Genomic DNA, 72,089 nt, shown 5'->3' with positions numbered 1-72,089 from the left:
CCCTTTCAACCACCCAGCCCTCCGAACACACCAGAGGGGCTTGACTTGGGGCCAGCGTTTGTGCTCTTAGAGAGCTCTTCAAGTGGTCTTCAAAAGGGCCATCGAGTGGAGGCCGTCCGACAACACAAAACTGGACTTGAGAGTACTTGGTGTAGGTTCAGGAGATACGGCACAAAATATGAACTACTGTCTATCCATTAGCAATTAATGATCACAAATACCCTCCACAGAATTAAGACAAATACCATCACCATGCTCTGAGTGCTGCTCTTATACACTGCTGTCTGATTGTGTTATGTTACAGATGCTAATGATGGTTATTATCATTGGTATAAGGGTTGTTATTGGATTGACTCAATGAGCTCCTGTAGGGAGACCCAGCCTCATTAGCTGTTAACAGAGAGCAGCACAGAAACAGCATGACACTGACCACCGTGCTCATGCTACAGTCTGTGCAGTGTCTGTATTAGGAAATCTGGGGCGATGCTAAGTTCTCTATAACTAAAATGAATGGGGTTTTGGAATATCACAGCTATTGCAAGCTTTGGGAACAGTGGCTGTTCTAGCATGTGTGACACATTGGGCAAACTTCTCAGTGTTTTTGAATAAAAAAGAGGCAGGCTGTTCTTGTAAACATATCAGTGGGATAATCCGTATTCAGAAACATGCCCTTGCTTTTCAAAGAAAAACATCCATCTAAATTTTTGTGGATTTTTTGATTACATCATTTGAACATAGCAGCTGCCCTTCACATTGTGCGAATATTTTGTGATGAATGGACCAATAGAAATGCTTCTAAATTACTTGGAATTAGGGCTGGACAATATGGGCAAAACTTATATCACAATAAATATTTCTTAATTTTGGTCGATACGATCTCTGATATTTCGAGATGAACAATATAATAGCGCTTTTCCACTGCATAGAGCCTACACGACTCTACTCGACTCAGCACGGCTCTTTTGCTTTTCCACTGGCCAAATCTGATACCTGGAACCGGGTAAGTTCTTAGTCCCAGCTCGCTCGGGGTTCCAATCATGCTGAGTAGGTACTAAACGGTGACATGTAAACCCTGCAGAACGCTAATTGGCCAGAGCCCTGTGAATAGACACAAAATGCAGAGCTTATTCAAATCCAGCACAAACTCACTGCTTGTAAAATCACTTAAATTACAGCTAGTAACTTTACCTCAAGGTGGTTTGAAGAGGTTTATATGCTCCTTGGGTCAGTGGCCAACGAAAATTTCCAGTGAAAGCCGAACATGCAACAAGTAAAACTGATCTGTGAGAACTGGGGCACGGAGCTGTGTTCAGTCCAAAAAACAAAAACAACATGCGAATACATGATGAGTAAACAGCGGCTAACTTTTCCATTGGTGTTGTCGTTTTTGAAAAGCCAGCGATTCCTGTTAGAGACAGGGTTTTGTGATGTCACCTGGTCCATTTTGGGGGGGAGCCCTGCTAGTGGAAAAGCGACAAGCTTTAAGCGTACTGAGCCGAGTCGAGTCGATTAGAGCCGGACCCATGCAGTGGAAAAGAAACATAAAATCCACTGAAAAACTTCCAAGAACAAACAAGGAACATGACATCACTATCAAACATAAACCTAGTGGCTTTGTCAATCTAAATATATTTAAACAAAATTTTTAAATTGAGTGCACTGAAGATACACAGTTTTTTTGGACAGCGGTGAAATTCAAGCTAACACTTTACTGAGATTTCCAATCATTAAGGTCAATGCAAAAAGTACACCACCCAGATCAGCAATCTTTGTCCAGTTTGGAGGTTCAGTCTGAGTAGCTGTTGCTTTTAAATAACAGTGCTTAAGTGCAGTAGTAAATGAGTTAAAGAGTGTTTGATCCAGTGTATTTTGATCCAGTATCAAACAGACTAAAAATGCATGCTACATTCTTAATATGATAATGACTCAGACAACAGAATGATGACAAGACATGGGTGGTGTAAAGAGCTCCAGACATAGCCCTGCCTCCCACGCCTCAGTCCTAGACGGCCATGCCGACTGAGGAGGTCTCCAACTGCGCTCCATCCATCACAGTAGCTGCCTAACCGCCCACCGTGCCGGAGCACCGGCTCTATAACTCAGCTGTGATGTGGACATCGATGCCCGCCCTCACATCCACTGCACTTGTTTAGGCCTGTCCAGCGAACTCCTGTCATCCAGCTACCCACCCGGTCTCCATCACCCCTCCTCCTTCCTCATCCATCAATCCTGCCACAGTCAACAGATGAGCAGATTTTCAGCACCCTCCCCCTGTGCTCCCTCCCGCCACTAGGACGTAAAAGGCCAGGAAACCCCAAAAGGGACCAATCAGAGAAAAGTGACAACGGTGATGGCCTTTTGAAAGAGCAGGTGCGATATAATGCCTTGTGTGCTTTTACGGACTGGCGGTGCGTTAACGCTACAGAACGTGTGAATTTGTCGTCTTTATGTCACTCAGAATGTGGCTTGATGGTTCTGAATGAAAAGGCTACTCCAGTGGTACTGTAAATGTGGTTATATATCATTAAATGTACGTTTAACTTGCTGTAAAAAAAATAAAAGAATAAAACAACCACATGACATTATTAGTATCAGTAATACTGAGCATAGCCTACATAGTCCATAGTCCTGTAAATCTCTATGATTCACTCACTCAGAACCTCAAAATTCAATATTAACATGTGACACAAAAAAAAAATGCTAAACTGGTCTGGATCATTAATTTACTCATCTAAACTCTTCATCCTGATCAAGGCTTTACAATGGGTCCACAGCTTTCGGAGAATCATAGACCAGAAGGTGGGAACACACCTTGGATAATGTATCAGTCCATTGCAATATGTCTGACACTCACTTAGTCGCTCTCACACACTCACTACTGACACAGCCAGTTCACCTACCACCATGTGTTTTTGGATTGTTGGGAGGGAACCAGAGCATCTGGAGGACACCTACGCAGACACAGTGTGAACACACCAAAGTCACACCATCAATCACTTCGGAAAACACCTAGGAAATAAAGAAGTCAAATTAAAGATTGTGTAGTTGTAGGGCTGGCTTTAGAAACAGCCATTATGTTAGCAACACAGTATTTGGGTGTAGCAGGGCAGGTACACACAATTTATAGTGCACCTCTAGGACAATGCATGTGCACACACATGCACGCACACACACACACACACACACACACACACACACACACACACACACACATATACACATAAGGCCCCTCTGGGTTTCAGAGACCACCCAGCACACCCACATCACCCTTCAGTGAGGAGAGTGTAAGGAGTGTGGAAGGTCCATTCTAAATGAGGTTTTAACTCCTAAACATTGCAGAGTTATACCCCATCAAACCCTCATCAGCGGCCTGCGAGGCTTTTCGCCATCCTCCATTCACAACAAAGTTAACACACACGCAAACACGTTATAGCGCGTACATACACACACATAGAGAGGTGGTTCTGATGCCGTGTGTTTGTCTCTAAGCCCTAGTCCCTGCTTTGAAATACAAAGACGACACAGTGTGTGTATGTGTGTGTGTGTTTATGTGTGTGTGTGTGTATGTACTGTGGGGAGGGGTGAGGTGACGAGCGATCGGGTGCAGATGTCCCGCGGTAGAGCTGTTTGAATGTGTCTGTTGTGAGGGAATTGGGGGAATCGCGTTGGAGGCCAGGCCTACGCAGGACCGCCGTCTGAATGGATGGAATTCAAGATGGCAGCACGGACAAGCTGAGCGTGCACGCGCAAAACAATGGCCTCTCTTTCTCTCTCTCTCTCTCTCTCACTCTCTCACTCACTCTCTATCCCTCACATTGGCTTTTCATTATTCTCTTCCCCATTCTCTTTGCTCTCTGGCTTCCCATGTGGCATTTTCATTGTGACGGAGACCTATCCTGTGCTCTTTGGTACGCGCGGATATCAGGCATTCCCATTCCAGCTCATTACTACTGAGAGACCTTCAGATGTGTTGTAAATCACAGGGGGCAATGGATATTTTATGATGAAGTTGGTGGGACTGCAGAGATGAAGAACGTCTGAACAGGGTGCTGTTCCTCCTCTGATCTTCCCCTGCACTGTTCCAGCAACTCCTCTCCCTCTTTCTCTCTTCCCTATACTGTCAAACACACAATGCATTTTTAAAGGAAAACTTGAAAATGACAGAGAAGTGCTCTGTGGAACTCGGCGAGGAAGTCAAAACCAATAGCACAACGTGATTGATTACAGGCCATAATTATATGATTGATCTAGTGACTACGTGTCCAGCAGGCCTCTGCTTGTTAATGGGACACATATGGCATTTGTCAAAGGACGTGAACCGGGCAGTGGTCCATGATGCACCTCTTCCACAGAAACCCAGCAGGAGGGAAAAGAATCCAGCACAACGTGAAGAGATACACATCAAAGACATTCTGATCACAGCATACAGTCTTCTCATCCCACCGCTGGTACATACTTTTGAACAAACTCACTTCACACTTCAACAGTGGAAGGCTGCTTTTTTTTTTTTAAAGTCAGCCTAAGTTTTAACCAGCTAACCATAAAACTGCCCCAGTGTAGCCTGAATTTTTGAAATGGGACATACCAGTTCAGAAAACTATATAACTATACATTATATATATATATATCTCCATCATATTTACAGGTCTGACTCTAGATTGTAAGCAAAAATAATACTCAAGGCTAAGACAGGCCTACTGAGCAATAAGCAATGGATTGCTCAAGGTTGCAGTGTCACAATAATACACACCTCACTAAATATTAAAGTATCAGATTACTGGTCATTAGCTAACACTTTAAAGAAACAATATAATAAGTATTTAACCCTATAAAGTACAGCTTTAACATCATTGCCTTGCTTCATTGACCTGTAATAGGGAGAACAGAGTCACTCCCATTGCTACTCTGGGCTCAGCACTGCAGAAACTGCACTATGTAACTTTTGGAGGAGGGTAACACCTTACATTATACTTCAGCCCTTTGAAAAAAAAAATCTGTATAAACACAAACCTATGTCTGCAGTTGAAGTTCTGTCCTTTTTCTTAAAGTCCACTCTCACTGTGTCCTTATGTGCGCATGCTATAACACACCTGACCCTCTTAATGAGCTGAATCAGCAGGGGTAGGCCAGGCAATCCCCAGGGAAAGAAAATGATTCTGTAAGAAATGGTATGTTCATTGTTAAAATCTGGAATGGTGCAGTCAGACAGAGTAAAGATCAGTGTAATTTGAAGTACAAGTGAAATGTACCCAAAAAAGGAAATGTGTTATACCTTTTACATAGTTTTACCTGAAAATAACAACAGAACTTTGTTCCGCTAACGCATTCACACTCTCTAAAATCAATGACTCAATAGCCAGGTTTCCCTGAGAAACTGCTTTAATTAGTGTAGTACAGACCAGCAGGGACAGCAGTCTAAACCCACGAGGTCTTTGGAGAATTCTGACGCTAACAATGTCTTTTCATATGGTTTCTTTGAAAAGATATTACAGGAGACAGGAAGAGAACAGGGAAGATTAAAGCGATAAAAAAAAAAAACATGAATGTAAATCAAAAAGATAAACATCAGAGATTGCAATAAGTGATACAGGAGAGCTCTTAATATTATTACAACAGCCCAAGACTTATTTTTAAATTGATATCAGTTTATATAGGTGGTCTTTATATGATAATCTCAATAATGGGAGCGAGGAGTATGAAAAGATGATGAAGTAGTACAAAAAGAAGCAGACAAGAAGAATAAAAAGAGGACTCTTACAAGGAATATTACAATAATCACAAGAAGAAAAGCCAAATCAGATGAACAAGTAACATGAAGAAGAAGCAACAAAAAGGAAGAAGAAAGAGAAGGCAAATAAATAGAAGAACAACAAAAAAACAATAAAAGAAAAATAACAAAACAAACAAAACAACATCAAAGACAAGAGACATGAACAAACAGAAAAATTAAGTATAACAGAACAATAACATGAGGAATAAAAGCAGAAGATGGTGTTGTAAAACATATTACAAGAGAGAGGAACCCACTGAGAAGAGAGAAAAAGAGATTAGAATTAAGAAGAAGAAGATGGTGAAGAAGGATTCAAATACAAAAAGAAACAGATGATTATGATGATATAGAGGGAAAAAAGGATGGTGATATATATTAAGATAAATAAGAAGATGAAGATGAAGAAAAAGAAGGGGATGATGAAAAAGAAGCAGCATGAAGAAAGAAGAGGAACAGAGGTATGAAGAAGCAGAACAAACAAGAAGACGACGTGCAAACTGAGCAGTTCTTTGTTGCTGATGGCTCTGCCAGTGGGAGGACAGACAGAGCTGGAGATGAGGACAGATCAGGAACATTATCTGAGAGCGGAGCAGAGGCCGAGCTCTGGCCTGGCACCGACTGCCCGCTGCTCTGTAGGTAATTTATTCTCTGAGTGGCTCTTGTCCCTCAGGAACAAAGTGGCTGCTTGTTTTAGGGAAGCACTCGGAGGCCAGAGCCTATCTCTACGCTTTGCTCTCGAACACAACGCTGAGCTGCAGCAGTTCAAGCCTGGCCACGTGTTGACCATTACACGGCCACAATGGGCCGCTTCATCTCAAAATTTAGAGCCCCATAAAAACATTATTGTCCAGCATCGGAGATCATTTGTCCACTCCACAAAAAAGAATCAAAAACGAAAATGTTGACCCTTCCCGTCTTTCGGGGTGCATTTTTCAAATTCTGTCCCCCCTTCTCCTCCACCCTCGAGCCCACGCTGACGTCCTTTGCGGCTGTCCCCTCAGCGCTCCCACGCAGCCAAAGTCAGCACTAAGGTATTTCAAAGGTTGCGCGGTCAAGTCTTAACCACAGAGACATTTTGTTTTTCTTTGTTCCCGACTATGGCTGAACAGAAGATACTCTGTCTTGTGTTTACGTCCATGCCCTGCTTCTTTATGTTCTGTTCACTTACCCTAATGGTCCCAGATGCATTTTTTTTTCTATCGAGGTCCCACATTAGCCCCCTTCTCTTCCACTCCACCATAGCCATGAATCTACGAGTTGTGCCTTTAATGTTTTAAATATGCCCCCTCCACAAGGCTCCACTCATACACATGCTCGTACCTGCCAAGCGAACGGGCAAGGTCATGTCAGCCTATTAACCATATTAAAATGTTGCAATTATGGTAATTGGCAAGTCCTAATGCAAGTTTAGGTAGCTTTGCTCCAGGCAATAAATCATAATGGATTAGCTGATGACAAGGGGATGAGAGGTAAAGGTCACATGCTTTTCAGGCTCCTCTGACCAGAGCAAGAACGGCGCTGGTCACACTGAGCCCGGTCAAGCCACCTGACTGCTCTAATTTCTTATTATTTACTGACAACAAATCAAAAAATTAACACACATCATACAGTTTAATGTACTGGAGACAAATGACCTCTCCCTGAACCAGGCAAGTCGGCGTCTGAATGTGCACAGGCTACATCTTTATGAAGGTGTTGAAAAGCACAGCTTGTACAGACTCCATAGAAAAGCGTGAAGTGAAAAGGGATGCTGTAGTGCAGCTGGACATGAGCTTAAGGTCAGTAAACCCAATGCCAAGAGTTTGCTAGAGGGCTATACAGCACTTGGGTATCTGGTATTTGGCTAAACTGATGGAACTCATTATCAGATCTCACTAATGTTATCATGGCATAATGCCATCAAATCCTCACAGCTGTGGCCTTGTACTGGAGCACATTTAGAATATAGGAGGGCCACAGCTGGACCCCAATCATTCATATACTCCCACTGTGGTGGTACCCTCAAGGGTACATATTCAGTACCTGTAGTTAGGGAACATAACTGTACTAAATCCAATATTAAATGTGGAATTATTTGTAATTAATTTAATCTGCAGGACTTACTTATATTACTTTACACAGTTCTATAATGAAACCTTACAAGTATTTACCTCTCCATCTGGAGATGAGAAGGTGATGTAACTTTAGGAATGGAATTTAAAACCTTGTACCTTTAAAAGTACTTTTACACTGTTTGTACATTTAGTTACAATAATGTTCCAGTGTAGGGGCACAACTATATAGATTCATTTATTTAACACCATTACTCAGTCGTGGATGAGAAATGAAGACCCAGAGCTAAAGAAAACTTGTGTTATCAATAAACAAGTCTAAAGTTTAAACAAGATTTAATTTTAAATCAATAGCCCCCTTCGAGGGCGAGCATAAATAAAGCCTGTGCTAATGTAACTGTTGACGTTAGTTTAGATAAGGCCTCGGCTTTATCTTTTATTTTTGTTAGAATATACATTTATTAACGGCTATAACCGAAACATACCGCTGTGAGACGTCATTTGTTCTGCTGCGGGGCTAGTTACATTTAAATGTTTGTCAACATCCATTGCTTCGGGCAAAAATAAAAAAATGTAAACTGGCTCTGACTAAAAGCGTTAGATTGGAAGGACCCTGGAGGATTGTGGGAAATGTAGTGAATGTGCGTGGAGTGTTTTGTAGTTCTGCTCAGCAATTGTGGATAAAAGTGACTTTTAGCGCCATTTTAGTGGCGCACAGAAATGTTTTAGTGTTAATTGTGTGTAATGTCGCCTCTGCCTCACAGCAATGTTCCACAATCTAGTATAAGCTTTCTCAGAAGTATAGCCTTACACTTACAAACATACAGTGCACAAACAGAACTAATCTAAAATTCACTAGTACATTATCAGAAAATTCATATATAAAGATACATATTCATTACCTTTAATTTGGAAACTAGTACGTTATTCTAGATTTGTTGATTTAAAGTTGGTTTTGTAGATTTAAAGTTCATTACACTCTTTGTGAGTTTTGGTGACAATGTACCAAAACCGTACCTTTTCTGACTGTGTACAACCTCAATATTTGATTCGCACCTGCATCTCAGTGACTCAGGACAAGACCCAAGACTCTATTTAGACTCTGGATCATGGCACATTTTGTGAGTTATAGAACTTTATTTATAGCCATATTTTGCAGATATTGTTACAAGTCACAATGAAATTAATAAAACCTAAAGGGTTTGGACACGAGAGAAATGTTGTCTTGTCTCTGGAGGAGCATCCTCTCCTGCTCTGCTCTTCCTTCTCTGGGACACCTCCCTCTGTTCCCCTCCCCCTCCCCCTGCCTCTCCAAGCGGCCCTGACTGGATCTCTCTGGGAGAAGAGCGCATTCTCCTTTCATCCCCTCTTAGAGGACAAACATCAGTCCCATCTCGCCAGCCATCCATATTCATGAGCCTCTTATAAATATCTGATAGCGGCCGCTCTACAGCTGTTTAGCTTTGAGAGCGAAGCCGGGCCTTTACATACACAGACTCTGGCGTAAGCACTTACTGGTCCAGAGCCGATCTCAGCCCCTCATCTCTCTGAGCACCCTGGCTGCCCCCTGATAGCATCGTCTCATCGCAGGGTATCACTCTCAGCTTAATTAAAGCCTAAGTGTGACCGCCAAATGAGAGAAGAATCCTTAAGAGCTTTATTTGCCTCCTTCCTGATGGAAAACTGCTTATCTCAGAGGAAGAGAGAGAGAGAGAGAGAGATAGAGAGAGAGAGAGAGAGAGAGAGAGAGAGAGAGAGAGATGTGAAGGGGCTGCCATAATTGTCGCACTTAAGCCAATGTTTAAAGACCTCAAGATCATGATCGCCATCATTTGGCTCATATTGTGAATGAGTTTAATACAAACATCAGCTCCAAACATGTTTGTGTGGTATATGAATATGCTAATCAAATTATTTATCAGTGATTGCCTGACCATGTTTGACCAGTGCTAAACTAGAAAAAACACTATGTGATGTTTTACTTTATGAGCTTTTGTTTGTGTGTTCTTGTCCTTTTTGGTAAATAAATACTCTTTCCAATTTTAATGCTTTAAACACCACATTCCTAAAAAGTTGGGACTGTAGAATTGTTATGTGTGTGTGCTTGACATTTCCTTTAAACCACACCTTTGGAAGAGATGACAATAATTAATCTTTTTTAATCTACCAGTCCAGCCTAGAAGAGGACATTTTCCCTAACTGACTGACTGACTGACTCCTAATGTTGAAATGGACAAGTGTGGGTAGGAACGTTTTTTCACCTTCTGCTGTTAATTCAGCCATATTTCACAAGGTAGTGCTACTACACCGTCTTTTGTTAGTTCAGCCATATTTCACATAGCTCTTTTCCAGCAACAAGGAAAAGGAACGGTTCCAGTTAATTAACTCAATTTAGAACCATTCAGCGCTTTTCCACTGATATAAACTGGTTCGCAAACCAGAGAAAATTAGCTCCCAGTCAAATAACAGTAGGTCCTTCAGCACAGACTGTGGCTTTGCCTGTGGGTGTGTCGAGGTTCAATAACTCAAGAAAGAGCTCAGAGCCTCACAAACAGCCTTATCGCCCAGTGGAGCTGGAGCTGGATCATTTACAAAGTTTCATATAAATAATAATAGTAAATAAAGTAGGAACACGCTCCATTTGTGTGTGTTTCTGGGGATGTGTTTGACTCTGCATTAGTTACGTTACTCTGCTGTTCACAAGCTCAGCAGGACGGCTCGGAACTCTGCAACATTTACACACAGAGAGAGGACTGCTGAATTTGTCTTATTTCACATGAGTGTGTGTCTTTGCCTGAAATATTGTAAAGGGAAGTGGTGGGAGACATTTTGTGGTGTTAGTGTGTTTATAAAACTCCATATAGCTGCGCACAGCCACATTAAACTTAACATGCTTTACTCTAACCAGTTACATTGAAAAAATAAGTAATTAAAATCAATTAAATGTTCTGGGCCCCCTCCTGGGTGTATTCCCGCCTTGCGCCCAATGATTCCAGGTAGGCTCTGGACCCACCGCGACCCTGAATTGGATAAGTGGTTACAGATAATGAATGAATGAATAAATGAATAAATGTTCTGGGTCTTCTTTGTTCTTTGGTGGATAAATAGATAAAATAAAAACACTGATACCGGTGTTATATATTACGAAAAGAAACATGCTCCTTATTTCATTTCTGCCTTTATTAGTCCTGCCCTCCGTATTTTCTGTACAACACAATCATATAATAAAAACCACAACTAAACAAAGACATTGGTATGAAGTAACAAAACTTCTCCAGACCTTCCAATGGCAAGGGTATGTATTTTGTGCTTTCCTGTTTCTGAAATGCCAGAAACACCTCTGTGACAATGGCTATATGGCGGTCCAGGAAAGCTAGGCTTAACAAATACGTTCATTATATTTCATGCTTTGCAATGCACTGCAGAGCACAGACTGGTTCAAATTCAGATGCTAGGTTGACAATTTCATGTAATTAAGTCTGCTGAATGAATTTTGTCACTTTCCAAAGAAATCTCCAAATTATTAATTTTCAGTGGAATCAGTGTAGAAAGCATTTTTATTGGCCCATTCATCATGAATTTTCACACAATACAAAGAACAGCTGCTGTGTTTAAACGATGTAGTAAACTAAAAAAATTTTCTTAGGAGAGTGCTGGTGTATTTACAGAAATTAAGAACTGAAGTGCAAGACTACTCAAAGAGCTCTTGGTTCTTGTGTGTAACATCAAGAATGTCTAAAGCCAAGTTCTAAAATCACATACTTCCAACTTTATATTCTGTTGCAATCGATGAATAGCATTAACCAATTTTCTTATCTAAGTGTTTTCAGAGCAGGTCACTCTAAATGCAGGGCGTGTGATTGGCACTTTTTTATAAACAGAGTGGTGAATTTGGGGCTCAAGTGTTATATCATTATATCAGTAATTCCTCTATGTGACCACGTAAAGGATTTATGAGCTACACAGTTGGGAAGTCCTTCCAAGGAACTTATTATCAACAGAGGACACACAAACGCCTCATTGTTCAATTCCCTATCCGAGATACAATATATTTTCCAATTAAAATGAAAGATTCAGATTCCTCGGTTTTGATGTAGAGCTCATATTTCTGTCAGCTAAGCAAAGGGTGCCAGCGTTAAGTGTGTTAGTCCCTGAAGATCAGTTCCTGCATCCAGACAGAACACTTTTTTGTAGCTTGTGTTTGCTACATGCCTGAAGCGCACCCATTCTAAAGGAGAAAAGAGATCTCAGATAATTCTACACTGGTGCAGTGAAGAGCTGCTGGAGCACAAGGTGAAATTACAGGCAGGGGAGTGTTGGACAGGGTCTGTGTTTCTACAGGAGGTAACAGGGTAAGGTGTTTCTGAGGATTTTTTTTTTAAGAAGATAACGCTCCAAGTCCTTCTCCTCCAACTCATTAGGATCATTAGAAGTGCTGATCCAGGCAAGAAAATGCATTTTGCTTCGCTCTCCAGAATATCTTTGTTCTGTATCCAATACAAATAGCAAGGAATTTAAATATTGCTCCTCCTGTGTGTGTGTGTGTGTGTGTGTGTGTGTGTGTGTGTGTGTGTGTGTGAGCGTGCACATGATGGAGAGACCTTCTGAGACACACACACTAGAGGCGGAAGATAAGTATCGCAGAGCCCAGTGGAATGGATGGTTCTATAATATCAACATTAGAGAGAGCACGGAGGGAGTGAGAGGGGAGTAAGGGGAGCAGGATCAGAGAGGGATAATAAGAAAGAAAACGAGAATTGAAACCAACACAGCGAGAAAAAAGAGAGCAATCACCAGGGGCCTCATTTATAAAACATTCATACACACAGATCCGATCTTAAAATGATTGTATGTGAAAATTCATGTGTAAACAGTGATTTGTAAATGGGGAATTCGATGTGAAAAAAGTGCATTTTCCATTTTGGAGTAAACAACACAGCTGGTGTCTTTCAAACATTAAAGATTTCTGTTCCTGGACATGATTTTATACGTTCCACAAAAGAGTGATGTGCATGATACACTAGGTAAGAAGGCAGAGACTTATAGAGACCTTCAGTAATGAAGTAATGTACACACAAGTCTTTATTACTAAATATAATATAAAAAATGGAATGTGATATTTTCTCTCGTCTCCAAAGTCTAGTGTAAGAAGTCGGTTGTATTTCCTGTCTCTCTCACCTCAAGTAAATCTACTCACTAATGCTCTGGCAATGCTAGTGTTCAGTGTTCTGAGGAAATGCTAGACTGTTTCTAATGGTAGGACTATGTGTGGGGTGCTCTAGGAATGTTGGAATGTTGATGTTGGGAGCAGAACGTTCTGGGGAGCTCTGGGAATACTGTAACATTGCTTTTGGCACCAGAAGGTTTGGTGTGATCTGAGATGCTGGAGTTGGGAACACAAATGTTTGGGGTGCTCTCGGAATGTTGTAACATTGCCTTTGGCAGCGGAATGTTTAGTGTGATCTGGGAATGTTGGAACGTTGGCAATGGGAACAGAATGTTTGGGGTGATTTGGGAGTGCTGGTGTTAGGAAAAGAATGTTTGGTGTGATCTGGCAATGTTGCTGTTGTTTGGGATGCTCTGGGAATTTTGGAATGTTGGTTCTGGTAGGAGAAAGGTTGGTGTGATATCACCTTAGGAATCTATTGTGCACAAACTGATACAGAGGGGAAAGAATGATGCAATCAAAGAGACTGGAGCAAGTGTCTGGAAAAGCAAGTGTTTTACTGAGACCGAGAGAGAGGTAAAGAGGAAAGCTGGAGGATGGGGAGTGGGATGGGGCGGGGGTGTAAATGTGTGTGTGTAGCTCTCATTAGCCATGCAGAGCGCTGGCCTCTCTCCCACACCTCGCGGCTTGTTCCAGCCTCAGCCGTAGCTGCCAGCACAGCCCCCCTCCTTTCCTCCCACCCTCCCCAAATCCCCCACAATCACGCCCGCAATCACAGCCTCTAATTAGGTTAATTAATTTGTATCAGCCCTTGTAGGGACTTGCCTGATGAGGCTGCCATCATAGCATTAGTGCTTGGACTCATAAAAAAAATACAAGTAATGAACTGGGGGGAAAGTGTTGTCAATCTCAAAAAAGACTTCTTCACTGAGAGGATGGGACCATAAAATATGCCCCCCCTCACTTTACTTTCCCCAGGCCGAAGCCTACTTATCTCTTGCCCTCTATCTGTGTCTTTCCCAGGTCGTATAGCAATGTTCCTGGTGTGGATGTGGCACCATTCAGTGACGGGCAGGCAGAAAGAAGAGAAGAGTGTGTGAAGAGGAGGGGTACAGAGGGAGACAGAGGCACCACATCACAATCAGTGAGAGCCGCTCATCAGGACACTGACGAACACACTCTGATTAACAGAGCGATCTGATTACAGCAATCACACAGCCGCTACGACCAGTCCCAGAGTCTGAGAGAGTGTGAGATAGAGTGTGTGAGAGAGAGAGAGAGAGAGAGAGAGAGAGAGAGAGAGACAGAGAGAGAGAGAAAATTATAGAGTAAACAATCACACCAGAAAACAATCAACAACCGTATATCAACCCAGACAGACTCCATACCATGGCTGGCCCAAACAGCATCTTAGAGTCTTTTTCAAATACTGTATTCACAAAACTATCCCTTAAAGCAATACTTTTCATTTTTATAATTAACCATAATTTAATAATATTCAGTTGTTGTTCACAGAAATATTCCCACATAGCAACAATACTATAAAAGTCATCTCAGATTGTTCATTTGTTTAAAATGTAGCATTAGGTGGCTTCACATATCTTGGAAGAAGCCAGTATTCCCAGCTTGGTGGCTTCTGGAAACTCAGTAGCCACTCTGTGGAATCAAGAGTAACTAATAAATTGGGAAGAAATTCAATAGAAAATGACCAAATATCAACATAAATGAAGGACTCAAGTAATGAGATCAGTCAAACCATCCCTACACAATACAGTCGTTATCTAACCCCGTCAGAACCATACAAATGAAAGGTGATGAGTGTGTATAAGCTGGGACTTAAACGCAGAGACAGACAGTGTCTGCGCTTGAGGACAAGGACAGATCCGGTAGTTAAAGCGTAATGAACATGTCCCCCGGGCACGTGGCTGCCAGCAGGAGAGTGATGGACTAACTGTAATACCCGGGCAGATGGGTGAGCACCACGCCCCTGTCCCGTCCTGTCCTGTCCCCTCACCCACAGTGGGGCCCCCCCTCGGCGTCAGGGGGCAACCGAGGAGGAACGAGCTCGACTGGGGAGAGGCCTCGCCGTGATTTAGACACCCATGCAAATTTAATCAATTCAAGTGCCTCTTTCCAAGCAGCCTCTTGGCTCATTAGTGGCAATTTAAAGGGGTTTCTGTGATCCCACCTCACTCTCTCCCTCTCTCTCTCTCACACACACACACACACACACACATGCACACACCCATACACATACTTGGAGTTGTAAAGATTTTCCTTCAGAGTGTCTTCCCCCCTGGCTTGGAGACAAACCCCCTCCTGGTATCTCTGCAGTCGTTCTACTTCAAAAGCAGAGTGACACACCACACATCGGCTAAAAGGGCCAGATATGAGGTGCTTGCTCTCAGAGCCAATGCTCCTTCACCCCTTTCTCCTCTGTAATTGGAGAATCGATTAGCGCTGCTCTGAACCTCTCTGATGAAGGCAGTCTTTTGAGGTGCTGGAAAAGTGGGAAAGGTAGAGGCCACTTTGCTCCACTGGGCTCAGGTGTTGGAGCAACAGCTGAGACCTTCATCCTCAGCAAAGCCTGAAAGAAGGTTCAAACGGGGAGGCAGGGTTATGTTTGTGAAGAAAACTAGCCTCACATGAACTGGACGAGGGAGAAAATAAAGCAGCTCTTCTTTATATACGCTGCAGGTTCATGAATTTCTCAGTGGTTCGGGGGAACCAGTTTTGTTGTACCCTTTTATTTAGAAAAGTTCCCACAGTGTTAAAGGTTGCTTATGCTGTAAACTTTAGGGTTTGAGACACTAATTTGTTTTTAGACATGCTTTAACTGAGTGAATTCAGCTGCTGTAAGGTGTAACCATTCCAGACAAAGCGGTACAACTGTTTAGTTGTCCACTCTCCACTTTTATGGTCTCCCTGGAAAAGAATGAAATGGAATGGTCCACTCTGGAGAAGCCATAAAGGGGCTTAAGGTCACAATGCTCCCTGCTAAGCATCAGCTAGAAGGGCATAAAACCCCCTTACACTGGTCCGTGGAGCAGAGGAACTGCGTTCTCTAGAGAGATGGAGCTCCTTCCATTACCTTTTGTGATGAGTTGAAGAGCAGTCTTTGAGCCAGAACTAATCATCCAACATCAGGACCCGACCTCACTAATGTTTTTGTGGCTGAATGCTATTAAATGCCCTCACATAAAACATCCTAACATCTCCTCTAAAGCCTTCCCAGAAGAGCAGATGTTGAAGTAACATTCTGAAAGCAACAACATAGCCCCTAAGGTCCTCTTACTGACTGAATCTTATATTGATGCATTCACACAAGCCATTCCACATGTCACTACAATGACACAGATGTGGTTGTGTTGTTTTAGAGTGTGTTGCTCTGGTATCAGTGGATCAGGCACAGCAGTGCTGCTGGAGTTTCGAAACACTGTGCCTTCTCACTGTTTACTGTATTAGACACACTTACCATGTTGGTCTACTTTATATATGCAAAGTGAGAAGACAGTGGACACGGAATACAGTCTGTAGCTGTAGAAATACAAAGAGCTCCTGTATGTTGGTCAGTGGACCTGATAAAACGACCAATGTAGAAACAAGCATTTTAATTTTTAATAATATCCTAAAATAGTCTATTGCTGTTGTTTATATGGTTTTAGAATTTAACTTGTATTTGCAGGATATTGGGTTGAACTTCTAATTTTCCCAGATGTTTTCAGTGCCTGGAAACCAAGTTTAAATATGTCCAGGTTTTCCAGAACCCTGTGGGAATCCTGGATGACTGTTAGTTCATTTGACTGCTGTCAACATCAGGAGCATATTTAGCACAGTGGAGCAGTAAAAAATAATATGACAAAATGTTAGAAGAGTAAATGTCTGCAAACCCATGTAGAGTACATATACTGTGGTAATATCATAATATGGTAATATTTAAACACTATTACGTACATATATGAAGCTATACCATATCGTCCTCTTTTACATGTATTCAAAAATATTAATATATCACAGTTGTGTTATAATATTACCATTTATTTACTACAAAACATTCTAATTTTAGTAGTTCGGGATACATTTTGTGGCAAGGAGTGTTTTTTTTAATGACAAAATATGAAGGATTTCTTTTTCCCTGAGGAGGACTAAGTGCACACATGCGCTCTCTGAGCCGAATGCTTGTCAGTTGTGACAAGGCCTATTAGCTTTGCTTCTACCAGCTTCTTCTTCTGTACTGATCTGTTACTTCCTTCAAACCCTCCACCCTGCAGCCCTCTGGATCCACACTTCATTCACACATCAGCCTCAATCCTGCCGGAACAGCTCCCTAAATCAGGAAGAGTACTGAGGGGGTGGAATCTGGCTGCACCTACAACCCCCATGGGCTTCTTTAGCGTCTCTCTCTACGTTGCAGTCGGCTGTCCCACCTTTCAGCAGACACTACAAGTAATCTGTTTTATTAGTGTGCTATTCCAGTAACTCTGTTAGCACACAAGCGCTATTTAGTGTACTAGGATATTCATATACTATTCCAATAACTTTAAAGGTATAATATTATTTATAGTATTATTAGTAATAATTACCTTTTAGTATAACATTCCAGTAACCTCAGTAACATATTACTATTATCTTATTGCATTAGTACATCTCTTCAGGAGCTCTGACATAAGTGTAGCAGTCTGTTAGCTTATATTAATTCATTCATTATCTGTAACCACTTATCCAGTTCAGGGTTGCAGTGGGTCCAAAGCCTACCTGGAATCACTGGGCGCAAGGCGGGAACACACCCTGGAGGGGGCACCAGTCCTTCACAGGGCAACACATTCACTCACACCTATGGACACTTTTGAGTCGCCAATCCACCTACCAATGTGTGTTTTTGGACTGTGGGAGGAAACCTACACAGACACAGGGAAAACACACCAACTCCTCACAGACAGTCACCTGAAGCAGGAATCGAACCCAAAACCTCTGGGTCTCTGGAGCTGTGTGACTGCGACACTACCTGCTGCACCACAGTGCTGCCCTAGCTTATAATTTCAGTGTACTATTCCATTAACTCTATTAGTTTATTATTAACAGTATTTTAGCGGAGTACCATCTCATTCCAGAAGGGCTATAATTACATTTGAAGGCCTAATGTATTAGTATATTAGCTCAATTTCAATGACTTATTTTTTTTCTTTTTTCCCAAATTGACACAAAATAGCACAGTCAATAGTTTGGTCACCCCAGTCTAAATTACATTAGGCGTTACACTGAAAGCAATAACAATCATTTGAATGTACAGTTACTGTAGATTTGATCAGTGTAGCACATGGAAAAAGACCTAACACAAAATGTGGGCAGTGCAAAAGTTATGACACTTTGTTTATTTTATATCCCGTCTTTTCCATCACGTTAAACTCAGCAAACATATTGAAACTGTGCAGTTAAGTGATTTTTTTCTTAGAAAAATCAGTCAAATATGCCATTCGCCCAGGTATGCCCAAACCAGAACAACTTAAAATGTCTTACATCTGCAAATTCAAAATGCTTCCAAATGTTTGAGTTTAATCTGATTAAATAAGGAACAACTTCAATGAGGTTTCAGAAGCCACAGCTGCAGCTTCATTCAAAGCCCTTAACAAATCTCTGCACTGAGCCTGGGGGGCTTCAGGAAGCCTCTTACACAACTGCCATCGAGCAGGACATTATAGGACAATGAGAGGATTCTGACCTATATCTTTAAAATCTGAGGGTCACCCTCAGCACACCCCACTCCATGACCCTGTTTCATGACTCCCTGTTCTGAGTTGACATGAGTGAAAGGCAGGCTTCACTCAGAACAGTGAGCCAACTGTGTAACAGCAGGCGGAAGCGTTGTGGAACTGCGCACAAGGCTGACAAACCCCCCTTTCCCGTGCCCACTCTGAGGCAAGCGCACTGACGTCCAAACTCATATACACACACACATATACACACACAGCCATGGCCATGACCAACAGGGACTGTCCTGCAATCTCTGGGTAGAAAACTGTGCAAACAGACAAGACCAATATCATTACGTCACTGAGGGGCTTTGTGCTAAATATCACTGCAGCGGTGACAACGTTGGCTGTCAATCATTCTATTTGAATAGACACCCATTATTGCATTCAAAATCTGTCTGTGTCCACTGAGCCACATTGATACCCGCCATATTCACTATATGGGAACACATCTGTAGATATCTGTGCATTCAGCATTTCTTTGGAAATTAAGGTTATTTGAGCCCTATTTGCCACCATAACAAATTCTACTCTTCAGGGATGGATTCAGACTAAATGTAGGAACATTTCTGTGATGATCTGAAAGCTTTCAGCCAAAAAAGCATGATTAATGACAGGTACTGGTGTTGGACTGTATGTTTTGGATCACAAAAGCCACTCTAACTCATCCCAATGGTACCAAATTACTCTGAAGTATGCATTTATACCACACCACAGCCCAAATTTGGCGGGCTGAATACCCCTCTGGTCAAAGCTTGGCTTGGATCCTGGTAACATTACGTTAAAGTGCAACTGCAGAGAATCTCATTTGATTTCTGTTGAAATCATCTAGTTGCACTTAAATTAATCAAATACGTTAATTATAAGGAGTGTTCCGTGCCGTTACATCCCCCACCAAAATAAATTTTACAAAATTTCCCACAAGGACTACATTCCTGGGATGTTTTCAGTCAAACCGCTCAATTTAAAGTTTTTTAGGGGACTAAAATAAACCTGGGGGGCACAGTGGTAGGTGGATTGGTCCCTCAAAAGTGTCCATAGGTGTGAGTGTGTGTGTAGCCCTGTGAAGAACTGGCGCCCCCTTCAGGGTGTGTTCCCACCTTGCGCCCAATGATTCCGCTCCAGACCCACTGCGGCCCTGAACTGGATAAGCGGTTACAGACAATGAATGAATAGAATGAACTCTTCCTGACACCATTATTTTAATGAGTCTACTGTTATATTACTTTATTCACTCATTCTTAACACATTATAAACAGCCAATCATTTGTAAATGTTCTTCCACTCTGACACATGTATACCTTTGAAGCGGTCAGTTCGGGCAGGTATTGCGCCCTGGCCTGCTCCTCTCATATCCTCCTCAGTGTGGTGACATTTCCCTGTCGTTTGTTTGCCCCTCCCATCCATCCCAGGAGAGGTTGATGGATGGGGTCCGTTTATGAAGCTGCTGGCAGCAGCATGATCAATCAAGCCTTGCTGAGGAGAGTGGTCTGAGCCTTTGGCCTGAAGCCGGCAAAGCAAGTCCAAGAGCATTCTAATAGAAATACACACTCAGAAAAATGAGCACCAGTGTTTTAAATTCGGTTTCATCATGTGACAGTCCATTGTGAATTTTAATCAAAATACAAATCTAGAACCATTTTAAATGAATGAGGTTCAACTGAAATACATTCAGCTGTCTGGCACAGGCCAATGTTTAAAAAAATTAATAATACACATACATGTTCACGTCTGCGCGACATCCTGTACACTTTTGTATTTATATATTTTTTATTTATATATTTTGTATATATATGTACAAGATAGCCATCTCTTTATATCTTGTTTATATCTGCATTATGTTACAACCTCATCAAGTATAATTTTTTTTTATTATGTAACTACATCATACGTAATGCTTTAGAACTCTCTCTTTACACGGAAATAAAAATGACAAGAAGAGACAAAATAAAACCTAAAAAAAAAATCTAAAAAGAAAACCTAGAAAAACTTAAACAAAAAAAAAAGAATAAATTGCTCTAAACATCAATTTTACAACATCACTAATGACGTACATTTCAAATGGTCAGCTGTTAGCAGTGCCCGTTACCTGCCGCACACAAATTGTGTCCATAAAGAAAACTCTACTTATTTATTTTTTTAATAAATATTATAAATCAGTAGATTTTTAGATTTTCACACAAACTATAAAATGTGAGACCAGTCTGGGGAAAAAAACTGTCTTCTCATTTGTTTCAAACAATGCAATTGCAGATTTAATATGCTAGTAAGATATGCTACTGCCACCTACTGTATTGAATAAAAAATACACAATATTCTTCCAAAGAGATTTATTTCAGAACACAATGGCACTTTTCTGTATAAATACACAAAAAATAGAGGGTAAGCAAAATAAACAGCAGCTTGTCAACAGAACCAATATTTTTTTTAAAACAATTACTACAGTCCATGAAACCAAATCTCCAGTCAGTTGTCATGCCACTTTACCAATGCAATGTTTTTTTTGTGAGACAAAGCTATCAGGAACATTCACATCAAATCAGTTTGAGGCCTGAACTGGTGTTAACAAAAAGACTTTATTCTAGTGGTCCGTGGAGTTGGTCGTTTGGAGCCAAGCTTTTGAAAGTCTTCCCTAGAAGTAATATATATCTGGAGGACGTGAGAGCGTTATCTTTTCCTCTTAGCTTCAAATTTATAGACAGCAGGAGCAGTGGGGGTCTCATTTCGCACTTTTACTTTCTTGTTTTTGTCCTAGGAATGGTGAAAAACAGAATTTCTTAGCGCTTAAATAAGAGTTTGAAAAAATATGCCATTGTTACTGTTAACCACACCGTGCTGCAATCATGAAAAGATTCATTTGAGTGTGCATGCTCACCTGAAGGTCTTTGCGAGTCTGGATCTTCTGGGTGATGACAAACATCTTCTTCTCTCTGTCAATACGCTGAGACAGTTCCTCATACCGAAGCCTACGCTGCTTGGCCAGTCTCTAAAGAAAATACCATATTTATGACAATGACCAAGCACCGTTCACAGAAGACAAGAAGCCTTATTATATGAAAGGATGGGAAGGAATTTTAAATATGACAATAAAATGTATTTATTTATTTATTTATTTTTAAATCAAAAAGTGTTCAAATTAACACCTCTGTAAATTTCAGCATTGTGCAACATGTATGTTCAGCTATATAAACTTAAAAGCTTTGTTTGTTTTTTTTTAATAAGGAGGACATGCAACAAAACTTATAGTACCAAGCAGTACCTTTAATTACCAAAGGTCACTGGCTAAATAGTGCCCTCTTGTGGAGAATCTTCTGCCTGCTAAACATGTAAGTGAGTGATTGCTGAAATGTTTTGTACACACTGCACATATAGTTAATGTTTTCTTTGTATTCAGGTGAGCATTTTTTTTTTTTTTTTAATTAGTTTGCATGTGCTTAAAAACCCTTTTCTAAGACAGCAGGTAGCTCAGTCACTGTGAAAGAAAAACAACATGTTTCTTTCCAAGTTTAGTATTGTGAATACAAGGCATAAAATAATTTCTAACCTTTACTGTTTTCGGTGCCACAGCTCCCAAAATGCTCTTGTTCATCAGGGTGTCCAGTGTAGGCCTGTTATAAGCTCTGTCTACCAACTCAGGTACTGTGTTCAGGTGTCTGGCCAGGTCAAAATCCTCCACTGTGATAAAGAAAATCTCTATTTAGCTACAAGCAATTTCATATGCAAATGTGGTTTAACATCTACAAAACGAATTTGTGGGAACATTGTATTTTATGACAACTTAATTAACTGACGATACACAGTTATAAATCATGGGAAGAAAAAGCACATATCAATTACTCTGAGTTTGTAATTGCTTACCTTCTTTTCTTGTGTCCACAAAAAAGGTATGCTTATTTTGTATTTTACCATTAGCATCCAGAAGATGGAGCTCAGATTTTAATCTTTCGATTTTCTGGAAAAGGAGACAACTTTTGATATTTGTCCCAAATGTTCAACTTCAAAATACATATACATCTTATAACAAATAACTATCCAGAGGTAAAGTGTACACAGATCAATAACTGATTTCCATTGAGTACACTAATACCAACTGATGTGGAGAGTTTTCCCTACCTTGGCCTCTGCCACCCTCTTCATTTCCACATATCTAATATCCTGAGTCCTCATGACTTTCTTCTGTTCCTCTGTCATCTCTTCCTCTTTCTGTTTAATCACATGCACTCCATCCTAACATCAACAGACAAATTAAGATCAATGTTACTTACAGCATCAGAATATGCAGAGGGAAATAAACATGAAAAATAGCACATTTTTATCATGACCAAAGGAAACAGCTCAAAGGCATATACCACCTTAGAAACACAGACCAATTATTAACAATAATACTATGAAATCCTAGGTGAAAACATTCAGATCACGTTCTTACAGCAAATGAGTCAAACTTAACCGGATAAGTTAAGTTTCAAACAAATATCAGTGTCTAGAGATAACATTTGCTTTAAATTCAGTCTGATTATTAACGGAAGGTGATTGGAATGGTAGTAATCAGTGGGAAACATAGAATAAATACCTTTAACTGAGAATTTATCATTTTAAAGTGGAATTCATCTGGGTTTTTGTCCATTGCCTTCCTTCGTAAGGCATTGAGTGTTTTCTGTTTACTATGGTAGTCACTGTAATGAAGAGAAGCAGAAATTTAATGGTCAGCTGTTATTAAGTTTTTTTTTATATATATAGTTGCAATTGTGACACTATTAGTGAAAATGGGTTGGGTGTGTGTCAAAATATTTTACATTTTCCCAGTCTTAAATCAGATGTCTCAAAAATAAAGGCATACACATAAGTCTATTGTTACAGTCCAATTTAAGCCTGCATTAACAAATTATTCCAATAGGTATGTAATCCTAAGTGTACAATAAACATTCAAGCAGTCAGTAACGTTAACAGATGAAGGACTGCCACAGAAAGCTCTCTCACTCTGCACGAAGTTTGTAGTCCTTCTTCTTTTCCAAGAGTCCTAAATGCTTCCTAGCTCCAGGCTAAAAGAAAAACAGACAACAGCAATTCAGTTAAAAGGACTAACAACTACAATGTGTCTTATTTACATTTTGAAACAGCTATGGTCCTGAAACCTAGTAGCTTGAATAATTCAGAGATTCCACAAACAAATAAACAATCATGGCTGCCCACATGCGAAAAACCCACTTAATGGCGCATATAAATAACTTTTCCAGGGACTTTTTCACAGTGCTTTACACTTGGTAGGGAAAAAAATAACATTAATAAACATTTTATACACAAAGTAAGCTTTTTTTCGATTAAACTTATTATTCCTCAGTTAGAGATGCAGGAACGTACATAAATATACAGGAAAGTTGGGCTCTGTCTCAAATGGCTCCCTACCGTAACTCCCTTAAGTGCCCTAGCTAGCGATAGCTATGTAGTTCATGAAATAACTTATATATCAAATTAGTTTTTAGCAATAAACCTACAGCCGTATATAATCGTCCAAGAGCGGTACGATTACCTATATAACACTAAGTTCATTAACTGGGTGTAGAAGCCACAGTTTCTTGACATATTCGCCCACTATTTAGCAAGAAGGCAGCCTTTGAGACTGACCTGGTTTAAACAGCAGTGGCTTTAATAACGTGAAACAAACTACTGCTTCAGGTTTAATTTAAACCTGCATCTGAAACTGGACTTCACCTGCACTAGTAAAAAGACTGGATTTCGCCGCAGCTAGCTTTAAAACTGCGCTTTATTAACCAATTACACAAGTATGTTTATATCTCATTCAGTTAGCTTCGTTGCTAACTACCTTACTGGTTGACTCATGGAAAAGCTAACTCGCTTCTAAACACAGAGCTGAGCCAAACAGACAACATTCAGACATAAACGAACCTGAGATCTCTCTTTATGATCCCGCTGTTTGGATTTGAGCGCTTTCCTGAACGAAGACATGTCTGTAGATGCTTAAAATCTTTTTTTTTTTTTCAGATGTAGAGAGCTCAATGAGAAGTGAGCTCAGTCCCCTTCACGTGTACTGTGTGAAGATGGCTGTGAAGTTTCTCTACCGCAGATTCGACAATCTGACTAAACCCTCACTCAACCTCAGCCTCTGTCATAATTAACTCACCCAGAGGGGAGGGATGACAAAATCGAAAATAAATAAATAAATAAATAAATAAATTATTTTTTTTGTAAAGTTTTCTGTACATTACACATCAAAATTAATTGTACAGATAAAATAGCAGGGGGAAAAAATCGATGTCTACTGTTTACTTACACCGTCTCGACAGCAGGGGGCAGTGTCCTCTAGTCACACATTTTAGAGCAGAAAACTGCTTAGTGGGGCTTCGGAGAGTGATGAAGGGAATAAGAGAGTGCATTTGCTAGTTGATTCACAGCTACCATCTATGGACACTAAAGTGTATATTTAATATATATAGTTTTCTCACTGTGACACATATTTGGACTGAGTCCTGTTGCTGCTGCTGTAGCTCTGCAAGACACTGTGCATACACCAACTCACATTCACTTTATATGGCCATCTGATCAGTGGCATTCATCACAGGGCTCTACTTTGTCGGCTGTGTTGCATAAACTGGAGCTTGGGGGGGAAGGTCTATAACAAAAACAGGGTGTTGAGCCTCTCAGTTTATGTGCCTTGGCTTCAGTGTTGACATTCTGAATGGCTTTGGGCACAATAATGAAGGCCTACATCTGCCAAAGAGATTGGTTAACACTAACAGATAGTAAGTTTTGTGTTTCTTAAATTGCTTTTTTTTTTCCTTATCCTGTGGCCCAGACCCCCCCAAACCTGACTCTCATCCAGACAGTCAGCTTGTATGCATCACTGTGAGAAACCTCAGATAAATCCCAGTGACAACAGACACCTGGATGAATCACTGGGTCTTTACACTCATTTATCCTTCCTGTGCTTCCTGGGCTGAAGTGGAAAAACATGGAAAATGGCCATCTAATGTCCAAACATGTGAGCAAAGTACATGAGCAGAAATGTATACAACAGGCTTCCTTTTTCTAGCCCAAGCAGTAATGAGCACTCATCATATTTAAAGCTTCCATCCTAATCTCTTACACTGCATGTGAACCATTTCAGAGACATTATCAAGCTGTAAACAAAAAAGTGAGCCTGCTCTTACAATTGTTTCACAGATAACTAGCTGTAATAATAAAATAACATTCGCTATGTTATTACAAGCTACTGCTATTCTCTTAACTGCTCCCTCATGTCTCAAATAATGGACCAAGCAATTGGAAAAGAAAGGCCAGACCAGACAGAGACAAATGGATGCAAAAGAAAGAATATATACATGTCATCTATCAGCGTTCCCCACTCTTTTCCAGACAAACATTTCTCATAACTGCCAAGAAATTGCTTTATATGTGTGAGATTTGCACAGCATGCAGAAAGTTCTGTGGTGAACATAACCCTCAAAGGGGGTCACATTTTCCACACTAAGTCTTACTGATTGACCTGGGGTTTGTGGGGTTTCCACTCTTGGGATCTGTCATACAGTTTAAGATGTATGAAAACCAGCTGATTCTTAGTAACCAAGCTACAATGATACATGTCAACAGAGTGTCTGAAATTTGGCCAATGCCAGGATTGAGTATGGCTGCTTGGTTTTAACCAGGTTAAAATGGGCTACATAAAGTGCTTAACAAGGGGCAAATGCTAAGATGACAGGGTGAAGGGTCATTTGTTCTGTTACGGTTATGGGAGCTGGAATGCCTTCGCTTGACAGATATATTAGCGTTTGGTTTCTTTAATACAGGCCTGTGAATACAACACAAGTGACATATTGCCATTGGGCAGTAGTTGAGCTCAGGGCACTGGAATGTATCCTCTGGCCACAGCAATGTTCCATCTGCCCCCTGCACAGAGGGAAAGACCATTACCATTATCATCTGAGCACCATCTCCCACATTTCCTCATCTACACCATAGACATTCGAATATTAGGTTCTCACACAGTTATCAGTGTTTCTTTTAACTGATAAAATTAATACTTTTTTGAAGCAATGTAATTCCACATATTTTTAAATTAGGCCCTTTCCAAGCACAGCTATGAAATCTCCTCATAGAATCTCCTCAAACAAGGAGAGGTTCCAACGCAGGACCCCAGGACACTGGAGCTGTAAGGCCGTGACATTACCTGTAGTGCCACAGTGCCGTAGATGTTCACCAAAATGGCAGGGTTGTGTTTGCACGGTGAGTAAATCAGTAACTTGATTAAATGAGAACAAAAGATTGTGATTCAATAAGTAAATACAATAAGTAAACCATAATTTGTAATAAGTATAAAATGCAATAAGTAACCCATAATTTGTAATAAAATAAGAATGTGACAAATCCTCACATTTCTAAAATTGTTACATTTTCATTTGTTGCTCCTTTCTATGTGTGTTTTCCCTGAGATATTCTGTAGCAGGTACACTGGGAGTATGGGCACCAGTGTCACTCAGGTGAGTTGTTCAACTCAGATTGTGAGTTATATTTGAATGGCAGCAAGACAGAATTGCTTAATGTGTACATTGGACTCCGTCAGAGTTGTGCTTTGTCTCCACTCCTGTTCCTGATATTTCTGGACAGGGTGGCAAAGCATAGCCTGGGACAGGAGGGATTTAGTTTAGTGGGTGCTATTTGCTGATGATGTTGACCTCCAGGCTGTTTTGTGTTGAGGCCTCCATTGTGCACTTGAGTGGTAGGCATACTCTCTGTGAACCAGTGACGAGGTCATTGATCTGGATTTGGGAGTACAACCACTGGTCCTTCACACTGAGGGGAATCAACTGAGGTGGTGACGCATCCTGCTAGAGGTGTATCAAGCACAGCCAACTGGTAGGAGGCCCCGGGGATAACCCAGGATATCCTGGAGGGATTATATCTCCCGGTTTGCCTGTGAATGCCTAGGCATTCCCCATGAGAAGCTGGTGTAAGTTGTGGAAGACAGAGATGCATTGAATACTTTGCTCGCCCTGTTGCCGCTGTGACCCTGAAATGGATGAAGCAGGGGGGAAAATTATAATGATGGTGATGCTAATGTAGTATAAGAAAGAAACACCTTATGTTTCAGAATCATTTTAGAATATTTCTATTGTTTCATTCATCATCACCTACGTCATTTTATAACTATTCTATAATCCACAGAAATGACTTAATATTAACAAATATGACACACAATATGCACCACATATTTTCACTTTGATTTCTTCTGTGAGAATTAACACAGGTTTAGTTTTAATTTTTTAGTTTCATAGTAGACATCAGTGACATTAATAGTTATTTGAAAAAGATCAAAGGTCTCACCACTGGACAAGTAATATAAAACTGATCATCTTGATCATAGTGAGCATACACAAATGACTGAGGGAGTCCTCACTAACACAGTGGATAAAAAATATATTAAACAACTTAAATATCTAAAATGTAATTATAATGCAACTGAGTATATTACTGACAACATAGACTTCAGAAACCAGTGCTCCATACTTGCTGCTCATTACACCATAATAAATGGAGAGATTGAGCCACAACAGGAATGTCAGATGGAGTCATCACTTAATCAGGTTTGTCAAGTCTGGTATCATGGCTCATATTCTATTCAGATATCTATTATTGCAAATATCTTGTTAGATGTAAGGCTTTCAGTGATAAAGCTAATGATTTCACCTTCCACATCGCACCTTGTCATCAATAGTTAGAACTATGCCACATCAAACCATGCTGAGGCTGGTCTGTGTGCTTTCTAACTGTTCATTTGTAGGTTTCTTTGGATCATCCAGACAGAGTGGGTAAACTCCCTAAGTCTTACTAGAAATTGCAGGTGCTGTTGTGCCTTTCTGATGAGGTGGTAGCTGGTGAATTTCCAGAAGAAAGCCTCAGTCATGAGTGCTTTAAGTAATCTGACGCTACTCATTCTTTCCACTTGACTCCCACTGATGATTAAAGGACCATATCCCCTATTGTCAGTAATGGCCTCCTTTGTTTTGTCTACGCTGAGAGACAGGTGGCTGTCCATGCAACACTCTGTGATATGTTTCATACCCTTCTTGCTGACAGCACAAGTTTCGTTAACAAAGGTGATGTGGTCTGAATCATGGTGTGAAATATAGTGATGTAAAATCGTTAATCGGGTACACAGCCCTGCAAGGCTCCAGTGTTCAGATTAAGGTTGAAGTGAACTTCACATCATGTGCTGATCTAAGCCAGTGGTGGTGATTTCTGTGGGTTTAATGATGTTGAATTGTGCTGCATTTTGGCATTCTTGAAGAGCCCATTAAAGGCGTAGTTCACTATTTAATCAAAAACAATTTTAATAAAATTCATGTGCTGTTTCCTTATAATTTACTAGCTCTCCAGCCTGTTTGTGTGCTGGAAAGCAGTCCGATGTGTTTACAAAGCCCCAGTGTCTGTAAATGAGTAAAAAAAAAACCAATGTGGCTCGGTCCGGTATGCTAGTCTTCCTCTCTCTCTCTGCTCATGGCAGAGGCATCAGAAGTATATTTAAATATTGGAGAGAACCCCATGAACCTAAATGAGTATATTGTTCAATTACTGCTCAATAGTTGAGTAATATAGATATTATTATTATTATATATATTTTTGCTGATTCTGATTACTTAAGGTGGAAATGTCTCCAAATTCAGGAGACGACTAACTGCATTACCGAAAGTGCTACAAAACTAAACAACTCGAGTTACAAATTCCTGTGGTAATTTGAACAGTGAATAAAAACTTACAGACAAGTTCATGTCCAAACAATAGTCTGTTTTTCCCCTCAATCACACTGTTCCACCTTAAAGGATGCTAAGCTTCCAGAGAAAACTGCTTTTGGCCACAATTGTACCCTTTAACACTTTCAAAAACTTGAATATACGTGCTAACAGACAGTCTTTAAGTCTTTGAGTATGGATATGTTTGCATCAAGAATCATTTTAGTCTTAAACATTGCCTTTACATCATTAGCAGACTCTTATCTAGTGACTTACTTATTTTAATTAAGTTATAGATGTAAGCAAATTGTCCAAGTACATTTTATGGTATGATATGCTTTACTTGCCATAGTAGGGCATAAAAACCAATTTTGCTGTAGAAGCCACAGATTAGAAAAAAAAAGTAACAGAATTATGATGACGCTCACAAGATATGCCATAAACTAGCACCTATAAGTAGCTTAAATGTATATGTTACACTACCTCAGCTTTAAGATTTGAAGATTATGTAATGAACATACAGTCCATTGATTACTATGGATGTGTAACATTATGAATTAGACATCAACGCTGTCTTTGGAGAGCTGATGGAAGTTGCTGAGGTATGCTGTTAGGAAACTGAATCTTTCCATGATCTTGTCATGGGTGTAGCTCTCCCACTCAGCTTAGGACATGTTGAAGAGACCAATGTCGATACCAGCTCATTAGGACATGTCATGAATATACATTATGCTATCCAGTGACACTGAAAATGGCTGAATAGTTTGCTTTAAAACTTTTGTGTCTTACAAAGCATGCTTATATGTTTGGCCTGTTCAGTAAAGAGGCCACTGATGAGATTATTCATGCTGTTTCTGGTTGGTCTGTTCCTCTGAATTAAAGTTGTGTCACTGGTGTTCAACAGGAAGCAAACCTCATCATACAGTCAAAGTTTAGAGTTAATAGTCATATTTTTCTTGTTGTCAGAATGTCTTTGCTGGGGTATATTCCTTCATGTCAAATGTAAAATTTAACATCTTTGCATATAACTTCTATATTATATCATAATATAGTTTAGAATATGTGACACAGACCTGAATCACGCTGAAATATCCTGTAATGTTTGTATATACTAGCAGACTGGTCAATGTGTTATGGGAATTCAATAAGGGATCTTTTCTCATCATCTCATGATGAACATGGCAGTGTTTGTCCTTTAATTTGTTGTGCAGTCCTGTGAAGCCTACACCACAGTGGGTAAAATTAGAGTTTATAATTTGGAGAGTATGAAAGGGTGAAGGAAGGACAGTTTAGTAATGCACACAGACACACATAGAGAGAGAGAGAGAGAGAGAGAGAGAGACGTGACTACAATGAGAAAAAAAGCATTTAAAGTCAGTTATATCAAGGTAAAGCACTCTTCAGGTATATGTTTACTTTTGTTTATACTCATATTCATGCAACACACTTTATGCAAGTATTTCAGTTACACAATAGTCCCTGATGTGTAAAGCCACATGGATTAAGCCTAGTCTCAAACTAAATTTTAAAGGCAGTTGTGATTTACTACTGAAACTCCGTTTCTGTCTAGACATAAGATTAATCAGTCTGGGAATCATGTCCCTAAAGTTTTCATGAAGTTTTCATTTCATGTTCTTGGTCCTTTTATCCCTTGGGTAAAATAAAACATTAAGCGTTACAATAATGTAGTAACACAAGCAGTGGAATGATAATTGTCTTTACTAAAGAGTAGGGACACAATTTCTCTTCTTTTAAGGACTAAAATGGCAGAACCAAGACCTTCAGCTACTATTTCTCTCGGGATCTGCGAGTAAAATAAAATAAAAAAATAAAAGAATTGTCCACTTCCTGAGAATACCATTCCACCAGGTTAATAACACGTCAGGAGAGACAGAAACTGTCCATGGTGAAGTCATCCAACGGAAGAAGCTATAAATTCCTTAATTTACTGTCGTTATATAATTTTACAGACACTGAGGATTAATAAGCCAATGTTGGGCAATATACATTCATGTCATATTTTTATTGTATTGTAAGACAATTGTAAGTCCAGGGTGTAAGACGTCTTAAAAAGAAGGCCACGTATGAGAGGCTTTTCACCCACTGAAGGGCTCCAGAAATGTGTAGGCTGTTCATATAAATAAGGCGAAAGGTAATGACCAGACTTTCAATTCCTTAAACTTTTCATTGTGCGGCTGCTGCTGGGGGAAGAAAGGCATTTTTTCCTTCTTCATCTGGGGCGGGAACTTGTGAGTCACTAACTTCCTCGCTGAGCGCGTGGAGCAGAGGACGCGGATCACTCTCCGTCTCTGAGCACAACACTCAGCCGATCACCACTGTACTCCGCCGCCGAGAAAACAGGACCCGAGATAAAGACCGGAGAGCGTCAAAACACCGGTTCCCTTCAGTAGCTCAGCGGCAACAGGAGAGTTCTGGCAGAGATTATCAGGCAACTTTTTAGGTAAGCGCGATGACTTTTTTCTCCCCCCAGGTCTCTCTCTCTCTCTCTCTCTCTCTCTCTCTCTCTCTCTCTCTCTCTCTCTCTCTCTGTCGCTCCACTGAACTCAACGTTTACTGTCAGCACGATTTATTCAGTTCATCACTTTGTACACTTTAACCTGTGCACGCTTTGTGGAACACAGGCCGGTTTTCAAGGGTTAGTTAATAAATTATAAGTCATTTCTCTAGGTTTTTCTTCAGTACTCTTTAAGGTCATATTTTAATTCTCACATTGAATATGTACTGTGCAGTGTGATGTTAGACTGATATTAAAGTTCAGCTTAAGCACCTGCTGAAACCTGCTTTCCATATTTCCAAGTGTGCTCCCTCAAAATAGAAAGAGCTTTATTTTCATTCTTTTGCAGCATAAAGTTACCAAACAGTGAGGGTGAGCAAAATGGCAAAATATCACACCAAGGTATTTAAAGCCATTTTCTCGATATTATATCGATGTATCACAATATTTTACAGCGCTGCAGCAGTAACACCCTGCTCAAAAACTAGCACCAGGAGCTATGAAAAACAATAGGCATTTTATTTAACACTTCACATTCATTACTGCAGTGAATCCTCTTACACACAAATTATAATTCTTTTTGTAATAAAAGATACATTCAGTTTATGTAGCGTAGTACAGATCAAATTCACAAAAAGCTTATCATGAACAAAACTTAACATGACAGCAATGTATAAAGACACTTTGCCAACTTTTAATTCTGTGATTCACATCTGAGGCCTGGTTCAACTCCTATCTCCTTTTACAGTTTCACAATTTAGGATGCTGACGTTTGAATTCGTGAAATATTTTTTTGTTGTTGTGTCAGAGGAACTTCCAAGTCACAACTTGACAGCTGTTTCTCAGAGTACACCTCGTTCTGTAATGCAACTTATTTCCACCTCATTGAAAATAATGATCATGGATGTGTTTTTTAAAAGGTGTTTTAAAAGGAAGTGGATTCATCATCTGCACTGATTTATCAGGACACACCTGGAATTAACAGGCAAGTGGTAGTGACTCATAACGCAGGAAAATAAGAAGTCAGCACATCAGTTAATCAAACAGTACAGTACCAGTCAGAGCAGTAGCCTGTAATGTAAACAGTTTGCTAATGCTAATGATATCTCTTGAACCAGGCTCTCAGTGACTGTACACAGAAAGGAAGAATAACAACATTAACACTGAGGGGAAACTGTAAGGAGCATAACAGAGGGAAACTATAAGGCCCTCAAGGTCTCAGCAAAGACTATAAATTAATTTTCACTGGGGACAGATGTAACAAGCACAGGAAAAGCAGGTGTGAGCTTTCTGCTTGTTTTCATTCTATGTGCAAAATCTTGTGCATGGCCACTGTTCAGGGGCATCCTGTTGCATCACAGGTGGCCAGACAGTTTTAGTGTCCCCCCAGTGAGTGCATTCAAAGCATGGTTTTACTGGTTTGTGGCAGGGCACTCCTCTAAGAGGTGCATTTTAAGTGCATTCAATAAAATCCTAAAGAAACATAAGACCGATTACATTCCTATCGTTTGCCAACCCCATTCAAGTCCATTCATTACTCTGAAAGGAAGGAGTTTAGAAGTGATTGTTGGAAAGCTATGTTAAATCAACCTTTTGAAACTGAGTCAAGTTCTAGCCCTCTCATATACGTGGCACAGAATTCCAGAGCCATCACTGTACTTCACACACACAGAACGACTGGTTTCACAGTTAGTGCAAAGTACTCCCACACAAATTCCCACCTGTATGTGCAAAGAGGACTTCTAAAACAGTCTGCTGTTTCTTTGATTCAGATATGGGTTTGGATCCAGTTTGTGAATACTATCTGAAACAGTCAGAGGAATGTGAACAGTTGTGAGTTTGGAATGCTTGAGTAGTTAAGACTACCAGTCTGGGAGATGGGAATGGAGTCACTTCCCATTATTTTACTGTAGGTATGCAGCCAGCCATGTGACTAGTCGTTAGCTGGTAAATGTACTGGAGCAAGAAAGGCAGAGACAAAAATGTATGGACCTGCACATAGCAATGACGTAACGGTGTTCCATATCATGACATGCATATGAATTGAATTTATTACATAATGAACCAATGGTTTGAGAAGAAACTTCCAAGTCCAAGTGACGTCTGTTTCTGACTGGTCTTAAAAGACATATTCCTCAAAAGTATTTCTTTCCTTTTCTGTGGTGCCTGCTATTTAATGATGGACCTTTTGTTTTCTCCTCTCTACTGGGGTAATGAGTCAAAAAGTCTATAAAATCTGCTTCCCGCCATCCCCCATGTAATTTTAGTGTCTGGTATTCGAGTCCCGACAGAAGTTGAGGGAGGTTGAAAATGCATTTGTTTGCATTTTCTCTCTCTTTCTCTCCCCTCTTCTGCGCAGTGTCAAAGCTGTGAGACTCCGGTGAGCCTTGACCATGGTCACATTCTTTTAGAGCAGCATGTTTTTCTAAGGTTAGCCTCTCTCAGGCACTGGACTGCTGCCATCTCTAGTGTGACTCTAAAGGGAGGGCAGAGAGTTCTTTTAAACTTTTTTTCTTCTATGCCCTGTCTTCTCTGAATGTAGGAGTGTCGTTTTGCTGGGCACTGTGGAGTTGAGTTTCACAACTCTCTCTGTTCCTGTTGTAGATGACAAGTGCTTGAACATGTTAGTCTGTTTACTTTTTTTTGTCAATTCTGCAGAAAAACAGTGCAAACACAAATTTGTTCAGATTTGAAGTAGAAGACTGTGCTCAAATGTCAGCTAATGTATGTTCATGCTCAAACCACACAATGTAAACGTCAAAAGAATGTGATACTGACTCATCCAAACATGAATACCAGCTTATGAACTGTTAATTGGTTTGCTACGGTTTGTGCTTCAGAATTTGAATGTGACTAGCTGATGGACGTCTGCAGAGGATGTGTGTAGTGTGCCGTGAAGTCTGCCTTCTAAATCTCCATCAAAACAAGGCGTTTTATCTTTGGCAGCCCACCGCCTCATTTCCTCGTCTGTATCCCCCCCTTCACTAGGCAGAAATAGCATGGGGGGCACGTGTCTGGTGGTTGGGAGCTTGGTGCAGTTGTGAATGGTGGGAAGTGACCTCAGGTTTCCTGCGTGGGGCTCCAGGTGCTGAGATGCTACTCAGAGCGGCTGGTGGCTTCCTCCCAGGCTGAGAGAGAATGAATGACTGAAATCAGATCCTTTTCAGCAGGGCCCCCTGGGAGGTAGTGTGCTGCTCAGGCTCAGTCACTGCTCCCCTGTTTGTTTGTTCTTTCTCTTTCTTCCTCTTACAAGCCTTGGGTCCACATACACATTGGCTTGCTGTGAGTTCCGTGACATCCCTTTTGGTTTAAGCTTGTTCTTTTGTTTTTGGCTTAACTCATTCCTGACGTCTTTTAAGCTTGACAAGAAGAGTGAATTAATGTAGTTTCATCGCAGCATGTGTGGGACCCCAGTGTAAACTTGTAACCCCTGTGCTTGAATGGATTATGACAACTAGCACCTCTCAATAAATCTGCGAAACTAGAAAAGAAGACAACTTCAGACTTATCATTACAAAAGGTGAAAATCCTAGACCCACACTGCATGGAAATACAAAGAGCACAGCAAGCAATGAATTTCAGCTCAGAATAAATAAAAATCCCTGTGGTTTCATGTGAGAAAACAGGCAAAACTAGACCTGACCTGTCTTTCCTGACCTGTTTATTGCCACTTGGATGCATATGAATATGCAAACTTGGGATGCATATCTGTTTGAGAAACAGTGTTCTCACACTAAAAGCTGTTTGTGTTGTTATTCACTGTACTTAGTTTGATGATATACTCTGAAGCATTGCATGAGATCAGTGGTATTAAATGTGTTTACTTAATTTCCCTCAGCCTTTTAAACACTGTAAGAAGTTTTGTCTTTTTCGGAGTAAGATCATGTAAAACTGCCAGACAGCACACTAGTCTTACATACTGCATTTCTCTCTCTCACGCACACACACACACAGATCACTAGGTCTGTGCAGAGTTGGTGATAAGAACCAGGAGAACCATGAAATATGTGTGTATACATTGATAAACCAGCACCCACGAAAAGGTATTTTGTCCATTTAAAAAAATAACAATAGTTCTGGACCAGGCTTGAGTAAATCTAACCCTATGCTACATACATTAAGGGGTGTGTAGTAGCCTGAGAAATGACCACATGGCTGTATTACTAGCAACAGCTGTTACAGTAAACACCCCTCACCCAGCTACATCCCTCAGTCAGGCCCTGATTCACCACATGGGTCCTAGAATCTAAAAGGGGGAGGATGGAGTGGTGCTAAAGACATGCAGTCACCCAGAGTCAGATACATTTTGTCTTCTGCTTTCCCATTTCACAAGGAGCAGAATCACCTGAGCCAGAGGAAAATGCCATGTTGTATTACTGTGAGAGAGACAGGCTTGAGCCTGTGTGCTAGTGATTGTGACGTCGTGTACGGTGCCGGGATGCCAATGCCCTGCCGGCCCCAACTTGTAACACTCACAAAAGATTTGCTGGGTTGGCACTCTCAGAATTACTACTGTACAGCAGACTGTAAAATTTTCCTAGAGTCTCAGGGTAAAATAAATGTGGGTGACCATTGAGTGTGCTGTAAAAGTCTGGTCCAAAGCAAATAATAATTGAGGTTTAAAGGAGTTAGAAAACCATGGGGACTGATCCAGTACAAATTGCTGCAGGATTACCAGCGCAGTATTGATATGTTACACTGGAGAAGACTATGAATGAAAATATGGAGTATTGCTCCCATGTGTAGACCAGCAAGTAATATTTATTAAAAGGTTATGAGTTAATCATTTTAAATGCGTTGCTCTGTGAATGAATAGGTAGCACTATGTGAATAGTGTATTTAACATTGGGGATTAATGATATTGCATTAATGCATAAATACAGAAGTCTCATAAACACATACATGTTTACAGTATATGTGGTTGTGTATGAATACCGCTGCCAATAAAGAACTACATGTGATTAGTCTGGAATTAATATACATCCATCAGATTTTTGCCCAGTTTATTATGGCACAATATAATGGAAAATGCTAAGTTCACAGGCATTGTGTGGGAACTAGGACCAAGCTGTTTTAGTTTGGATCTGAAGTCAGTGGTGGGTGCCTGCGTCATTCTGTAATAAGACATTAACCTGCATTAATCACAGTCTTGACGTCTTGTGCAAGTATAATTCACTCCCACAGATCCTGCTGTTTGTTCCATAGCACTGCCATCACTACTTTGTGTCATGAGAAGTCTGCCCACCTTGCCTTCTTCACTCTCACACACACACACACACATGCTCACAGTTAAAGAGGGTGCCAAGGCTGGATTATTAGTGCTGATTACTTCCCACCACTTAATTAGCCTCCACATCTGTATGGCATGAGCGCAAATGACTGTGACATCATGGGAGATGAGGCGTAATCGGGGAATGATGCACGTGTTTCCATTTTATGAGTGAGAGAGGGTATGTGTGTGTAATAGCATGTGTGTGAGGCTGCATGTGTTGACGTATGGCTCAGTTTTGTTATTTTTGGCGGTCCAAACAAACCTAGAATTTAACAGCAGACAGCCTGTTATAATCTTCGGTTCTGCACAATGGACTAGTTCACCCCAGCTGACCCAAAGAGCCTGTCTTACAGGAACGCGCTAAAAGCTGTTCGTTTGGATGCTCCAGTGTGTTGGACTCTTTGTCCCTGCTGAATTTATATCAGTGTTTATTTGGTGCGCAGCTGTGTGCAAGTGTGTTCCCCGCAGCTATGTAAACTCTGCTAAACCCTTTTGAGGCAATATGTTTACTGGTCAGGTTGAGGGTTGTCACGATAACGTTATAAAGTTTATTATTATGATCAAGTACACCATCAGTGTTCACCAAAACAATTCTTGGGCAAAAAATCAAATCAAAAAGGCTAATATTGATACATTCTTTTGTATTAAAACCAACAGGGCTATGGACAAACATTCATTTTTCTCAGGTTAATGTCAAACTTTGCATATCGAGTATATTTTATTAACGTTGAATGGTTTATGGAGCAGGATACATTTTAAGACCCCTATTATTACTTTCCTTTGGTCAAGACCACCTGTAGGATGGCACAGCGTCACTTTAGGTAGTGCCACTGCCAAGCAGCTACAAGGGCGTGTGGTTGTGAGTTCAATCCCTGCCTTGGGTCACTATCTGTGAGGAGTTTGGTGTGTCCTCCCTGTGTCTGAGTTGGCTTCCTCTCACAGTGCAGATGTGTCCATAGATGAGAGCTTATGGCTGAATGTGTGAGAGTGTGATGCCATGTGATGAACCAGTGATTCTGGGTAAGCACCACAACCCTGAACTGGATGAAGGGGTTTCAGTGAATGAATGGATGAATAAAGAACACCTGCACATCTGTTTACTCTGGATCTTGAATGCATATCATTTTCACCCGGCTTCTACAAAATTGCACAGCAAATTCACCAGTGTTAAATCAACACTATTAGTGTTAAATTAACACTGTTAGTGTAATAATTTAACACTCTTAGTGTTGAGTTAACACTAATAGTGTTGATTTAACACTGGAGAATTTGCTGTGAGGTGTTTACAAATAAATCTCACGACTTAAACATTAACTAATTTTTAGTCAGGCTTCAGCACTGTGGCTCTTATTGTGCAATTCGACCTTAATGCACTGTTGCTTATTCTGAGAGATGAACAATGATCTTCCAAGGCCAGTCATACTATGAGGAAAGAGGTGTTGGTTATGAACCAATTTCTCCTTAACAGTAATTCACAAGCCAAGTCATCTTCTTCAGAACACACATAGCCCAGAGTTTATTGGCACCCTCTGGGCACAGACTGGGACAGATTTGTGAGGGCTTTTAAAACCTACCGTGTTCTGTTGAGGGGAGAGTTAGAGTGGAGATCATTGACATCTCCTTTGCTCCTTTGTTGGAACACCTTGACAGGAGTTTCTATCTCTCTTTCTCTCTTTCTCTCTCTCTCTCTTCTTTCTCTTTCTGTCCCTCTCTTTCTCTCAGGCCTTCACTGGGCTTCTTACAGGAGCCCATAAATGGGAGAAAGTGTCCTTGGTGTGTCTATAAAAGGATGGTGGCTTGTGGATGAGAGGATGGACGTGATTTAGAGCAGAAGGCCTGTACAAGTGCTTGGGAGAGGTTTTCACAGATCTCTGTGCCAGGACAAGAGAGGCTACAAGGGCATTAGTAAAAGGAGAAAGATGCTGTCACAGGGATGTTGAAAAGACTACCTTGAGTGTACAGTTACTGCTTTTAAGTCAGGTTCATCCATCAAGGGGTGGTGAGCATAGAGCAGATATTATCACAGTGGATTAGTCTATGTTCCAGGTTCTGCATAGGACATGAATTAAAACATGAATTCAGCTCATGGAGCCTTTAAATGATATTGAATGCTACACGCTGTATAGCTGTGACCCCTCAGGACTTGTCAGCTCCCTTAACAGGGTTATTATATCATCAGTGTAACAGAACTGAGTCTGTGAATGTAAATGTATTTCTAAAATCCAATATTTGTAGTTTATGGACATTGTTCCTTTTTTCTTACATTGTTTTATAGCACTATTACTCCACTGCAATTGTTCATTTTCAGTAACATCTTCATTGTTAGGCATGAATCTCCCGAGGCTCTGCGCTGAGTTCCTGAGACGATATGATCTGTTTCTGACTGACCTAGCTGTGGAGAGTGACTAGAGCCATGACCCTTGAGGAGGTTCTTAAAAGGAAGGCACTGCACTTTGTCCTTCTCAGCTCATCTGTCTTCATGGCATTTTGCAGCCTAATGTATCTGTGCTTTCATAAACCAAAGGAATAGGCTTTAATCATCTTTATTGCAGTGCAAACACAAGGCTGATGAATTGCAATCTCTTAGAATGAAAAAGAGACTAGAAAAAATAGTGCGTTGTAGAAATATAACATGGTTCTGTGTCATTTATTAATGCTGTTGATGAGTATTTCTTGAAAATATACAGGACCAGTCAAATGTTTGGACACTTTTCTCATCTTAGTCATTGGTGGAAGAGGGCTATTCACTGTATAGAACTGTGTACCAGCCCCTACCTCCCCACAACACAAGTTATGGTCTCAAACACATTAAGAAGATGAGAAGTTCTACAAATTAACTCTTTACGAGGCCACAGCTGTTCACTGAAAACCATTCCAGGTGACGACCTCATGAAGCTGATGGAGAGAACAAGGGTGCGCAAAAGCTGTCATCAAAGCAGAAGGTGGCTACTTTGAAGAATCTAAAGTATAAAACATATTCTGGTTTGTTTAAACACTTTTTTGTTTACTACATAATTCCATATGTGTTCCTTCATAGTTTTAATGTCTTCCATTTTCATTTACAATGTAGAAAATAATAAAAAAACAAAGAAAAACCATTGTATGAGAACATGCCCAAATTTTTGACTGGTGCTGTACATTCACAATATGTGGAAAATGGCACAAAACAAAGGAACCCCTCCCTGAGCGGGTAAGTCCAAACATTTGACTGGTACTGTATTTGCAGTTTTTTCCACTATTTATACGTCTGACTTACACTTACACAAACTCTGTGCCAAAGACATTTATAAAATTACTTCAGATTTAAAATGAAATATACATATAGTATATTAATATTGGCAGAGGGGGATGTTTTTCTTAGTTGATATATGCCTGTATCATATATCACAGTTTGTTGAATGGCTTTAGCCACTGTTCTGTGCTTGGCTTATCTGAGAGTAGGGTTGGACGAGATTGAAGCACATTCAATATCTGTGCGCACAAGGACACACTATGACAAAATCTATATTTTGGATGATTTATTAGGACAGTTTCAGAAAATGTTTTGCAGAAGCTAGCACCAGTCTCTACCTCAGATGACTGTATTTACGTCTGTTTGGCTGTCTGCGTATTCATTTATCTGTGGTCAGCTGTTCCTGTCTTGCTGTGTTTGCCTAAAGAATTCGCCACGGCTCTGTGCGATTCCGATAGTCACGTTTGTTAGAGTAGGTAAGAAAGGAAAGATCAGCGTCATCACGGACCAGATCTCATTAATGGAGAGTCTCCATTTCTCTCCAGTTTAGTTCCGAATTCTGTCTTTTTGTGGAATTTTGGGTAGATGGCTTAGACCCAAAGGTATTCGTTATGAAAAGAGAATTAAGACCAGTTTAAAGCAGTACTCTGCCATTACAGTGACTTTAGAGGGAGGTGTTTGACTTGCAGTAAGATTAGAACATCTGATTGGACATCTACATAATTTACCCCTGTTATCAGTGTTTACCAAACTCCCCTCACTCACACTGTTTATTCAGAACCAGAAAAAAAACTTTGCATTTTATCACTGGCAATGAATTAGGCACCAAGACAAATGGTGTTTTGCATTGCTGCATGATAAAGAGTGTAGCATGTGACACAGAGAGATAACAACATGATGGATTGTTGCTTCTCTTCCTCCACAAAGTCAAAAACGTTTGTCTTAACTTGTGCACCATGTAAGAACCCACAGAGCTATGCAAACCTCTAATGGCAGAGCTGAAAAATCTGGCCCAACATTTATACATAATAATTGTAGGTATTCATGATAGATATAACACACTTATATTTGCGTTCTTAATGCCTTAAACTCTTGACGTGGTAACCATTCTTTTGCCTGGAACTGCGAGGCTGACGCAATGTTGACCAGTATTATACACGTCAACTAGACTAATGTGTTTTTTAAAATAAATACACAGAGATGGATTTTGCCCTTTGGCAGTCATCAGTCTCTCTTTCTTAAGGAGAATAGCATAAGGGCATAGCTTAAGACAATGGAGACTGCAGTGCAGTGAATGAGGAAAAGCCAGTCCAGTCATAGTCAGTGGAAGTCTCTCTCTCTCTCTGTGTGTGTGTGTGCGTGTGTGTGCGTGTGTGCATGTATGAGGTAATGTCTTTCCCCTCACTGGCACACGCGTGGCCCTGTGTCTTAGACTGCAGGACGACGAAGGGAGTTAAAGGGGGGATGGGGCAGGGCAGCCTGATTTATAGACACCTTTGAAGTAAGCTCATTCCAGCAACTCAGCCTGCCTTCTGTATTTCAGAGCATGGGGTGTACTCCTCAGCATACAGAAAAAGACCCCCACAGGTCAGTGGCCCCTACAGCCGTCCAGATTCCTATGTATATTCCTTGATTTGTGACCGTTTGGTTGGGCTTCAGTTTGAAGAAAAGAACGTGAAGAAACAATCTTATTTGTTCATTTAACAATTTCTTTCCTGCCTGTTAAAAAACATGTGGAGGCTGAAAAAAAGGAAAATAATGAAGGTGGTCCAGTTTTGACGAGTCCACTGAGAGTTATAGAAGAGTAGCAAGGGAGACGTTTTAAAGTCCAAAAGAGCAGTCGATGGCAGGGAACACCAGCTGAGCTTTTCTTCAGTGCTCCTTTAAAAGAAAAGTCTGTTTATGTGGCTTTGTATTCGTGTGTGTGTGTGTTTGTGTGTCTGTGTGTGTGTGTGTGTGTGTGTTTGTATGTGTGTGTGTGTGTGTTTGTGTGTGTGTGTGTGTGTGTGTGTTTGTGTGTGTGTGTGTGTGTGTGTGCGCATTTGTGTATTCAGAATCATTCATGTGATTTCTCTGAGGTTTTAAAAGGACTGATTGATTCAACACTAATGTGTTTGTAGTAGTGGTTAGCTGTCATCCCTGTGTACACTCACGTTGGTTAAGTGAAATAAATGAAAGAAGTTTTGATGTATGCAAGGCCTTGTGGGCCTTAGGGTTTGCCAGTTTTGGTTCTTAACTATGCCCTGCAATTAGAATTGGATTTTTTTTTCTGGTAGAGATTCTAATACAGATCAGTCCCTACCGAAGGTGCATTTGCTTTATCCAGATTCTGAGTCACAGTAAGAGAGTAACCATTCCAGTGCTGATACACTGAATTATAAAGACTATAGTAAACCCTCAGGTTTCTAGGTGTCCTTTTTAGTTCATTTATTATGTTATGTGTTCAAAACTAAAATCCTTTGCTGCTGCTCCTGCTCTGCGTCTTCCTCCTGCTCTTGTCTTAGTTCAGAAGCTTGTGGCTAATCTTGCAGGCTAATCACAGCTGCTACACCAAGCTGTTTCTGGGTCATGGAGGAGAAGGGGATCAGCAGCAAAAAGCAGAAAAATTTAGGGATTCTAAATGCAGCTTGGACAGCTGCTTGCATCCTTCTCTAGTAAAATGGGTGGGGAGAGGGGGTGGGGCTTAGCTCCACATGCAGCCCTGCTCAAATGACTATTTGTAAATCAGTTGTAAATTCTATGGATTTATTTTGTTAGAGAATAATGCTGCAAGCATTGAAAAGTTTACCTTGGGCTGAATTATTCTGTGTTGTTGATCATTTAATTGAAGGCATATGTATTATTATAAAATATAAGGAACCACCATATCACAGAGTGAACCTCATTTTGAGTTGTTTTTTTTTAATATCTAGTACTGAAGCCTATAAAAGTGTATATATATGTATTATATATGAAGCCTTTAAAAGTTTGATGAACCTGAACGAATCAGGCAGTTTTTATACACATTTTATATACTATTTACTGTACAGGACATATCTATGATATCACGGCTTGTTTAATCATATAAACATATAAAAGGGAATAGTACTGTTTTAATGTGAGTTACAAGCAGCTTATTAAATTTAATAGGACAGTTATGGGGTTTTTTGGCCAGTGGCTTTATCATTGTGATAATATTCTGCATGACGTGCTAGCTTCTGCATTTAACTTTTTAAATGGATCACATAAAGTTCATTGCCATTAAATCCAAGCCTGTGCATTTTCAGAATGACTGCATGGAAAGCCATGGAGATACAAACAAGAAGGGGTCATGGTGGGGGTGCAGCAGCTGCTTTGTAGTGTCTTTTCTTTCTGAACAATTCTTCTATTGTCCTTGAGATCTCTAGCTGCTGCTGTTGTGTTGTGTTTATTTTGATGACTTTCAACCCAATAATGAATGCATGTGCGTGTGGACGTGTCGGGGTTATCAGATTTCCTCACACAGTCTGTTTGTAATTTAGTACAACTAAATTTACTGATGGGCTGTTTATCTGTCCCTGTTTGGGTTTGTTTATGTGTTTGCCACATGGTGTGAGATATGGTGTGCTGTTGTCCAGCTAAGCATATGTTTCCGTGCTGAAGCCAAATGTCAAAGCCCGTGAAAATATATTTTTGCAAGTCAGCAGTTGCATATTGCTCATATATTACAATATTTGAATGGAAAATAATGTATACTTTCTATTATTTTCTTTTTTAAGGGTTTAGGCCTCTTTCATGAGTCATTTACAATAAAATCCAATATTGTAATTAAACAGCTCCTATAGACATGGTATCTGTTTTGCGGAAACCTTAGGTCACTGTCCAGCAGGATGCTAGCCTTTTTTTGGACCCACTTCAAAACGCTGGACCAAGAAAAATATCCACACAATGCTTTGACTGTAAAGGAGTTTGATGAAAGACATACTATTCAGCTTAATTTAAAGGAAGTTTAAATTTCATTCTATTACCTTCCTAATTCCCCAGTGAATTTCCATTATTTTTAAACTTGTTTCCAGATGGAACTTGCCTTTTATTCTCAATGCTTACACAGTGTAAAATTATTCCATAACAACACAGAAACCAGGATGTTTGACTGTTGACAGTGACTGTTACATTGGTGTTCTCCATGCATTGGACAGTGGGTGCATTGAACTGTCCAGTGATATAGCATTAGAGGCAGAGAGAAAAGAAAGCAGTGGTTGACATCACATGTTTTTAAGGAAGCATGAGCTTGTCGTCACCCTCCCAGTGTTGGTGGCATCTTGTGTGAAAGGAATAGCTGTAAGGGTGAAATTGGAGACATCTAATGAAGAAGATACCAGTAGTCACGCGAATACCAGAACATGCAAATCCACTGAACATGGCTTTACATCTGGCCAGTACTTGGATAAAAGACCTCCAAGGACAGGCATCATTCATCATAATGATTTGGGAAGAATTTTTCAAAAGAATAACTGGGGTATTATTCATTCATTCTTTCATTAGTTGTCTGTAACCACTCATCCAGTTCATTAATTGAACACAGCATTTGTAGTTAATTTTGTGTTGAATGGGCCAATAGAAATGCTCCAAAGTTACACAGAATTAAGTATTTTTAGACTGACTTTCATTGAAAGTAAGAAGATTTTTTTTCCTACTCCCATAAATTTACTATTTTTGAAGATAAGGCATGTTTTTCTTTGGACAGCGACAATATGAGAATCGTTTTGTGTGTGTGTGTGTGTGTGTGTGTGTGTGTGTGTGTGTGTGTGTGTGTGTGTGTGAGTGATGTGAGTGAGTGCAGTGCTCTGACCTCTCAGAGCTGAGATGGTGAAGGTAGACGTCATTACTGGATCTTTTTATTGAGCTTGGGAGCAGGGCACTGTTTATACGTTGCCAAGGAGAAGAGTCATAATCCCAGAAGAAAAAAGAAGCATAAAATACTGGAAATTACTTCTAATGGTTATTCACCCCAGTCACTTCCCATCTGGATGAAGCCCTTCACATTTTCTGGAATACGTTATCTTTTTTTTTTTTCTGGAAGCTCATCTTTGCCATAAGTAGAGAGTGTGTCTGAGCCAAAAGGGCCATGCTGCTTCCTGCTCTAGTGCTAACAGTTAAGAAAGTATTTGACAACACTACAGGAAAAAAGGATCCCAGAAATTCAGGGTTGGACAAGAGCTTAATCTGAAAAGTACATGTATATATTCACAGAGACAGACCGGGAGAAAGCAAGGGGAAAATAGACAAAGAAGTGGAGCATAAGCAGGTTTACCACAGTTCTGGTGCATTAACCAAAAGGTCAGTCATAGCCATACCCACAACCTCTACCAGCAAGCCATGTGTCAGGAGTAATTGCTTGCAGTTGTGGTGTGTGATTGCGTGTGGCCACCATAGGATGGGCAAATTGCTGACCAAGCAACTGCTACGTGTTTAGCTCGGGATTGGTTTCGTAGTGCTTCCTGACTTAGTGCTTATACATCAGGATCCGAAACCTAGTCCATCTGGGCCTAGCCACTGGTTGCAACCCAATGTAGCTGCTTGCGCTTTGTGGTTAAGTCTTAGCACTATGGTTTTCAGAATTAGTTTAAGTATTAGTTTAAGTTAAGTAACAAATGTCAGATGTTCCTCTATAATCGTCAGTTAACTGTAGTTAAAGATACATATTTCTGACTATACTTTACACTAGCCTAGTGTTATATATGAATTTTTAACAGATTGTGAAAGCGACATTAATATTATTATACAGAGTATTGTAAGAAAATTGAAAATATTTTAGTACGGAAATAAATATAGATAGAAAAAAGACTGTCTTTATATCTGTTTATTTAAGTAAGCAAATGTCATCAAAATTGGGGGCCTTGGAAATTTAGACATAATAAAGCATTCTCTGTCACCTTGGAAATGAATGTCTGGCTGAAAGAACAAACAGACCTGCTGTAAAAACTTACTATGGTTGGGTTGAATGGTGGAATGTCAAGAAATATGTATAGTTCAACGTGAATAAATGAAGATTCAACACCAGTAAATGCCAATAAAGCATTTGATTTTGTGTGACAAGAGTATTCTACTACACCTCAGGTTGAGAGAGAGAGAGAGAGACAGTCAGACAGACAGAGAGTGAAAGAGACAGAGAGAAGGAGATGTTTTCCTTGAAATGCTTCCCAGGATTTCGTAAATGGGTGGATGAATCTGTACCCTGTAATTAGAATGTTGTTCTATCAAATTAAACGTGGAATTCATGCGAGCCACTGTTGTCATAGAGAGCTTATGGTCATTGTCACCCCTAAACACTGGGCCTAAGCTCAAATATTCCCTCAGCCAATTGCACTAATCGTTCATTTTACTAATTGCTATTTATTTTTCTTGCTTCTTGAAATGCTTTGTGTTTATATTTGTTTAGGTATTATTCCACTAGCAGCACACATACACACACACACACACACATAAAAACACCACCAAAACAAGTGTTCCTGGGCTAAAAATCTCTTTGAACCATTATGTAGTGAACCGCCACTCAAATTTAGAAGCCCACCCTTGGCTTCAGGAAATGGTGTACAAATGCCCCTCACATTTGCCAGACCACTACACTGTGTGTACTTATTTTCTACCCAGCGTTGGAGGGGGATGGCTCCAGACATCAGACGGTCACTACTGCCAGATTCCTGCAGGGCTGTGCTTATTTCAAGGGGCTCTACTGGAAACTCTGAGGCTGGAGCTGAAACTCAGGCCACTCCAGCTGCTCTTCTAGTGGGTCTGTCGTCTGTTTGGGTCACCATTAACCTCATTCAGCCTTATGTAATAAAGAGCTTCAATGAAAAAGTCTCTAAACTATGATGGATTTTCCAGTTGAAGACTCTGTCTCTCTCTCTCTCTCTCTCTCTCTCTCTCTCTCTCTCTCTCTCTCTCTAGTATTGTCAGTATTCTAGAGGTATAAATCACCAGAGGTTTTTAATTTCACTGGTTCAGCAAGGCCAATAAAGTGATGAAAGTCCTAACCACCAGTTTAGCAACATTAGCCTCCAAAAAGAAGGACATATATTTTGAACACCATATTGTCTTATTTTTATATATATGATTTGTAACTAACTCCATAACTTAAAGGGCTACAGTAACAGTAAACATTTGTTCCAACAATATGCCACCACACAATTCTGGAGGACTATACTGACAAAGTGTATCACTTCCACTTCCTGACCTCAGAGGCTGAGGTTTGTTGGTACTGGTTAAACAGAGCTGCACTATGAGAGAGCTGTAGACAGACCCATTGAGCAGCAGGGCTATAGAGTACAATGTAGTTCTTAGAGATGAAAGCACAGGCCTACACTGGACAGTGACGACAATGGCCATGTTTGGTCATAAATCTGCTCTGTATGGTCAGTGGGAAAGGGAGGACAGTGTGGGCTCCTGGGATTAGGATAGTGTTTGTTTACACTGGGTGGAATAATATCCTTGTGGCCTCTTGTCCAGTCATGCTGTGGCCTCCGAACACCCCCATCCTCCCTCCAGCACCCTACAGTCAAAGACCTCCTGCTGCTCTCTCTCTCTTTCCAGCATGACTCTTAACACTTTATTCAGTGCATTGTAGTGTGTCATCTTGCTCTTTGTCTTTTTTACCGCTCTCGTTCCTCTCTCTCCATCGCTCCAGCATTTCTGCATTCCCTTCACCTGCTAAGTTCCTACCACCAAATACCACAGCAGAGTGCAGAAAATGACTGACTCTCCTGCATTCTCCAGGCGGTGACTCTCCAAAACCTACTTTGGCACACTGCAGTCGACTGCATACTTCTGTCAATGGAAACCAGATGTGAAATTGTAATGTATGGCAGTTGTTTTCTCTCTACTCAGAGAAATATGTAGGCAGGACCTCTTTTGACCATCTCTAGTTATAAATACAATGTAAAGCTGTGACTATTTTCACTTTCAAGGTTGACCTTGGTGGTCGCTGAAGTCATTAAGAAGAAGGATATTTTGAGTGCCCTCAGCCCTGCTATTATCCTACTCTAAATGCACATGTTCATCTGGAATTAAATTCATTCGTAATATTAAAAAATGACAATCAGAATGGAGCATAGCTATTGAGTTCACACAGTGAAAGATTCATTAATAAGTGATTTACAGTGTAAAATTCACATAGTGGGGACATCTCTCTTATCTGTTTTTAAATGCATATTTTGTGAACAGTTTAGACACATAGAGCTGTCTTTATCATAGATGACTCTTGCTTTTTGGGTTGTCTGTAAATCTGTCTAATATTTCTGTAAAAATGTAAAGCTATACGCTACTGTAGTGTGTTCTCCGTCACAGAAAACTAGCTCAGCTAAGGCCTACTGAAATCTCTATGTAGGTCAAACACTTTTACCAACCACTGATTTGTACTTTGTGTGGAAAGTATATAAGGAGATGGTGGAATGGTGGTGCTACAGGTACTCAGTTCCAACATCCTGGGGTTGTGAGTTAAAACCCCTCATTAGTCAGGTGTCCATCTAAAATATTCACAAATATTATGTGCAATAAACAGCAACAGAAAAAAAAATGTGAAATGAGCCTTGTTTCTGTCCACTGCACTGTAGTGAACAGACTTCAGTTGATGTAGTCTCCCATGATTGGGGGCGACATCGAAATGAGAGATCTGAGAGTTTTTTGGTTTTTTTTTGCTTTGATCAGTATTGTTTTTACAGCTGTTTATATCAAAAACACAGTTTATGAGAAACATTCATTTAATATTTATTTTCTGAGGCTTCTGTGTTGTTTCAGTTCTGTAGAACTTGGTCTTAATATTTTGACAGGAAAGTAAATAAAGCAGGATTTCTCAGTAAGCCAACTAACTTAAACGTAAAGTTGAGGACTATCCAGTAGGAATCTCCTTCAGCTCTGTTCCTATTGGACAGGCTAGAGTTTGGGCTTAAGTTATCTGGATAACTAAGAAATCCTGCTTTCTGGAACACCCCCAGGTGGTGCTGGAAGTAGAGTGGTCCTAAAATGTGGATAGGAGAGAAGAGAAAGGAGAGTCAGGGGGTCCACCATTAAAAAATGGTGGACCCCCTGAAAACCATTAAAAGTCCGGGGTTACAGAGCAGCCGAAACGTCACCATTTATTAGAAAAGCACATTTCCATCGTTTTTCCCCCCTTATTTTGGCTTTAGCAATATTTTCCAACTTGTCCAAGCATAACATTTTTTTATGCAATATTTGGATGTATTTGCTCATTTGGGGCCTTTTTCTTTTTGCTATATTTATGCGCATTTTCATTATTTGCAAAAACAAAGTGGATGGAAACCTAACAACTCTGTGAGAAATGTGGTGTGTTCTTGTCACTGGGTATTGTAATGTCAAAGGGAATTAAAGGGAAACTGCAAAAGAAGAATCAGTTCCAGTTTATGTTTGTTGAAGAGGGAACGAAAGCATCGAAATGAAATGAGATCCTGCTGGAGTGCACTGCTATAAAGACTGCAGTTGAGTGCAGCACTTTAAAGTGCATTCTTTTACACCTCTCTGTTGGTTAAAAGCTAGGAAAATGACAAATTACACAGTTGTCAATGACAGCCCCCATGGCAAGTGCTCATTTGAGGACCTTGATGTTTACAAGGTTTACCTCCAGTAGAGTGGATTCTGCCACCCCCCAGTAGCAGTAGTCTGTGTTTTACGGCTCAGGAGAATGACAGGTTAGACCTTGTGTACGTCTGTTCTTCTGCCCAGCCATGATCCCACAAATACTTAAATAGCACAGACTCAAGGCCTTAGAACAGGCCCCACACTGTTCAGCTGGGCAAAAATACCTGCACCTTTCTGTCAACAGAGTTAATGAAGCCTATGCTGCCATTGTGATTGAGCGTCAGTTGAGGAAGTGAACCCTCAATCAGTTTAAAAGTATGTTGCAGCTTTCACATGAATTGTTTACTTGTTGTTTAGTCTGATGTTGTAAATGCAAGAACACAATTTTTGTTAGCTCATCTTAGTCTGAAAGGCCAGAAAGTACAGGTTACAGAGTAGCAGTCTTCAAGGGCCAGATGTTTTCAAGTGATACTTGAGTTTGTACGCAAACAGTAATGTAGGGAAAAGTCTTCATCGCCTCCACATCAGTAAGTAAAAAGGGAACTAATAGCAAAGTGGAAATTCAACCTACTTCTCTTAAAACAGGATTGCCATGGTGTCCACACAGTGCCTTGTGTGGTTATAACAAGGCTGTGTGAATGTGTGTAGAGTGTGCAGGTAGCCTGCCCACCCCCCCATCTTCTGCATGGAAGAAAAATGTGAGAGACGTCAACTCTGAGGTCAAAGTCAGAGAGATTGTTTACTAACAGTGTCCAAGCCCCAAGTCCATGTCGATCCTGAAGAGTAAACAGTAAGGCCTAGGCTGCTTTGCTTCCATGCATGGCCATGATGTGACTTTGCAATCATCTAAGGACAACACAGATTGCACAGCCACGTCTTTACCCAACAAGGGCCATAGGAGTTGATCAGTTACTTTGTGAATCAATGTTGAACAAAAGCTGTTGTGTTCCAGTGGTTTGGTTGAGACGATGTTTGAAAGAGCTAGTGTGAACGTTCAGAGCTGTTTTAGGTCGTTATCGCTCTTTTTTCTGCACAGTTGCCTTCTCGCTTCCTCTGATAAGACTCATTCTCTCCGTCACTTTCCTCTCTTTCTGCTGTTTTTCTGCTTATCTGATATAGTGGGAGCCAAAGCCAAAGGTAGGGGCGAGTGTACACGCATAGCATCTTGAATGCACCTTTCTCACTGCATTTTGGTGATAAAATCCCTGAGACCTCAAGAAAAAGCAGCACAGGAGTCTTGTCTGGCAGGCAGTGTCCTGATCCTGTCTCTGGAAGCTGTCATCTGCCTAACTTTACACCTGCACTTCATACTGCTGAGTTTGTTTGACCTGAGAAAGGAACCCTCTAACATACTGCATGTAGAGGTTCTTCTAAAATGAAGAAATAGGTCAAAAATAAAGTCATTTAACAAATACTTTAGTTGTAAAAGTATATATTTCAGTGAATACGAATTTGGAACCAGCCTGTGTGAGGTACCAGAAACATATTGTCACCACCTATGGATGTCCCTGAGTTTTAACCTTATGTTAAACCTGGGGGGTGTGCAGGAGCTGCTGGATGAGTTCCTGTAGCTCACCCTGAGCTGCTGAACAATGTGTAATATCAGTACCTCACTCTGATTTATACTTTGGGAGATATAATGTTCTGCAGTACTGAGTCTGCTTCAGGACTTGATATTACAGTTTATTTATTTAATGTTTTCAGAAGTTAACATTTCTCTTCTGTAATTCAATCATTTTATGTTGTTTTCAGTGTGGCTTCCCAGGCCTCAAATGATATACACAAATATCCAGTGCTGTATTTTCTCCTTTCTATAAATCAGACAGGGAGCTTTGGGCTGCCTGGATGTCCTCCAGACAGCAGACTGATCACAGCATGCTGGTGTGTGTTTATCCAAATGCAACCTTTCACTCTCCCCATTGTTTGATTTACAGCACAGGCATGGTTTCTCCTCAAATTCGCCTATGCCCTTCTGTCCCTGTCTTTCTGTTTGTACTCCTACATTCATGGACCAGTTGCTCTCATTTAAGGAAAATCAGAACTGATCACAAGCATTTTTGCTTTTACTAATCAATGTTATGACATTCTCCTTGCCTTTCCTGACTTGATTTTAAGTGCTGAGTCAGTAACTCAGGGCTAATTTGGTTTTATGCCTCAGCTGATCTCTAGTGTACAGTATAAGCTAACATGATGTACTGCTGAGTTGTTCAGTACCCATCATGAAGGCTGGTGTTACTCATAATTATTCTGTTCAGGCGCACATACTAAACCTGCAATTAACAGATGAGTCAAGACAGATCTTAACTCTCCAAACTGTGACAGACACAAGGATTCCACGACTGGAACTGGACAACCCTAATGTACTGTAAGAAAATGGGGGAAAAAAAAAAGCAAAAAAAAAAAAATTGTATTTGACAAGGGCAGCAAGATAGCACACCTGTTATTAACACTGTCACACAGCTGCTTCACATCCCTGGCCTTTCATGATGGGTTTGGTGTGTTCTCTCCATGTCTGTGTAGGTTTCTTCTGGGTGCTTCAGGTTCTTCCCACAGTTCCAGGGTAAAAATACCACAAGCATTTGGTAATATTATGCTCAACAGATTTAAACAAACAAATAAACAAGCAAGCTCCCTCTAGTTGGCATTGTAATGAAACCTGCAGTTCAGTGTATTCATACTCAGCATATTCAGAAAAGCTTTCTGAGATGTAATTTGTTATGATATACAATATGATATGATTATGATATATATTTTGTTACAGGCCTTATGGTCATTGCATTTTTATGAGACCTACTCAGCTGTTTTATTGAAGTCTGGGGGCTATGTTGACAGGCCATTGTCTTGTCGTATATAAGGAGATGTTTGCCACTCTGAATCCTTGTCGGCTCCAGGAACAGGAAGGACCTAGGTCTGTTTCCCAGTGGTAAGCACAGCCAGCCCGTTTAAAGTGAACCAGAGCGTGATCTGAGTTTGTGCAGGGGATTAGTGCTGTTGTCTGTGGGTCTGCACTGCAGCAGAACTTGGGGCAGAATTAGCATGCTGCTTCGCTCGCCTCCTGTACGACCTTTATTTAATTTCACATGGATGTTGTCATGGCCTTGTCCTCCCTCGCTTATCTCAGAGAACAAACTTGTTTTTCATGTGGTGATAAATATTGGAAAAATGTCCCTAAGATTGTTTTGCATTTGATTTGGAGTTTCACTATCATTCACAGGGTCTATCTGAAGTTGTCTTGGATGTGGTTTAGTGTAGGCTAGTAGTAAGTTCTGATGATTGTGTCTCAGAGAATTTCAGCTCCACAGTGGTTGGTCATAGATTTGCACAGGAAGTTAAACATCCCTAGCCCCTGGGGACTGCTGTGCTCAGAGTTTTGGTATTTAACCACAAGTTGATCCATCACAGTCAGAAGTACTTCTCTTTGGATGTAGTACATTTCCTGCACTCCACAGCAAGGGTTTTAAAAGATTCCTGATAATGATGCTGTATTGTAATGTGATCAGAAAACTCATCTAAAAAACACTGAGCAAACACTGTTTAATCTAAAAAAAAAAACACTGAGCAAGGCAGTGGTGCACCGGTCAAAACTGTAGGCAATACTAATAAACTCTCTTATATTTTACTCTATACTTTTGAAAAAAAAAACATTTATCTGCTTGTTTTTTTCTTCAAAAAACATACATATTACATACAATATCTGTTAGAAGACTGGAGTTATACTCAATCACAACTAAGGTTGGAAAATACCAGGATTTTTCAGAGTTGGGAAACTTTTCCATGGGAACTAACAGGAATTAATGGGTAATTATGGGAATTAAAGAGAAGTAATGGGAATAAAATGAGAATATTTGAAGCTGAAGGTGAGAAACTTGCATATAGTTTCTAAAAAATATACTGAAGCATAATCTTGTCTAAAATATTTAGATATGATACAAAAACTGCTGAGTAGCAAAAGCTGCTGCTCAATCCCAGGCACATGGCACATGGCACATTACACACTGAAGGGCTACTGAGACCACACCCCCTGCACTGTACATTCCTCCATCACATGTACAGCATACATCCAGATGATTTCTAGAAACCTGACACTCACCACTACTGAAAGCACACATTTGAACCAAAGGACTGCCTAAAGTCAGGTAAGTTTTGATGAAGTTCATATTTTCATTGACAGTAAGAGCATTGGAACGTTTAAGCAACTATTAAATCAATGTGTAATTCTCAAAGTATTATTTATGTAACATTTTGAAGACCATTAGCTTTATTGTTTTTACACTGTAATTTAATTTTAATCCATTAAATCCCAATTTTATCCAGACATATAAAAATCTAATTTTTATGTCATTATTAACCATTTAAAAACATTCAAAAATCACTTTTTTTTACCTTTTTAAGGAAAATTGGTGAATATGTTTGTTATATGATTGGTCACAATCGTGACCAGTGGGATAGTATGGTGCATATGCATTTAACATATTTGTCCTATGCAGTCATTTACATTCTTGTTTGTCCTAGCCTAGTTCATATCCCATTTAAAACTTCCTCATTAGCAAACCCCATCATTTCCAAAAGAATGCTCTATTATATTCTAGTGTGACTATTTTACATGTTGAAAAAAACTTATAAATACTGAAAGCAAAGATAATACAACGTCAAACATCAACATTGTTTCCATCGTGGAACATGTAATGAAAAATTCATTCATTCATTCATTCATTCATTGTCTGTAACACTTATCCAGTTCAGACTCATGGTGGGTCCAGAGCCTACCCAGAATCACTGGGAGCAAGGAGAAAACACACACTGGAGGGGGCACCAATCCTTCACAGGGCGATACACACCCACAAATTCACTCACACCTATGGACAGTTTTGAGTCTCCCATCCACTTACCCATGTGTGTTTTTGGATCATGGAAGGAAACCGTGTACATAGGTTGAGAATATGCATTTAATAGCCTGGCTGGCAAATTACCTGTCTCCCCCTCTTACTCCAAGTCTGATCCATCACTATCACAATCTTTGAGGACAGCATCTTACTCATTTTGAGAGATCACTGCAATTTTGCATGCCTTGTCTAGATGGTCACTTAGATCCAACATATCTAGAATTTGACTCAAAGTGAAGCTAAAAAAAAATTGTAGAAAGTTTGGTAAAAGAAGAAATATATATGTGTATAAGTATATACTCAGTTGCATTGTGTTATCCCACAGGTAACTATTGTTGCCTTCAGCATGTTTACTCATCCCATGACCACACTAAATAAAGTTGAGTAAATGTAAATGCATATATCCACATTAGACACTTCAACGATTTTATATTTCAAAAACAATTGTCCCCTCTTTACGTTTACATACTTGATTAAACTTTTCTTTGAGAGCTTCGATGCAGCCGTCGTCTTCTTGTGGCTCAACCAGGACATAATCAGTTCTGATCATGTGAGTTTACTCTAAACATGTGACACTGCACATATTAAACTCAGACACTTTCTTATTTATAAATTTGCTGGAAATTCATTCATATATTTTTCAGACACATATTTAGATCTACAAATTTGTTTATTTTATTTTGCAGTCCCTATTTTGACCAATGTGATTAAATAAGAATGCCACATGCATCAACTATGACATTACAGGGTGTCATAGTCATTATTTGTATTGTTATGCTTTCATTTCGGCTGTTGACAAAAAAAAGGTACATTGATGTAGTTCCTTTAAATTATAAAACATTTCATATTAATTCAAAAAATAAATTCCCATAAATTCTCAATTTTCCCAAAATTTCCATGGAAAGTTTACTTTTTGGTATATTTCCAAAGTTCCCGAGCTAAAGTTCCCATGGAAAGTAATCAGTAATTCACTGGAAATTTATCGGAAATGTGCCACCCCTTTGCAACCCTAATAACAACAGTGTGAAACAGTAGCACATGCCGAAGCTTGAAATAATTCTACATTATGCTTTTTATGAGTGATAGCCATGTATACAAATCAGACCTGAAATGATTTGATAAATCTTCTAGGCTTTAACCAAGCCCCTCTGGGTCCTTTAAGTGCAGGCAGAAGGCTTAGTTCATGTTCCCAGCTTCTTGGTTTAATCATGTTTTAACCCAGGGTCAATGATGACATCATCCCCTTTCTTCTGAGAAAAAAACATGAGCTGCCCTAGGTTCATTTTTTGAGTCCACTTACTCTTGGGGTAATTATTGTCTTAACTGCTTGTGCATATGCTTGTACAATGTTTTAAGCCCTTAACACAATAAGCAAATAGGTTTTTCTCTATCAGGCTTTGGAATCAGAATGTGCAATGCCCTTGTATATTGAGAGGGCCCGCTGCTAATTTATCTTCTAAATAAAGCTTATATCTATCCTGAGGCAATCAATATTCTGGACATAGAATATAGAGACATTTTGTTAAACTATTAATCCGTTTTAACACTACATACATTTTTATGTATTTGTCTGCCAAATGCCATCATCTATGCCAATACATAAGCATCAATAAAATGTAGATTATTGGGACCCCATCTACCTTCACCGTAGTTTGAGCACTAGTGAATGTGAACATAAAAAAGTCAAATGTAAATGTTTCAGTGACCAAAGTTAATACCATATGTTTGTTTCAATACTTGAAGCACGATCACTTGAAGTTCAACAAATATGAACAGTGCATGGCTCAAAAAATAAAACAAACCAAAAAAAATAGACAGACAAGCTCCCTGCAATATTAGAAAAAAATATACGATCTTTAATACCTGAGCCTATTTACACCACAGGCCTTGTCAGCGAACTATGAGGGCAAATAACCTAAACAAATTAATTCTGCATTAACTAAAATCAATGAAAAATGTTTAGTTAATCCAAGATATTGATTTGCAGTCATATCTCCCAGCACAACGTTCAAGCCATTCATACATGCAAGTAGGAATTTAGCAGTGAGCATTAGTGCTGAGTCATAACGGGTGAAGTAGAGGATTCTTTGGTTGAAGCCAAGGTGCAGAACATATGCTTTGGCCTAAATGGCAACCCCACCCTTCTGAATGTTTCCCCTCATCTCTTACAAACACTTTTTACAGTGGCTACCACTGAGCAACTGTGTTTTTCATGATGATGCGAGTGCTGGTTTTGCTAAGGACTTGCTGTAGCGTGTAAGAGTGGGAGGCCCTGCAGGCAAAGGCTTGGGTTCCTTCATTAGCAGTGCTATAATGATGTGAGGAAGGGGCGGCCTCTGCGCCGCAGGAGACACTTACGCTAGTGTTGGCTAATTTACGAGCAGATGTATTGTAAAGAGTCCTCGCAGGCCCCTCTCATGAGAGGGTGAGCTGTGTCATCCTAGAAAAAGCATGTCAGCTGATTATTTATGAATCTCAAAGAGGAATGGTGTCCTTTTTATCTGAAGCCCTCACACCCACACTCTTATGGGCCTTTATGTCAACTGAGACGAGACATTAGGAAACAGGAGAAGACATGGTTTCTCTCTTTCATCCTCCAGCCAGTGATTACGCTATCCCTATGGGTCTGTGGAAGACAGGCAGCACAGACAGATTTAGAGAACTGCTTCATTGCTCGTGTAATCATTCTAGGACTGCTCAGTTGTACATGTAATTATTATTATTGTTGCTGGGTGGTGGAAATAGATAGGGCAAGTTAGCCTCGCCTAAGCAGCGTATCACTTCACATGCAGCTTTCCTCCAGCTCCTTTGTAATGTTTTCGCAACTTGATCACACTGCTTCTCAAGGCTGGAACAATATTTAGTATGTGACAAGTGCTATATTTAAGGTCATGTGAGTTATATGATTGTGTGTGGGATGAAAGTGTTCTGCAAAATATGCTGAACTCCAGTTGGAGCTTTCAACAACTGCATACAAGGGAGAGAACCTGGGACTGAGGCAAACTTCAGAATTTAGGTAAAGCCTAAAGTAACCATATACATTGTAAAACGTAAAATTCTAACTGTAAATCAGTTGATATTAAAAATGTGGCTAACATGGAATAACAATAACGCATGTAAACAGCATCATTTTTACTTGGTTGAATTTAATCTGTACAGATTGTATTCTGTTGAAATTTCTCCTAGCCTATTTATTATAAAATTATTATTTAATTATTTATATAAAATTGTATTCTCATTTTTCTAAGATCTGTATATTTTACTAATTTTCAGGTGAATTATCATTAATTTGCTGACTGTCCACCCACAGACCCTCATCATTTCCCTATTGGAATTTAGCAGTTTACTGAGGTAAAATGCTAGCTAGCTAACCTGAGGCAGTGATGTTATCAGCAGTGGCATTTATAGAATACTCTCAGAAAACTTTACAGAAAAAATTTACAGAAAGTTTGTATAAGAATTTTTTTTAATATGAAAGAGATTTTAATCTATTGTTTTTGCTTTGTAAACAGTAATAGTGTCCAACACCCACAGCACCCGCTAAAGACTGAACTCATATTTACATTTCTGTATTTCAGTTCACCGTATCACATTCCCAAAAACTCACTCACACACACACACACACACACACACACACACAGCATCTTCCTTTCTGCTCATCTTCTCCATAGGTGGTCCGTATATCCCTGCCATAAACGGTTCTCACATAAATATTTTAAAGGTGCAGCAGGCAAACATTGGTCCCCTCTGCAGCATAGTGGTACTTTTCTCATGTTTTTGCTGTCATTTTATAACTCCATTTGAAGTTTCAGGCACAAACATGTTTTCAACAATAATAGAAGGAGTGTTTAGGGTTTGAGTGGCAGTTTCTCTCTAAACCAGCAAGCTAATTCTATATCCCTGACCTGCTATCAAGGAGCCATAAAAGTTAATGGCCATTTTTGTAGTGTCTCATCAGAGAGATATCTCTTTGTGTATGTCACTCTCTCTCTCTCCCTCCCACCTGTTTCATTGCACATCTGTGGTTAACAGCTGTGTGTGTGTGTGTGTGTGTGTGCCTGTGTGTATTACAGTGACTTACAAAGACAACATGAGTGAGCGCTTTGACTGTGACCACTGCAAGGAATCCCTGTATGGCAGGAAGTACATTCAGGCAGAGGACAATCCTTACTGCATCCCCTGCTACGACAGCCTGTTCGCCAACACATGTGATGAGTGCAAGGAGCTTATTGGACATGATGCAAGGGTGAGTTTTCTACATTTATATAAACATAATTGTTCTGCAGTTCTAAGGTAGAAGGAATGCCCGTCTTGTTGTGACAGGCAATTACAAAAACAAGATGCATTTGTGTATTGGTCTATGGTGAATGTTATTTATTTTTCATCCAAATAAGCAGAGAGTGTGTTGTGCGTGCGTCTAAATTTTAAGTGATTGCACTTTTGTGTTTTGATTTGTGGTTAGCCTTAAGGCAATGCTGTGTATATAGTTCTGCAGAAAGAAAAATAAACAGATCATGCGTTTTACTGTGGTTTCATAAAATATCCGTCATACAGCATTAGTACAATGCTAAATCTCCATTATAAACATCACACCAACGAGATCATTGCATTAAGTAAATTATTTTTTAAATAGAGTTTATAATACTATAAAAATTGGGAGTGTGAACGGGTAGAATCTCTAAGAAGTTTATACTTCACTTTATACTGTGGAAGAAAGGTTGTTTGCAAGATTTTGTGAAGCAAAGTCATTGTAAATTAAAGCATTATTAATATGTAGCAGTATATGTTAAGGAAGGTGACAAAAGCCCCATCCTTATATATCTGGATATTTTTAAAAACTTTTAAAAAAGGCATTTTGGCCTAGTGTCCACATGAAAATTGTATTTTAGGTCAGTGAAAATGGTGGAGAATTTTTTTAAAAACTCCTTTGCAGGTCTGCTTCTTAATGTGGTAAATTACATAAGTCATGAAACTACAAAGAATACATATGAATATTTCAGATTCTCACATATCAATAAATATAAATGTTGTTGTGTTAGAAATTATTAATGTGCTATTCTATCTAGATCTACATTCAGAAATCCTGACTTGCACAGTGCACTACATAGGGAGTATGCAGTGATTTTGGCTTTATTCTCAGTGTTTCTCTCATGCTTCTCTCTCATGGAGTTTTGACGATGTTGTATGGTCCCTGACTGGACATTGAAATGCAAACATTTTTGCATCTGTCTGGATGGGGTTATTTTCAAAAGCCAAGGGAGAAAATTTCTGTTTTCAAAAATATCCAGATACATATAGATGAGGCCAAAATCTTAAAACAATATAATAGTAATACTAATAATAATAATAACAACAACAAATATAACCAGAAATATTGACCTAACTGAAATAAAACTAACTTAAAAAATCAATTATTGGTGTAATTATATTCACACTCCATAGAAATCAATAGTAATAACTCTGCTGCAGCGGACACGTTTGAGCCAGAAAAGATCAAAACTATGCATTATTCAATTAATAATTTTTTTTAGAAAGTCCAAACAGCAAGTGAGTAAGACACTTCACAGCACTTCCCCAAAATGAAATGATCCACTAATCTTCTCTAACCAATTTAAGAGCAAGATTAATCCCCTTTAAATTTAAAGTGCAAGGAGCCAGAGCAAATAATTCAGGGAAGTAATAAACACATGACAGGAAACAGCTCTACAGTTGCAGTGGAGATGGAGATCACACTCTGGACTCACACCCAATAATCTGATGAGTTACTGATGTCGAGGGACAGCAGACAATAAAAAGACTTTTCTTGGCTGTGTACAATTAAAGTTAAACATTTTACTCGTCTTGTGTATTTTACACGAGGGGTTCAGAAGCCCCTCAGTGCACACACACACACGCACGCATGCACACACACATGCAGAAAAAAATTAAAGGTCACATATGCAGTTATTTTCTACAGTGTCTGGTGTCTTAATCAGAAATGCCTGTGGTTAGAATAGGAAATGTCAATTCTGGCAGAGTTCTGTATTGTTCATTATTATCCATTTGTTTCGCCTGTTGCGTGCGATATAATTACATGAAAGCTGATAGATATGTGGAGCATTTTTTAAATGATGTATCACAAAAGACATTTGAGAACAAATTAGAACTGAGAACATTCAGCAAACATATCATTTTTGCATAGTTTTTCCAACTCCAACTTTGATTGTTGTTGTTGATAATATCAGAAAAATGATACTCAGAAAGATGGAATGTGATCTCTAAAGGATAACTGGCCCCAAATGCCATGGAAGGCTTTGAAAAACATTGACCTTTAACCTTTTATATCTAAGTAGCCATTGTGATTGTACTTGAGTCTTCTCACATCAAGGACACAATTTGAGTCTCACCTCGAGTAACACCTTAATCAGTTGAATCCCATAGAAACCTTGTCTTTGTGTAAAATTAGAGGACATCTTTAGAGTGGAAAGTTATTTATCCACATATAATCTACCTAGTGGAACAAGCAGGGGGTAACGTTTCAGGCAGCTGTGTAAAAAAGACTTTAGCTTTAAGAAATTAAGTTGAATAGAATGATCGTTACAGTAAACCTGGTGAAGTTACCTGTTTTATTTCCTTGTGAATTGAAGTGAATCCCTGGAGTGTTTCATGATCACAAGGTGCATTATTGCAGTTTGTTTGGCAATCAACTGTCAACTTTATGATTTACAAACACAAGTGTAATTTAGTTACATATAGGTTTCAAGCAACTAAATTGTGTGTGTGTCTGTGTGTGCAGGAGCTGTTCTATGAAGACAGGCACTACCACGAACACTGTTTCCGGTGTTTCCGCTGTGACCGCTCTCTGGCTGATGAACCTTTCACCAGCCAGGACGATGCCCTGCTCTGTAATGACTGCTACTGCAATGAGTTCTCCTCCAAATGCGTGGCCTGCGATAAGACTGTCATGCCTGGTATGAAGAACCTTAGCCCAGCACTCACCCTGTAGACATGAGTCATGTGTCTTTCTGTTTGTAAAGCCATGGATCATCACACTGTGCTCAGATGAGACATCTGTTCATTACCACAGATATGCACATGAAGGTGACTCAGGTAAGAATGGACAGGCAAAACAGAATGATCAAAAGCTGCCAGAGCTAAAGAGAAAGAGAGAGAGAGAGAGAGAGAGAGAGAGAGAGAGAGAGAGAAGGAGAGAAAGAGGCAGTCAGAAACCAGATAGATATGACAGAATAATTGCCAGTTTGCCGATCTTAGCTCTCTCTCTGCCAAATCCTCATGCCTGGCTGGCTGCCAAGCATCTGATGCGAGGAGGAGATAAGCCTGTAAACTATTTCAGCAGGCCTGTATCAGCCAGAAAAGGAGTCATAAAATAGTAAAGGATTCCAAGCATAAATAAGTGTTTTGTTCTCGCATTTGTGTAAAAATAGCAGTCTTTTTTTTTGCACTATGCCCCTATTTTAAATCACAACACAAAAGAGGTCATCTTGTCTTAAGCATTTCTCCAAAAATACTGTGAACAATGAAAGTGATCACTTTGACCTGGCTGGGCAAGGCTTGTTTTAACACTGAGGCTTTCATTTTGGAGGAAAACACATGGTTAGTGGTCAGGACCTCTGATCGTGGACTGAAGTCAGCAAGTCAGGAACAAAAGCTTGCTGTCTCTGTATTACAATAATCCACTTGAGCTCACTTTGCATACATGAATTTCACCCCAAGTGGTCTACAGTGCAAAAGTGTCTTCTTCTGTACTCTCCCCACGGTGTCTTCAACTTGAAAGAGTTACTCTAGCTGTGTAACAGAATACTTCTTCAAAAAAGCTTTAGGATTATATCTCTGTCTCTCATTTGCAGAGCAAAGCTGCACTCATCCTTTTAATGTGGCCCCCTTGAGGAAAATCTGAGCTGGCTTTTTGATCTGTGGAACTTGTGAACATTTATTGGACTTTGAAGGACACTTGTTAACATTAATGATATCAGACCATTTTGCTGTCACCTTTAAAGCTCTATTCATGTTGATATATTTTCTTTGGAATTTTGCTTGCTAAGTTAAAAATTAGCCCTCTGTCACAGTGCCACTGTAAAGATAAAATTATGATTACTGTAAGAGGCTCTTGGATTGTAAAGCACATTTTACTGCCGACTTATACTCTCTCCAACCATTCATTCATTCATTCATTCATTATTGCATTCCTTTCCCCTCTCTCTCTCTCTCTCTCTCTCTGTCTCAGGAACTAGGAAGTTAGAGTATGGTGGCTCCACATGGCATGAGGGCTGTTTCATTTGTAACAGCTGTGAGCAGCCTATTGGCTCCAAGTCCTTTATCCCAGATAAAGATGACCACTACTGTGTGCCCTGCTATGAGAATAAGTTTGCCCCTCGCTGCACCCGCTGCAAACAGGTTAGTGGTGGGTCTTTAACACAGCTCCTTGGCTTCAAGCAGTTTCCCCATGTGTTCCTAATCAGTCCAAAGCCAAATTCCTCTCAAAGTTTTAGCCGTGACGCCATTCCTGTTTCCTGCTGTCTGTCAGTGTCTTTGCGGTTTGTCACAGCTTGATATAGAGTGTCGCTTTCAAATGCAATTCAACAAGATGGTGGTGTAAATTATATAATTAACTTCACTCTTAGAGAAGCTATTATTATTGCTGTAATTTAAAAGGTTTGAACTAGTAGCCCTGCTGGGGTTTTGGCTTGCGATATTAAAGTGGAATTCTCACCCAATTTATTCAATAGGGTTTGTGCATTTACAGCATTTAGTTGTTAATCAAACTTAGTTTGATTAAAAATTAATAATAATAAATAAAATAAAAATATGCCCCTCTCAAACAATTGGCAAATATTCATCTTCTCTTCAGGGCTAGTAATATACATCAGCTTGGAGGTTAGAGTGTGTGTCCATATGTTCTATCATCATATAATATAAATACAATAATTTGTTCAGATTTGAATTAAAAGGATTTACACAATTATAATTAAACACACAACAGAAGAGTAAACTATATTCTTTGCTTAGAAGTTTATTTGCTTGCAGTGATTGTTTGCAAACATACATTTTTTTACGTATTTATTTTTTAAAGTAGATTCCTAGATTTCTAAAATAAATTCAGAAGAATCACACTGGAGGAGAAGGAAAAAATCAAAAGGCAGGAATAGCTGATTTGCCTTGACGGACGTTTTAATTGAACTTACACTGACCCTCTCTTTCAGGTCTTGGCCAAAGGGGGAGTGACCTACCGTGATGAGCCCTGGCATAAGGAGTGCTTTTTGTGCACAGGCTGTAAGGTACAGTTAGCTGGCCAGCACTTCACCTCCCGAGACGATAGTCCATACTGCCTCAAGTGCTTTGGGAACCTTTATGCCAAGAAGTGTGAAGCATGTAGCAAACCAATCACAGGTGTGTAAAAGTGACAGAACTGCATATAAAATGATTCTAGTTTATTCAACTGCATCCATTTGATTTAATTCTACCTTATTTCTGCTATGATTATATTTAGTATGTATTTTTAGCATGTATTAGCATGTATTCCTTTATTGTTGCAAGATTGGTCTATGGCACTCTGAGTTAAAAAAAAAATCATATTAATTGAATTTATTGTCAATTATATTATTATGTGTTTTCAGGCTTTGGTGGAGGGAAGTACATCTCATTTGAAGAGCGTCAGTGGCACCAGACCTGCTTCACCTGCAGCAGATGCTCAGTGTCACTTGTGGGGGTTGGATTTTTCCCTGAGAAAGACGAGATCCTCTGTCGTGACTGCAATAGCAACCTATAGAGCCTCCATCCACACTTCAAGAACACACACATAATCACGTGCCTGCATGCCTCCATGCATAGACTCACAGAATCCCTAGAGCGTTCACCCATAGTGGCCCTGCTCAAAAACACTGCTGTATATACAAACTGTCCTATCCTCAATTGATACTCATCCAGGACACAAACTAGAAACATTTACGACAGACCACAGGCATGTGCTGTAGCACGTTTGTTCTGTGATAGGTTTGTTGGTTTAGGAAGGAGTAGTAACAAAACTCCCAAAGGGGCTATGCAAGACCAGACTTGGAAGAAATAAATCTATGCAGACTTGTGCCTTATGAGCTAGTGTATTGCACACTTTTTGAAACCATTTTATTTTGTGTTAACTTTTGCCAGTTTATTCTTAGTTTTATTTATAGACAGTGCCCCTTTTTAAACCAGCAGCCAAAGAACTTAATGAAACTCAAAGTGCTAATTGTCCAGCTCTGTCTTCAAGGGCTCATAGATTCCCCAGTTGGCTGGTGCATTGCTTGTTTTGGTGGGGTAGAAGAAGCCCAACATTTTTTCCATTTTGCAACACCACGTCTGAGTTACTAACCCTGCAGGGTTTGCTTTTGCACAGCTGAAGCAGTGATTTAGATGAACCATCTGTGGCGTCTCACCTCAAGGACCACAACAAAATAAAATGAAGTACTAACTTTAATTTAATGAAGAGAAGTATTCACCTATTCTGTCTTTAAAGGACTAAGAAACTTTCATCAGTGTGATTGGAATCAATTAAAAACAGTCCCTGAGACCTTCAATGGTCTGAGTATAAATATCTACGTTAAATAATGAGTTCCACTACTTTTATGAATGATACAAAAATTTTTTTTTGCTGTGGATAGAAGTATTGTCTACAGAGACACATAGGTAAAAATATTTTATATAAATGTTAATAATTACAAAGTGGAGCATTGAAATGTTGTGGTCCGTGAGTACTTTAGATGCAGTGTGCATTCATATGTTCTGTTACTGAGCTTATGGTAGCTTTCAATTTCCGACTGTTACCCTTAATATACTCTTTCAAATATGTATATGCATCACAGAGCAAAAAAGTGGCTTTTACCAAATTATGGGGAATGAAGATTGTGATGTTTTACAGAAATGATTCAGGCATTTGCACTATGGCTTGAAATGTAGTATCTTGTGCACAGACAGTAGTCAAAGAATTTCAAAGACACAGCATGCATACACTGTATATACCAAATGTAGAGCACTCCCTTCCCTCTCTATCTGCTTGCTATTTCTTTGGGTTACCATATACTTCCTCACTTCTCAACACACATAGCTATTTTTTGTAGTCTTTTATATGTTATTCCTTACATCCTTATTCTTTGAGCCATAATTGCTAAGAGTGGATGATTTGGGCGAGTCCCAGAAATTATGTATGTTGCAATATGAATATGTCAGCTGGATGGTATGCATGCTGTACTCAGATTTGTTTTTTTCAGACTTTAATGATAATTGCTTTATTATTGAAGACAATGTTACTAATTTCACCATTAGAATATGTGTAAGTAAATATGTATTCACTTTGAGCTTTGATGCTGGCTAGTCAGAGTTGGCTAATGCTTTTTTTATTATTATGATTTGTTTGTTTAAAAAAATAATACAGGCTTTATGATTGGGAGTGTGAAAAATATTCAGATCCAAAGATGTTTGTTGATATTTGTTAATAAATATTTTATGAATTAAAATTTTTACGGGACTTGTATGGTCCCTTGTGTCGTTATTGTGGATTGCCCTGTACTCTCTTGTCTCCCTCTCTTTCCCTGTCCCTAGGTGGAGCTCTAATGAAGTGCTGGGTGCTGTGGGAAGGACTTGCTGGAAGTTACTATGACATGGCCATGGGTTGACAGCCATTTTGTGTAGCCTGTTTGTACCTGTGTGTCACCCTTGTTGTTATTTCACAGAAGTTATTTGTAGCTGGAATACAGTGTGTATTTCAGTCACTATTTGAAACTGTAAATATTATTTCTGCTTTTTAATCATTTTTCCCATAACTAATCAAAAAAATAAATAAAAATAAAGATCTGAAATAAAATTTCTACAGACCTACATTAGATGCAACTATTGATGTACCTAGAAAAGCACTGCACAAGTGTAAGTAATAGCTGAGGCTAGAAGTTGAATCATGAAGAACCGATTTGAGCATTTCTACCTGGAAATAGGAGAAAATGACAGGAAATAAGGCCTGCTGCAGAGCCGGAAGTTTCTATTGTGCGATTAATATAAGCTGTTTTTTTTCTGCGAGTGTGCATGTGCATGGTGCATATGTGTGGAATTGCTGAGTATGCTGTTTCATCAAATAAAGCGACATAAGCTCATAACAAACACACAGCCAGATCCGCTCACTTGTCTGGGCACTGGTGGATATCTTCCTCCCCTTCTTTCTTTAGACATTTTCACCAAAAAAGGAAATGGAAACGGAGCAGTAGGAGGGAGGGGGACGAGGCCTTCTGGTGGAAGTAGCAGGAGTGTGTGGGAGAGTAGTTAATGGGGGACAGAGGGGGTGGGAGGTATAGAAGCATCTGGAGCTGGTCCATGGTACTTCCACGGACACACACACACACACTCATACACACTGACCTGATGTTTATGGGAAAATGATTGAGCTGGTGAGGAAGAGGAGGAGGCTGGTGAGGATCTTGTGAGTGATTTTGGCTGAATCATGGATAAGGAAAGTCCCTAGTGGGCACAGTGTGGTGGCAGATACATCAGATGTCTCAAAAGCAGACTGCATGTGTGTTGTCAAAATGTTACAAAAGACCAAAATGCAGATACAGGCTTTATCTAATTTCAAAATTATTAATAACTTTCAGGACAAATTTATGGGGAGATAAGTGATCAAATAATCTATATAAGGAAATGGAAAATAAATATTAGGATCTACCAAATCTATACTTGATCAAACTATTAATAGTTACAAAGAAAATGGAACATGACCACCCTTTGGAACACTGAAACACAGCTCAAAAAACCTGCTTTAAGCATTCATCTTTTAGAAACATGAGAAAATCAAGCTTGTTCTTTCTACAACTGTGAAAAATCTACAGGTATTTCTGTCTGTCTTTTCACTCTGAGATAATTATTTACCTCAATGGGTCTGAAAGAACGTGCAGGTATCAAGAAGCCACTACTGAGTAAAGGAATTTAAAAATAATGCATAATCATTCAAAAAAACGGTGGATGTTCTCAGAACAATGAACTATCCACCTCAGAGCCCACACCTCAACATCACTGACTGTGTTTGGTATAACTTAGCTCAGGAAGCCAAAAAATATATCACCATTTTATAAGACTGAACGTTGTAGGTGTGTTTAATATCTCTGTGAATGTCTCTGAAACTATTAAAGCCAGGGTCCTGACATGAACAGAAGCTTTAATAAAACCAAAGCATGGACACATCAGAAAAAAAATGTTGAATCTGTGTGTGTGTGTGTGTGTGTGTGGTACTGTGGCCCCTCTGGGGCCCAATAACTCCCATGAGAGGAAACGCATGCACTCAAACACACTCCCTCTAATTCTTTTTTTGACAGCTCAGACATAACTTTCAAGTGTGTGTATGCCTAGAACCCTCAACCAGAGACCCATTCTCTTGTGTGTGTATTTCACCATAAAGTGTGTTTGTGAGGATTTGTGTATGGTGTAGTGTGCAGAGCATCACATTCCCTGCCTGATGTGATTACATTCTTGTGACACTGATGGATTTCACATGTATATTAGATTAGAGAGATTCATTATGCGACCGCATAGAACAAGCCCAATGTTCAATCAAACAGCACACTGCTCCAATGTGCTTCTTTCCAGTTGCACTCCTTTTTACTTAATATCCTGGAAGCATAAGCATTGCACCATTCATTTGGGGTGAGCGTCTGGGATAGGAGTTAGGGTAAAAGTGTAGTACAAAGGAATGTTTGTTTCAATTAGAATAGCAGCTAGTGCACAGAAGAACTCAATTAAAAATTAACAATTTACAATTGCTATTTCCAGTAAAGTTCCAGGACTATGAGGTAAATCTGAGTAAAGAATGTAGTAGCAAACCTAATTCCAGCTTAATGGAGTGATTACTGTTAAATTTAAAACAGGCACTTTTGTGGCACAGCACACTCTACCTAAGGCTCATCACTTTGATAGAAATCCCTTTTTTTTACTTTCAGTTGCATTCATAATTATTCAAGCCCCATTGAAAATTATGTTTATTATAAGACTACACTTATATAAGGTTTGTAAATGGTTTAAGAACTGTTTATTACATGGTTACTAAATAGGATGTAAAAGTCAATAAAAATTTATAACACAGAGATAGAAAGGGCAACATTCATTCATTCATTCATTCATTTTCTGTAACCACTTATCCAGATTAGGGTCACAGTGGATCTGGTGCCTACCCGGAATCATTGGGCTTATGGCAGGAACACACCCTGGAGGGAGTGCCAGTCGAAAACAGTTCACTCACGCTCACATCTAGGGACACTTCAGAGTAGCTGATCCACCTACAAACATGTGGTTTGGACTGTAGGAGGAAACAGGAGCACCGGGAAGATTCCCACACGATCATGAGAAGACAACACACCAAACTTCTCACAACTTCTCATAGTCACCCAGAGTGGGACTTGAGCCCACAAATCCAGGATCCTGGAGCTGTGTGCCTGCGACACTACTTGTGCCACTCAGAGTAAAGAAGGTAAAGAATAAACGGTTGTGAGAATGTGAATGTAGTCATTTCATATATTTCATATGTTAATTTTATACACCACATTATGATCAATGTCTAAACAGACACTCTGTTGGCAAGATCTAAGGTTTGACAGACTCAATGGATGTGGGTTCACTATTTAGCAAATAAAGTCACTGTTACTCTTTATACCTATGTGTTATAAATCATTATAAATAGCATGTAAACATAATTAATAACTATTAATAAACTAATTGTAAAGATTTGTACACCTTTATAAATATAGTTTTATTCTGAAGTGGAACCAAATTTACAAATATTCAGCTGTTTGCAATCAGCCAAACAAACTATAATAATTTAAATAGCTCAACACAACAAATATAACAAGTGGTTTCTCCACATTCAACAAAAAATGCTACTTTTAATGACTACTACAGTCTCAGAATTATTCAACCATGATTTGGTGGCAGCAGGCACTGTGGTTTCAGATCGTATGGAAAAGCCTACACTACACAAAGCCTATACTAAACAGTGAAGGTCTCCATACCTGAACTACAAGAGGAACATCTCTGCTGACTCATAAGCAGAAGAAAATTCAACTCTCAGATGCTCAGAATCAGTAATAAAGAAAAAGAGGTGCTGGGATACTGTCCTGTGGAGCCATTAAACAAAACTGGAACATTTCAGGCCTATTGATCTGTGGTGTGCCTGGGGGAGTAAGAAGGAAGCATCTACTAAAAAAGACCACCCTGCCTACAGGAAGCATGGTGGTGGCTCAAAATGCTCTGGGGCTGTTTTGCTTCCTCTGGTAAAGGAGGACCTGCAGTGTGTGGAGAGTAAGATGGATACAATAAAGTATCAGGAAATCCTAGGAGAAAACCTCATGAAGCTGAAGCCCACTAAGGCTAGCTTTCAGAAGTCCTGAAAGATCCTGGCGTGGCTGTCACACTCGCGTGACTTAAACTCTATAGAAAATCTTTGGTGGGATCTGTGGCTGCAGCACACACAATCAGAATTATAAGTCAACTGGAGGCCATTGCCCATGAGGAATGGCCTAAGATTCCTCAAGATTGTTGCCAGAAACTGGTGTCTGGCTCTGAATCCCTGGCTGCTAACTAACTGCTAACTGCTACTAAGTACTAAAGACATTTGTCATGAATGAGCTGAATTATTCTGAGACTGCAGTAGTATTTAAAAGTGGCATTTTGTGTTGAATTTGGAGAAACCACTTGTGTTCTTGTGTCAGATCTTGAAATTGTTCTTGTTATGGTTTACTGCAAACAGCTGAATTTTCTAAATTTTGCTAACAAAGACTTGCCATAGGGGGAGGAATAATTTTTGATTGCAACTAAATATGAACAGCTGCAATTATGTGACATTCACTAGACCATGTTCATGTTGTTTGTCTTTGCTGGTCCAAATACATGCCCATCTGAGAGAACTAGGCCATGAGAAACCTTAGTTCTCCTTTCATCTTGTTCTTGACTGACAGTGGAGTTTTCTGAGGTAAACACTGGAAACCACAATTAGCATCGGTTTTCTCACACATGTCCATAGTGAACATGAATCTCCCTGTCACTGCAAATGACTGAAACAAAACAAAGATTATCAGTCATTTGATTTAGTGCGTCCAGTCTGTGGGGTTTCCATGGAAATGCTGCATGGATGGGAAATAAAACTCCACATTCTTCAACAGTGAAGTGATCAGAGTAGCGATGGTGGGAAACAATAGAAATCTGAAATCTCTGCTTTGTTTGTACTTACGTCATTACTGTCAGACATCCAACATCAACACAAGGTCTCTCCTTCTTTCTTATGGTTACTACGTAGGCTAGATTATTATATCTTTTTTGTTTGTTTATTTTTGTGTTTTCTTTCATTTGTTTTACTTTGTGTTCCAATTAGTTCCGCACTGATAGGAGATTGAGCATTTTGCTATCATTAAGACACTTACTGGTCAGTAATTATGTCTGCATTAATTTTTAAAAAGACATAATATGACATAAAAGACATACCATAGTTTTCCACAAGTTAATAATGTTCTCTGGGGTCTTAACAAAATGTCTATAATACGTATTGGTCAAAATACCACAAGGATAGAACATTACAGCACCGTTTTCAGTTTGTCTAAACAGCCCTGTTCAGAATGCAGGTTCCGGTACTTGTTCCGTTCTCATTTTCATCATAATTAATCAGTAGGGCTTATTTCTTCACTCTGGTTGTGTTTCTTTTGCTTTGTCTTTTTGCTCTGGCACAGGAACTGGGCCAACGCTGTGATTGGACAGACTCCGATGAGGAGGCAGGTCTATTCTGATTCTAAAGGGCATGCTATTTACATAAGATGCAACACAAAATCAGAATGCCTTGATTTGGCCCATGTTTTTGGAGTTAGGCAGAACATTAAAAAACTGAGTGGGTTGTTTTATGTTTGTGGATTGATAGATGATCCAGATGAAAAAATTAATGTGCTAATGCATTCAAAATGTCTCATTTTAAATACAATATATAGATCCCATTTAAAAATATAAAAAGGAATTTATTAACGCTAACCCCTATAATCTCCAGGATATGTCAAGTTTATAGTTCCATTTCTATTTGGAGTTATATTTAACTTCTAAATAAAGTGGTTATGGCAATGAGAATGAAACTTTTAAAAGGCTATAATTAAGGTTAAGGTGAAATATAAGC

At 39.7% G+C, this 72,089-nt stretch overlaps 2 protein-coding genes across 2 annotated transcripts; one reads left to right on the top strand and one right to left on the bottom strand.

Annotated features, from left to right (window-relative positions):
- Nucleotides 1-21,061: 21,061 nt before the first annotated feature.
- On the bottom strand, nucleotides 21,062-24,829 carry utp11 (UTP11 small subunit processome component). Its single transcript, XM_066683799.1, has 8 exons — nucleotides 24,643-24,829; nucleotides 23,716-23,777; nucleotides 23,309-23,411; nucleotides 22,852-22,965; nucleotides 22,597-22,690; nucleotides 22,283-22,413; nucleotides 21,614-21,724; nucleotides 21,062-21,489 (listed from the first exon to the last, which is right to left on the bottom strand). Exons 1-8 carry the CDS (start codon nucleotides 24,700-24,702, stop codon nucleotides 21,406-21,408), a joined length of 759 nt encoding a protein of 252 aa, XP_066539896.1. The 5' UTR covers nucleotides 24,703-24,829; the 3' UTR covers nucleotides 21,062-21,405.
- A 6,947-nt stretch (nucleotides 24,830-31,776) lies between these two features.
- fhl3a (four and a half LIM domains 3a) lies at nucleotides 31,777-66,629 on the top strand. The gene is made up of 6 exons (XM_066682668.1): nucleotides 31,777-31,941; nucleotides 59,008-59,180; nucleotides 61,710-61,884; nucleotides 63,159-63,328; nucleotides 64,135-64,321; nucleotides 64,549-66,629. The coding sequence occupies exons 2-6, from the start codon at nucleotides 59,025-59,027 to the stop codon at nucleotides 64,698-64,700; spliced, it is 840 nt and encodes a 279-aa protein (XP_066538765.1). The 5' UTR covers nucleotides 31,777-31,941; nucleotides 59,008-59,024; the 3' UTR covers nucleotides 64,701-66,629.
- Nucleotides 66,630-72,089: the final 5,460 nt, after the last annotated feature.

The sequence above is a fragment of the Hoplias malabaricus genome, chromosome 10, assembly GCF_029633855.1.
Source record: "Hoplias malabaricus isolate fHopMal1 chromosome 10, fHopMal1.hap1, whole genome shotgun sequence".
Taxonomy (NCBI): domain Eukaryota; kingdom Metazoa; phylum Chordata; class Actinopteri; order Characiformes; family Erythrinidae; genus Hoplias; species Hoplias malabaricus.
Note: the sequence above shows the minus strand (reverse complement) of the source record. Positions and strands in the feature narration are given on the sequence as shown.

Excerpts from the sequence above, each read along its gene's own strand:
- utp11 (XM_066683799.1), bottom strand. The coding sequence starts at position 24,702 with ATGTCTTCGTTCAGGAAAGCGCTCAAATCCAAACAGCGGGATCATAAA. Across the intron at positions 22,966-23,308 it reads TGATAAATTCTCAGTTAAAG|GATGGAGTGCATGTGATTAA; the intron begins GTATTTATTCTA and ends TGTTGATGTTAG. Across the intron at positions 22,414-22,596 it reads TGTGGACACAAGAAAAGAAG|TGGAGGATTTTGACCTGGCC; the intron begins GTAAGCAATTAC and ends TCTTTATCACAG.
- fhl3a (XM_066682668.1), top strand. The coding sequence starts at position 59,025 with ATGAGTGAGCGCTTTGACTGTGACCACTGCAAGGAATCCCTGTATGGC. Across the intron at positions 61,885-63,158 it reads CGATAAGACTGTCATGCCTG|GAACTAGGAAGTTAGAGTAT; the intron begins GTATGAAGAACC and ends TCTCTGTCTCAG. Across the intron at positions 64,322-64,548 it reads ATGTAGCAAACCAATCACAG|GCTTTGGTGGAGGGAAGTAC; the intron begins GTGTGTAAAAGT and ends ATGTGTTTTCAG.